At 34.7% G+C, this 72,089-nt stretch overlaps 2 protein-coding genes across 2 annotated transcripts; both read left to right on the top strand.

The window, feature by feature from the left end:
- Positions 1-12,805: 12,805 nt before the first annotated feature.
- On the top strand, positions 12,806-13,957 carry LOC309823208 (SH2/SH3 adapter protein NCK1-like; the record flags this gene model as incomplete). The annotated part of the gene is made up of 1 exon (XM_082655350.1): positions 12,806-13,957. The coding sequence occupies one exon, from the start codon at positions 12,806-12,808 to the stop codon at positions 13,955-13,957; it is 1,152 nt and encodes a 383-aa protein (XP_082511476.1).
- A 24,967-nt stretch (positions 13,958-38,924) lies between these two features.
- LOC309823207 (uncharacterized protein) lies at positions 38,925-61,881 on the top strand (the record flags this gene model as incomplete). The annotated part of the gene is made up of 3 exons (XM_082655349.1): positions 38,925-39,104; positions 52,135-52,343; positions 61,785-61,881. The coding sequence occupies 3 exons, from the start codon at positions 38,925-38,927 to the stop codon at positions 61,879-61,881; spliced, it is 486 nt and encodes a 161-aa protein (XP_082511475.1).
- Between the last annotated feature and the right edge of the window lie 10,208 nt (positions 61,882-72,089).

The raw sequence follows: 72,089 nt of genomic DNA, 5'->3' as shown, positions 1-72,089 counted from the left end.
GACTTTTTCTTTTCTTTTTCTAATGTTATTTCCCCCTAATATCTGTTCTTGAATTTTTTTAGTATACTTTCTGTCCATTATGTCCTGGCATTCACTTCACTAAAAAGCTATTCCCATCCCTTTTTATCAAATCCAGGACAATGTTATAGCCACTGAACTGATCTCCTTGCTCCCAAGCTCTGCCCACATAATCTATTCTGAACACCAGAAAGTAATTCTGAAATATTACTTCTGTCATGTCATTGTCTTTGAATAAAAACAGGACATAACTAAATATAAAATTCTCATCCTAATAATCAATGAAGTCCCCTCCTGATGGGATCCAATGTCTTCACAACCTTCAATTACTGTTTTTTGCAAACCTTCCACTATATCCATACTGCTCCGTGCATGGAAGACACACCTTGCTTGGTCTCACTTCTGTTCACTGCATCAAGATGCTGTCTCCTCTTTTCTTCTCTTTCTGTTGAATAACTTCTGTCCCTCAAGAGCCTACCTTAAATCCACCTTTTTAAGAAATTATTTGCAGATCAATATAACCCACTCTAACGTTTTACTGTTTTTGTAATAAATCTCACTACCTCTTATTTTACTATTGCTTAGTTGCTTTACATTATCCATATACACAAATATAATCGATGCATTTGCCACACAGGAACATACCCTCCCACAGACAAACCACAAACACACAACTATGACTTAAATTAAAAGGTACATTTCTAAGGATAGGGATTAGATTCTTATATATCTCCAACGTATCATCTCTTTGGTCAAATGCATAGCAAAATATTTTCATATAACAAGCATTCGGTAAGAATTTGTTTAAAGAAAATGATATAAATCATCATCCCATTCCTTTGAAAAATAAAGTTTGAGGTATCCTATATGACATACCTGTTATTTTTTAATATAACATTTTAAGGTCTTAAAATAGTATTTCTAAAACAAATATATTAAATATATATATATATATACACATTATTTTATAAGATATTACATCACTTTAAGCCTCAGTCATACTAAATCATGGTCCATGCTTTCAAATTGTTTATAATCAAACTGGAGGATGTGGCAAACATGGATATCAATCTCTGAAATCTTTCTTCCAGAAAGGAGTCTCTACCCAGAATACAACAAGATGTCAGTGTTGTCAGCGTCTACCTCAGCCCTTGAGCCAGAGTTGCACTATTCTTAGGGCAGCCAATAACTAGGCACAGCATTTCTGCTTAACATAGGCCTCCTCTGAAAGCAATCTTTTCTGCAGAGTTCCAGCTGGGCCGTCAGAGAATTTGTAGGGTCCGTATTATGGTCTCACAGCTCCCCTGCTCAGTCCTACTTATTCTCTTTTCCTGCTCCTCCTCGATATTCCTAACTCTGTCATAGTGTTTGATTCTCAAAGAACAGAAATGCTGACAAGGGAGTAGGGTGAAAAATAAATTAATAGTGGAGAACAGTATGGAGGTTCCTTAAAAAACTACAAATAGAACTACCATATGACCCAGCAATCCCACTACTGAGCATATACCCTGAGAAAACCATAATTCAAAAAGAGTCATGCACCAAAGTGTTCATTGCAGCTCTATTTACAATAGCCCGGAGATGGAAACAACCTAAGTGTCCATCATCAGATGAATGGATAAAGAAGATTTGGCACATATATACAATGGAATATTACTCAGTCATAAAAAGAAACAAAATTGAGCTATTTGTAATGAGGTGGATAGACCTAGAGTCTGTCATACAGAGTGAAGTAAGTCAGAAAGAGAAAGACAAATACTGTATGCTAACACATATATATGGAATTTAAGGGAAAAAAAATGTCATGAAGAACCTTGAGGTAAGACAGGAATAAAGACACAGACCTACTAGAGAATGGACTTGAGGATATGGGGAGGGGGAAGGGTAAGCTGTGACAAAGCGAGAGAGAGGCATGGACATATATACACTACCAAATGTAAGGTAGATAGCTACTGGGAAGCAGCCACATAGCACAGGGAGATCAGGTCGGTGCTTTGTGACCACCTGGAGGGGTGGGATAGGGAGGGTGGGAGGGAAGGAGATGCAAGAGGGAAGAGATATGGGAACATATGTATATGTATAACTGATTCACTTTGTTATAAAGCAGAAACTAACACACCATTGTAAAGCAATTATACTCCAATAAAGATGTTAAAAATAAATAAATAAATAAATAAATCCCTGGGAACAATAGGGTAAAAGGGAAAAAATAATAAATTAATAAAATGTAAAAATAAAGAAATCAGGCCACTAGGTGGCGGAGTGGAAGGGGGAAGGACTACGTAGGCTAGTAGGATTGTGGACTAGAATGGGTAAAAATGGCATAAGAACAAGAGACAATTTTTTTCTCCAAGAGAATACGTATTCAATACATGTGAGGAAAAAGTATATGAAAAAGATGTCAACTGCCAGTTTCAGGAAACATTGGTATATCACATATGGTTAGGAGAGATTTTCTTTGTAAGGGTACAGAAGAAAATCGTGCATTTTGTGTTAGGACATGTCACTCCTCATACAGAATTTGTTATTTTCAAGTATAAAGGTGGTTAAAAGGTTGTGACACAGAATATCCAATAAGGAAGATAATAAAAAATTGTCCAAATTTTTCTAAATAAATGGCATCTTTTTATCTAATTGATGACAAACATATGTTTTATTTTTCATAATTAAATTTAACAATTATGTGATTCAATTATTGAATAAGTAAAGAAAACAGGTTTTTGGAAAAGATTAAAAAAAGTCTGAGGTAGAAAAAAGAAATAACACTTGGCAATATTAAAAATTTCAGAAAATGCCAAGAATTGCCTATCTCATAGAAGAAAGCTTGGAGATTCAATTTTAATGTAGAAATACACGAAAAAAAATCAGTTTTGATGATGAACATAATAAAAGCAAATATTACTTCTGAGTTATGAAAAATTATATTACATTCAAAGGAAAAATGTCTTCATGCATCATTGGAACTATGTTTAATAAGAAAGGTATGACTTAATAGTACTATCTTTCATCAAGGATAAATCTTCAAAGAGAAAGACACTTGTGTGTTGTGCTTTACCACACCCACACTGAGGGGGTATAAAAATCTGGATGCAGTTGGTGATATTCATTCTCAGGAAACTTACCTTCAACATCCAACCAAACCTTCAACCCCTGACACATTGAGCTACCATTACAGCAACTACTATGGTGGCCTTGGCTATGGCCTTGGTGGTTTTTGTGGCCTGGGCTATGGCTATGGTTCTAGCTATGGCCTTGGAGGCTATGATGGTTATGGTTGTGGCTACTTCTGTCCCTCTTTCTATGGATGATACTGGTCATCTGGATTTTTCTGAAAGACCTGATCACTATTTTGGGATTCAGAATGTTTGTCTAATTTTTACTATCTATTACTTTTCTTCAAAGACATTATCACCCTGCACTTGGAATTTTTTGGATCAGCAGACACTCATGTTTCTGATGAATGATTTAAATGCTCTACCAAGATATAGTCAACTCTGCTGGAAAATGACCTATATTTTGCTCTTTTTCACTTCTGTGATATTTCTGGACTTACTTTTGAATAAATATTTTTTGGTGAACATTAAATATCAAACTTTATTTCTTTCAACCATTTCAAAACACTAGATGTTTTCCAAAATTTTAGTAGTATTTTTGCGTTGAAAAATATTTTCCCATGGAACATATTTACTTTGCATTCATGTTTCCTTAGAAATAACCCTTACTGTTCAACTAAGTATATAACTCATTTAGATTATTTATTTTGCTAAATTGATGCCTCTTTTTTAAAATATGGAATCCCATGGAACCAAATATATACAGACATTTCTAATACTTATGAAGATATGTCCTTCATTAACAATATGTAAATATGTGAAGCTTGATGGACCATCTATTCTCTCTTTCATTTAATGAAAAGTCAGGAGACTTTCAGCACTGTATGAAGAGGCTCTTTTTGGTACTATACTCACCCAATAGGTATTCCTATTTTTCTGAGCTCATCAAGAAAGTAGTGTCCTTGATTTGTAGCTCACTATTCCAACTGTTTCTGTCAGTTTCCTCCCTGTATAATTTTATTATTTTTAAATTTATTTTTTTTAAAAATTTATTGGGGTATAGTTGGTTTATGATTTAGTGTTAGTTTCAGGTGTACAGCAAAGTGAATCTGTTATACATATACATATATCTACTCTTTTTTAGATTCTTTTCCCATATAGGCCATTACAGAGTATTGAGTAGAGTTCCCTATGCTGTATACTAGGTCCTTATTAGTTATCTATTTTATATATAGTAGTGTGCCTCCTTGTATAATTTAAATGTGGGAAAACATGTGACTTGATAGCCTTCATTTACTCTATGAAAGAGAGAAAAACCTGAGAATTCACCATAGTTAGCATTCTTGGTTATCCCAGTATTATAGCATATACAAATCAATTTTTAAGATAAACTCTCTTTAAACTCACTTAAAACTTAAAAATTGACTCTAAATTAATGTTCCTACTCCTTTTTCCAACTCTAGTTTGGGATTGGATTTTGTTTTTCATTTATACCTTGATCAGAATTCTATTCCAGAGATGGGTCATTGACTTTTGTGTGGAGTCTTGTTTTCCTTTGATACTAGGCTTCACCTTTGAGTCCTACGTAAAGATGTTCACTGGTGTCACTTCCAATAAACTCGGTGAATCCCATGGGCCTTCATGAGTCTCCAGTAAGTCCCACAGGTATTTCCAGCACTGTGCTTAAGAGAAAAATCTTTCTAGTGTAAAGTTTGTTTCCATTTCTTTTAATGATCTTATGAAATTAGGAATGCTGAGAATGCTGAATCACACAGATTCTGAATAAAGGTTTAACTTTTCAATCAATCTCAAAATAAATCTAATTTGCAACCTTACTTGAAAAATCTATTTCAGTTCAAAAATAAGATTAAAAAAAATTACTGACAGTGCTTTTTAAAAGTCTCTATCATTTAGAGAGTCATATGACAATATTTATAGATAAAATGGTATGATTCCTGGGATTTGCTTAAAAATTTCACTGCTGGTAAGAAGGAAAAAGACAGAAGTACAGAGAAAATATGATTGGTCACAAGGTGATAATTTATGAAGATGAATTATGTATATAATGATTCCTTTTACCATATTATTCTTATATTTTACTTAACTGTTTATATAATAAAATTCATTAGAAAATATGACATTGTCACGGACATGAAGAAGAGAACATAGTATCCATGAAATAATGGAGAGATTGTCATTTGAGGAGAAATATTGGCTTATTAAAAAGAATACAGCTTATAGGGAGCTTTAACTGACTGACAAAGATATTTGACTTCTTCATATTCTGTTGACTTTGAGCGAAAGATAGGAAAGAAAAACTAAATTTAGAAAATCACATTGTTATCCAGACATATTGCTTCTCCAGTAAAAAAGAAAACAAAGAGAGAGAGACAGAGAGGAGAGAAAGAAAGATAGAAAATGAAAGAAAGAAAGGAAGAAAGAGAGGAAAATAAAGCAAGAGAGAAGGAAGGAAGGAAGGAAGGAAGGAAAGAAAGAAAGAAAGAAAGAAAAAGAAAGAAAGAAAGAAAGAAAGAAAGAAAGAAAGAAAGAAAGAAAGAAAGAAAGAAAAAAAGAGAAAGAAAGAGGAAGGAAGAAAGGAAGAAAAGAAAGAAAGAGGGAGGGAGGAATAAAGAGAGAGAAAGAAAGTCTGTAGTAACATGGCTCAGTTAGAGCAGTGTGTATGTATATGTGTATGTGAGTGTGTGTGTGTTTCAAATTCAAAACAATGAAACATTGTGAAACTATACAATATAATATTTTTGTTTGGTAAAAGCAAATTTTTTACAGGTATTTTATTTTTGTTTAAATTCACTGATTACTTAATGGACAATAATTTATAAAATTTACAGATGTATTTTAATAAAACAATATTTGTCATCTGTGTTTTGTTTCTGGCCATTATAACTGTTTATTTTATGATTATTACTGAATATAATTTTGTTATATTGAGGAATGAGCTGATGCTACTATCAAATATGCTAGTTATACCACTCAAATTTCGAAGGTAAGATGTCATATAGGAATATATTATTTGCTTTATGGTTTATAATTATTACCTTAATATTCATTTTGTTCACTAGTAAACATCTCAAAATTTCCCTTCATAATTTGAGAAGAGTATTGGTAATTGGAGTCATGGTAAAGTTCCAAAAATTGACTTGAGATGAAATATTTATTTATCTCTAAATAACTGAACTTTTAAATTTTTTTTTATTTTTATTTTTTTTGCGATACGCGGGCCTCTCAGTATTGTGGCCTCTCCCGTTGCGGAGCACAGGCTCCGCACGCGCAGGCTCAGCGGCCATGGATCACAGGCCTAGCCGCTCCACGGCATGTGGGATCTTCCCGGACCGGGACACGAACCCGTGTCCCCTGCATCGGCAGGCGGACTCTCAATCACTACGCCACCAGGGAAGCCCTAAATAACTGAACTTTTAAAGTTGCCTTTCGGTGACTTCCACTGTGAAATATAGATTGTTATCAAAAACATGTTTTTTTTTTTTATTATTGTTCTCAAATGCTTTTATCTCAAAAATTATGGGCTACTGAATAAATAAAATGCAGTGGACTTCTGCATATGTATTAAAACACACATGAAGTATTTCACTCATTTTATTAAAAAGCAAACATTGGTCATAATGCTCTTTACTCTTGACAGGAAAGCCATTTTTATCAGCTTATATTCATTTAAAAGTTAAAAATAAAATGATATAAAGAATACAAACTTGTAGCTTGGTAATGTTTCTACTTTTAGTCAATGAAGCATATGAGTGCTATTCCTTTAACATTATGCATCTTATATCCATCCTTTCCCAGCCATCCCTGTTACAAAAACCTTAATTCCAGCTCTTACCATACTATACTATAATTATTGATGTATTATCTAGCTCATCTCCTTACTTTCCATATCTCCCCACACCACCCAGCTTGCACCAAAAACCAAGTATTTTACAATTTCACTTTTCTTATAGTACTTCCCTGGCCCCAAATTAGAAGATTACTCCATAAATGACAAACATTTCAATCCCAAATCCGAAGCCTTTCTTTTCTTTTACTTAAACTTCTTCCAGCTTTACTGAGATATGATCAAAATAGAATGTATACATTTAAGGAATACAACATGATGATTTAATGCACATATATACTGTGAAATGATTACCACAATAGGGTTAGTTTAACACTTCCATAATCTCATATAATGATCACTTTTGTGTGTGGTGAGACCATTTAAGATTTACCCTTATAGCAACTCTCAAGTATGTGACAATATTGTTAACTATACCCACGTTTTACATTAGATCCCCAGAACTTATTCATCTTATAAGTGGAGGCTTGTATCCTTTGAACAACATTTCCCCATTTTTTTCCAGCCCCCAGTCTCTGGTAACCACCATTTTATTCTATGAATTCTGCTCTTTTAGATTCCACATATAAGTGAAATCATACAGTATTTATCTTTCTCTGTCCAGACCCTTCTTGCACTGTAATCTGTGTACCTCCCAAATTTAATTAGTCTGTTTATAAACTCTGCTCCAGATACACTGATCTACACATGCACATCGAGGATACATGTGGTTAAGTCTTGCCTCAGAGCATTAGCTAAAGTCATTGCCTCTTTCTAGTTTCTGTCTCTCTCTTTGATGTTCAATGAATCTTACACATCCTTCACATCCAGTGTGCCCCACCTTTTCCAGAATTCTTTGATGAATGAACCTAGCCCATGGAAATCTTAAGCTTTTTTAAGTTGCTTTAGAAATAAGAGTCGCTACCTTTCATTTTACATTTCTCTATACTCCCTCATGTGGCTCAATCTATTCCTCACCCTCAGCCCTGCCTCCAGGCTACAATACTCAGAAAATCATAGACACACAAGACATAGATATTTTTAGACCACAGCTAAAGGGCAGGCTTTCTAAGACCATGAGCGGCCATTTATATCTTTCCCTTTTATCATATACTTTGTTCAAAGCAAAGTGAAATAACTTTAATATTCCAGGTATTCAATCAAACTTATCATTTGATTGAATGAATCTTCATTTCACCTGTACTCCTTTCTGTGTGCAACCTAAACTTTAAAGTCTTCCATTCTTTAAATAATGAAATAACTGCTCTATTTTCCATTAAATAAAAATTTCGGACTTCTTGTTTTAGCTCTGACATGACAAGAGCTTGGAAATTGTCACTCTGGTCTTTACAACAAGATAAAGCTGCACAAACTAAAGATCAATGACTTTTCTAGAATCTAGCAGAAAATTGAGTTTTCAGGACAAACCACTCCTAAAATCTGGAGAAATGGGGGAATTTGTAGTCACAGCTGAGATTTGCTTACCAACAGAAGAAGCCTCTGGAGTCATAAACTGTTACAAATACTCAAACTCTCATTGTGACAAGTTACTAGAGGCTGAGTATGGATTCGTGCAAAAGTGAGAAACTCTAAGGGACTTTTGTCTTAGAGGCGCCCACACTTTTATGGGCTTTATCTACAGGAACTCTACCAGGTTCACACCGTGAAAATTTGAGAAAGATCCCTTCTTTGCTCTGGCAGTGGGAGAAGAAGAGCAAGCTTTGTGAAAGATACCCAGAGTCTTTCCCATAACTGGAAAGGTCTCAACTCAAGGGGAATGAGCAGAGCCTTGTCTCCGAGCCCTGGGAAAAGGGCATCCCTTTCACTCAACTCCCCTGTAGTTTTCCTGTCTCACAAAAGGGAGGGCTGAGAGATTAAGCTTTAGTTTAATTTCCTGCCTTCCAAATCTCATGCAAAATGTTTCTTTCCACCCTAACTAACCTATAACTATATAGGAAGGTGATTTTCTGAAAACTCATCTCAATTTAGCTTAATTTTCAAAATACAATCTGACAAAAGATGTATGTTTCATCAAAAAGGCAGTGTTAAGGAGCTGAATTATGTCTCCTAAAAAGAAATCGTAAAGTTCTAACCTGTGAATGTGAGCTTATTTGGAAAGAGGGTCTTCACAGATGTAATCAGGTTAAGATGAGTTTATACCAGATTAGGATGGGCCTCAGATCTAATTTCTGGTGTTCTTATAAGAAGACAGAGATTTAGACACACACACACACACACACACACATGAACACACACACATGCAAGACAGGATGAAGGCCCTGTGATGATTGAGGCAGAGATTGGAATGATGTAGCAGCAAGACAAGATATGCTAAGAATTACCAGGGACCACCAGAGTCTAGGAAGAAGCAAAGAATAATTTTTCCTCAGAGCCTTCATAGGGAGTATGGCCCTGTAAATATCTTGGTTTTAGACTTCCAGGTTTTAGAACTATGAGAACTTAAATTTCTCCTCTTTTGGGAAAAAAATTACCAATGAGTGGTTATTTTTTACAGCAGTCCTAGGAAACTAATACCAGAAGTATTATCTCAATTGTGACTTGAATATCCTTCTATGGAGTTTGTCTTTACAAATTAGAGTCACTGAAATGTAGTTTTTATTCTGAATAATTTGTCTTCCATTTTTGGATTAGTTTCAACCATTCATGGTTATTTAATACTTGGTACCCTGATTTATTGAAAGCCAAAGAGAAAAAGAGATAGAAAATATGATATTTAAAATAGACAAAAATTGAGTGTAAGAAAACATGAAGAAGATATTGTCTGGTAATGACAAAGATCTCAGGAAATACCAGAAATGATCTATTGTGAAGGAGGCTGATATTTTAACTGTAGGAATATATGTAATTTAAGTTATGACAAAAGGAAAATAAAAATGTTTCAAAGGAAAAATAAAACATTTCATGCATCTTTGAAACTCCCCTTCATAAGAAAGTTATGACTTAATAATACTGTTTTTCACCAAAGATAGATTTTCAAAGAGAATGACCCTTGTGTGTTGTGGTTGACCACACCCACATGGAGGGAGTACAAAAGTCTGGGGGCAGCAGGTGATATTCATTCTCAAGAAAGTCATCTTCAACATCCAACCTAATCCTTGAGCCCTGTCACAATGAGCTACTACTACGGCAACTAGTATGGTGGCTTTGGTTATGGCCTTGGTGGTTTTGGTGGCCTGGGTTATGGCTATGGTTCCAGCTATGGTCGTGGAGGCTATGGTGGTTATGGCTGTGGCTACTTCCATCCTTCTTTTTATGGAAGATATTGGTCATCTGGATTTTACTGAAAGCATTCTACATCTACAATGGTCTGTTTCCCCCATCCAGAATCCACCACACAGGCTGCCTATCTTCACTCCTACTATGTTACTGACATGAAGCTTCCTCCTTCATCCCTCCTGTGATATTTCTGGAAGTATTTTCCAATAAAATTTGTCAACATTCAGGACCTTGTTTCATTATTTTTGCCTACCTAAATGCGCTATTTATTCATAAGTTTTGCATATTTGATTAATATATTTGGTTGAAACTTATTTTTTCCATACAATTATTTACTTCCTTAGAAGTGATCTTATTAACTTTTAGCCTGTAACTTCTACATCTCATGTGATAACTTGCTCATATATTGTTCTTTTTTAGATTTGACATCCTATAAAAACAAAATATTTAGGCATAAACTAATTCTTATGAATATAATAACACTTCCTTTGTAAAGTTATTACTTTAATATAATAACTACTTTATTCTCAGTATATCAGGGACAGAATATTTTTAAACCTATATACTCTTTAGAAACTGTTATGTTTATGAGCTTGTAAGGAAGAGCTGTCTGTACCTCTTTGCTCAGTCTTTGTTCAATGTGCCCTCTACTAGGAGCCTCCTTAGAAAACAATGACAGGGATACGTGTTGTTTGAATCGTTTCCCCCTCCCCATCCTCTTCTGCCAAACACATACACACTGCCCACTCCAGCAGCTTCAATCTTTTTTTTTTTAAAAGTATGCCTTGTTTTTTTTTTAATATATATTTATTTATTTATTTTTGGCTACGTTGGTTGGGTCTTCGTTGCTGCACGCGGGCTTTCTCCAGTTGCAGCAAGCGGAGCTACTCTTTGTTTCTGTGTGCAGGCTTCTCATTGCGGTGGCTTCTCTTGTTGCGGAACATGGAATCTAGGCGCGTGGGCTTCAGTAGTTGTGGCACATGGGCTCAGTAGTTGTGGTTCGCGTGCTCTAGAGCACAGGCTCAGTAGTTGTGGCACATGGGCTTCGTTGCTCCGCAGCATGTGGGATCTTCCTGGACCAGGGCTCAAACTGGTGTTTCCTGCCTTGGCAGGCGGATTCTTAACTACTGTGCCACCAGGGAAGTCCCAGCGGCTTCAATTTTTATAAAAAAATTGGAAAACCTGGGTTGTCTTTTTCTATGTTCAGACTTTCCTTATTGTTTTAACATTTTAATATGTAACTTTTCAAGTTTGACCTTACTTTATTCATAAGTTAAAAAAAAATTGAGGCTTGAATCAATGTTTCTATAATTTTTCCAACTCAGATTGAGTAGTATTTGTTCCTCATTTAAGTCTTGAGAGGGATTTTATTGCAGGTTATTTTTTTGGGGGCGGTGGCTTCCTTCAAACCTGAGACTGTTATGGATTTTTATTTCATATTCTCATAATTAGGGTCTTAAGATCCCTAACTTTCATCTTTAAATTATACATGATGGGACTCCCAATATAACTCTCATTTAATTAGGTAAGTTGCACAAGTTTTCATGGATCTCCAGTGATTCTTACTAATACTTCAGTAATGTGTTAATAAACTAATAGTCGTGCTGACTTTTTTGTGATTTAGTGAATGGAGAAATGATTTGGAGGATGAGTTTCATTGATTCAAGCTAGAAATCAGAAACTTCAATTCAGTTATTAGCAGTTACCTACATAGCACTAAATCCAACCTGACAGGACATTTTAAATAATGGGGCTTAAATTCCAGGAAATAAATAATAATTAAAAAAATCACACACCCAATACCTTTTTTTAAAGAAAGAATCTTTATATCTATCAGGTATATACTGAAATATTTATGGACCTAAAAAGCAGGGCATCTCAAAATGATGCAACAGTGAAGGAAGCATGTGAGGCTATGTTTGAAATACAATTGACCCTGACTTGGTAATTCATTAAAATGAATGAATGATTGGTGGGAGTTTTTTATATTGTATTACTATATTTCTGTATTTAATTTTTTTTCCATAACCATATTTTCCGTAACAATTAAATGTTTTATTTTGTGAGAAGGACTCTAGGACTTAAGGAATGTGGAGAGATGTATTGAATAGAACCTTACTTCGCGTACCCCCTGCCAAAATGGTATTTTAAACAAATTAGAGAAGGGCAGAGTTGAAGAAGAGAACAGCATGTGCATTGTCATGGGGTGGGAGAAGAAAAATATGTTCCATAAGATAAAGAAGGAATTGGAGCTTTAGGGTCATTGTTGGATTATTAGAGGAAATATAGTATATGGACATCTTTAAATAATGAAAATGGTTTTCATTTCATACTGCCATAAATTAAAAAAAAACAGTGTCACAGAAAAAAATGTTTAAAAGAAAATAATTGAAATGCAGATAAAATACTGTAATCTTGGCACATGCCCAAGAAGTCCCAGCTCAAACACTGTGCCCATATATGGGGTCTGGACTAGAAAGGAAAGCAGTTTGAGATTTATTTCAAGAATGTCATGCAGAATACAGTAAACAGGAAATCAAATTCTAGAGAGAAAAAGGGGATTCCTAAGGTGATAAAGACAGTTCCCTTAACGCTGATTATCAGATGAAAGAGCAGTAAGTATGGATTTGAACAGTGCAGAAGCTGCTGAAAAATGGCAGAAGAAGTGGTGGTAGTAGCCAAATTTGATTATGTGGCCCAACAAGAACAAGAGCTGGACATCAAGAAGAATGAGAGATTGTGGCTTCTGGATGATTCTAAGTCCTGGTGGCGAGTTCAAAATTCCATGGATAAAATGGGTTTTGTGTCTTCTAACTACGTGGAAAGGAAAAACAGTGCTCGGAAAGCATCGATTGTAAAAGACCTAAAGGATACGTTAGGCATTGGAAGAGTGAAAAGAAAACCTCGTGTGCCAGATTCTGCATCTCCTGCTGATGATAGCTTTTTTGACCCAGGGGAACGTCTGTATGACCTCAACGTGCCTGCTTATGTAAAATTTAACGACATGGCAGAGAGAGAGGATGAATTGTCATTGATAAAAGGGACAAAGATGATCGTCATGGAGAAATGCAGTGATGGGTGGTGGTGGGGTAGCTATAATGGACATGTTGGATGGTTCCCTTCAAACTACATGACTGAGGAAGGCGACAGTCCTTTGGGTGACCATGTGGGTTCTTTGTCAGAGAAATTAGCAGCAGTTGTCAGTAACCTAAATACTGGGCAAGTGTTACATCTGGTACAGGCTCTTTACCCATTCAGGTCGACCAATGATGAAGAACTTAATTTTGAGAAAGGCGATATAATGGATGTTATTGAAAAACTTGAAAATGACCCTGAGTGGTGGAAATGCAGGAAGATCAATGGAATGGTTGTTCTGGTGCTGAAAAACTATGTTACCATTAGGCAGAATAATCCATTAACTTCAGGTTTGGAACCATCGCCTCCACAGTGTGATTACATTAGGCTTTCACTCACTGGAAAGTTTGCTGGCAATCCATGGTATTATGGGAAAGTCACCAGGCACCAAGCAGAAATGGCATTAAATGAAAGAGGGCATGAAGTTGATTTCCTCATTCATGATAGTGAATCTCCACCAAATGATTTTTCAGTATCACTAAAAGCACAAGGGAAAAATAAGCATTTTAAAGTCCAACTAAAAGAAACTGTCTACTGCATTGGGCAGCGTAAATTCAGCACCGTGGAAGAACTTGTAGAACATTATAAAAAGGCACCAATTTTTACAAGTGAACAAGGAGAAAATTTATATCTTATCAAGATTTATCATGATACTGCTGACCAGAAGTGACTGCTATACAGTTGTAAATCGTCATGTAATTGAAGACTGAGAAAATATCAGTCCAATCACGCTTGATTGGAAATTGCTGTTTCTAACTCTATATGAAAATTGACTATAATATATAAGTATTTTTATTATAACTCATTCCATACATATATACTACAGATGCCAAACATCTGCATAGAGCAATTCCTTATCCTTGGTCTTCTGTTTTATTGCTTTTTTGCTCTTTTTCTCTTTGCTTCTAATATTAAGGTTTTATATTTTGAAAAAAATGATGCAGATCGAAAGTCTTTATATGGAAGAATTTCTTTATTGCCTTTCTTTTATTTCCTTGTAAGGGCACCACCTTAGTTACTTCTGCAATGGTTCTCTTCATATAAAATTATTGTATCAATTATATCAATATATGGCATATGCTAAAATAAGTTTCTTGGAGAGTTGTTAGAAAAAAAAGAATGTCATGCATACTGATCATATGAATGATGATAAAGAAGAAGAATGTGAGTTGTGTTCACATTTTCAGGGCTTGAAGCCGAATAAAGTTCCTGCTAATGATCTTACGAGCAGAGAAATAGACATATGTATGAGTAAAAGACAAGAAGCTTTGACCTCAGAATATTTGCATCTACACTGACACTTTGATTGCCAAATGAAGATACCTTGTTGACAGAATATTATGATTGATGTTTTCATCATGTAATTTCCACTTATAAATTATTTGTAATTATGAAGAAATGCCTCAAAATTTTCTTTCTGCACAGCAGATAATTGCATCTTAAATACAGAGTAAAGGAATCAAAGTGACTTTCCAAAGTTGGTCTTGGCACCAAAATATTTACTTTTTTAGAGTTTTCTTTTTATTGTTATAATTAGGTTGTATTCATGTGTTCTCATTCCCAGGTATTTACAAATATATTTCCCCTCCAATTGGCTGTTGACTGACTAGAATTCCAAGGAAATGGATTTTGTCATAATTATTTGGTACTGAGAAATTTGGGGCCTGATACTGTTTATTTATTTAATTTTTAATAAAGTTAACTTAAAGGAGGATAGCACATTACATTTAAACAAGGAAAAATAATAACTATGTCCTGTAAGTTTCATATTTGTCTCTAAAATCTGCACAAATACTACTGATATTTAATAATATACCTTACGTTCATCCTTCCTAGTCCATTTTTCTTATTTCATACTATGACGGGATATTGTAAGAGCTTCTCAAGTGGTTCTCTTGCTTTCAAGAATTCACCATACAATCCACATTTCAGAGAAAATATATATTCCTAAAACATCACTTCTCTGAACCCATAGCCCGAAACAAAACTATAGAATATAATGTATGGCCCACCCTGCAGGTAAGTTAAAATGCTTCCCAACCATCAATTATTCTTTATTTAAACTCTGTGCTCCAACCACAATGCTTTGCTCATTGAGGACACACCTTGCTTACCTTTGTATCTGATCATAAGCTAAAACCAGTTTCTGTGTTGGAAACTCCTCTTCTCACTTTGTAAAATTCTTATACACATCCTCTAGATGCAGTTCATTACACATTTCTACAGAATTCTTACTTGCAAGACATTGCAGCCACCATAATAGTTAATTCCTCTAAATTACCCTTGAAATCAGTGTAACTATCCATCACTTTACTCCTCCATTATACTACTTTATGGTATTTATAAGAAAAAACACATATGTCTTCATTCACATACACCAAATAACACACACATACATACAACATAAAGAGACAAGCACACAAGCACACATACAATTGAGAATACAATTAAGTTGTGGGATTTAAAGTAAATGGAGTCATCATTTATATATTTATCATCTATTATCTCCCTTCCCAAAGGCTTATCATTGTTTCTTTCTCATAATATAATGTAAATATGAATATTTTATTGAGTATATTTGTTTTAATTGATTTTTTTACAATTTGAAGTATATAAGTATAAATATTTATATCCCTTCATATAAATACTTCTCTATTTACAAAAAACTCATACAATATGAATTTGCATTTCAGGAAAAAATAAATTTTAAAAAATCAGCAAATACGTATGTTGTTTCCTTTTACAAGGTATTGTGCTAGGTGTCAGCTTCATGCCTTCGAAGTACTTTTAGACCAGTTCCAGTAACCAGTCAAAAAATGAAAAATTTTGTAAGAGGCAGTGTCAACTTAAAAGAGTAGATGTATGTTTGTAGGCATTTTTGGACTAGAATTGTTGAAGAAAGCTATGAGGAGAGGGAGTTATTTTAGAGTGAGAAAGGATGTCTGATAAAAAGCTTAGAGTGAGAAAGGCAACTGAAGTTTCAAGAAACAATTGGAGAGGGCTCACCTAGGTAGAGTGGAGGTTTATTGCCACTTGTAGTGGCAAGAAACTGGAGGAAGTAGGCTTATGATCAGATACAAAGGTAAGCAAGGTGTGTCCTCAATGAGGAAAACATTGTGGTTGGAGCACAGAGTTTAAATAAAGAATAATTGATGGTTGAGAAGCATTTTAACTTACCTGCAGGGTGGGCCATACATTATATTCTATAGTTTTGTTTCAGGCTATGGGTTCAGAGAAGTGATGTTTTAGGAATATCTTTACACGTATGAAGGTGCTTAGAAGGTTATCATACAAATATGCAACAAGAAAGAAAAGCCACATACTTGTGCATATTTCCTTTCTAAAAATATGTGTTCTCAATCATTTATGGATTATTTAATAATTTTACCCTAGTTTATTTCATCATAAATAATAAGGAACAATCATCATTGAAGAGAACCCTATCTGAGGCAAAATAGAGATATCACTGACAAAGATCAAAATCTCAAATTATCTAAAATAAGGGAGCCTGATCATTATGATGTAGGTATAGAAATATGTAAAAACATAAACTTTGAAGACATGAAAATAATTATTAACACAAAGCCTGTTTCTGAAGAATGAAAATTCAATTCAATTCAAAGAAAAAACATATTTGTGCATCTCTGGAACTACCCTTCTTAAAGAAAGGTACGGCTTAATAGTACTGTGTTTCACCAAAGATGGATTTTCAGAGAGAATGACAGTTGTGTGTTGTGGTTTACCACACCCACACGGAGGGAGTATAAAAGGCAGGGTGCAGCTGGTGATATTCATTCTCAGGAAAGTCACCTTCAACATCCAACCAAAGCTTCAACACCTGACACAATGAGCTATGACTGCAGCAACTACTATGGGGGCCTTGGCTATGGCTTTGGTGGTTTTGGAGGCCTGGGCTATTATGGTCTTGGAGAGTATGGTGGTTATGGCTATGGCTACTTTGATCCTACTTTCTATAGAAGATACTGGTTCTCTGGATTTTTCTGATTTTTTTTTCTGTTATTCATTATTTTTAAATATTTTTTTTTTTTTTTTTTTTTTGTGGTATGCGGGCCTCTCACTGTTGTGGCCTCTCCCATTGCAGAGCACAGGCTCCGTCCACGCAGGCTCAGCGGCCATGGCTCACGGGCCCAGCCGCTCCGCGGCATGTGGGATCTTCTCGGACTGGGGCACGAACCCGTGTCCCCTGCATTGGCAGGCAGACTCTCAACCACTGCTCCACCAGGGAAGCCCTTTAAATAATTTTTAAATAAATTAGTTGTTTTGTTTCCTTCAAAGCAAGCAGTGAAATTTTTGAGAGGCTATTGAAGATATTGCAATAAAGATTGACACTTTAAATCAATGGAGACATATGAATCTAAACCAGAGTTTCATCACTCATGCTGGACGTTCTCATTCCTGCAACATTACTGACATGTAGCTTCTTTCATAATCTATTCTGTGATAATTCTGGGCATAGTTTCTAATAAACATTTTTCACAAGCATAAAAACTTGGGTTTGTTTTCTTTCATTCATTTTGACATAACTGATTTTCAAGCTTTGTAATAATAATGTTTTTTCATCGAATTTTTTTCCAAGTGGAATTATTTACTTCCTACTATGTTCCCTTATACATGACACTCACTGATGTTTAAGATTATAACTCCTTCCAGTGATACATGTTTTGCTTAGTTCATGTTTCCATTTGTTTGGAAATCCCACAGAACCAAATAGTTTTAGACCTTCTGAATTCCAATGAAGATACTTTTCCTCTACAAAATTCAGCGGTCCATGGAACACCTGTTTTATTTTCAATATTGTTATATGCATTACTAAGAATCTTCAGTGCTGTAACATGTGGGATGCCTTTCCTGGTGACATCAGATTTTGTTGAATTACTAAGCGGTGCAAAAAACAGGTAGCTGTGAACAATTGCTGTGTCTTCAGGATACTTTGATGCAATGTGTCTTCTTAGAAGCCAAAGGCATTATGATGTATTGATTAAACCCCATCACCTCTAAGTCAGATTAATTCTCTTAGTGACTTTCAGCTGTTCAATTACTATTTTCTCGTTGTCTAAAACTTGACAGGAATTACTTCCGAGATCTTGTCCTTGGTTTTTGGCTTCATCTGTGAGAGGGGCCGTGAACTTCTGCTTCATATTTGGCTTCCTCAGATCTCTCTTCTTATCCCTCGATCTCACACAATGTTCCTCCTGACCTACCATTCACTCGATTGTGAGCCTATTGTGTTTTCATATGTCGTAATCTATTCTCACAATAATTCAGCAATGAATTCAAGAAAGAAGAGTGTCAGTAGTGATTCCTTTTGATAACTTAGAGAAATTATGCATGATTACAGGAGGGATACTCACCAATTCCACAGAGAATTGAAGTTTTTCACCCAATTCAGTAGCAAGTATTTATGCAGCACTGCAGCAGAATCTAAAAAGTGACCCTATTAATGAAAGCCTGTTTTACCAGGAAATAAGAAAGATCAAAGTACAACTGTAATTGGTTCCATTATTTTTAATTTGTCCTTATGTTCTGTATATTATGTTTCCATGTTCCATATATATTATATACACACATACCTTTAGATAAAATGGTATGATGTCTGGATTTTTTTCAGAATTATAAAACAGGGCATTAGTATAGGTATAAATGAAAGATAATTGGCAATGAATTGATTATAGCTGAGGATGAATGACATTCATTTATGGGTTTATTACATAATCTATGTTTGTACTTTTCCATGAAAAGTATATGAAAACTGTACCCCAATTAAAATTTCTATCATGGAAAAATATGCACTACAGGACTTAAAGAACCTGGATAGATAGATCATACCAAACTAAGTAATCAGAGGAGAATATAGTTTATCTGAACCTTACAAAATTGTTGAGACATGAACTAGTTGATCAAAGGCATAACAAATGACACAACAGCTGATGCTTTCTGAATATGAAATGGATATGTTATATTTAAAAAATTTTTAATTTAAAATAAAAAAGCAAACTAAATTTCAACATTTGATATTGGATAATTAGGCTGAATATAGCATTTGGAAAGCTTCAACTTGATAAGTAAGTTTTCCCTAATTAGGTATATTTGAAGATTTCTAGAAGTGTAGTTTAGTAACTGAAATGCAAAGAAATGGGTTTTAATGGTACAAAAATTATTTAAGAATCAACTTAACCAAGAAGGTGAAAGACAAAGGCATATACTGAAAACTACAAAACACTGATGAAAGGAATTAAAGGAGACACAAACAAATGGGTTGATATCTTGTGCTAATGGATTGGAAAAAGTAATATTGTTAAAATAGCCATACTACCCAACGTGATCTACAGATTAAATGCAATGCTTATTAAAAACCAATGTCGTTTTTACAGAAATAGAAAAAAAAAACTTGTGCAATTCATGTGGAAGCACAAAAGACCACACAAATATCTAAATTATTCTGGGCTTTACAAGCAATTAATCCTGACATCAAATAATTATTCCTAAAATGTCATATCTTTGTGGCAGTACCCTGGATATAACCATAGAATGATTGACTCTCCATATTCAGCAGGGAATATGCAAAGATCCCCATGGATCTGGAAACAACGTACTTCTTAATCTTCAGTTATTCTTCGCAGAAGTTTTCCGTCCTGTCTACATGCACATCTTGCTTAGTGTTCCTCCTCAGCATTTGTTAAAACCATGGCCTCTTGAGGAAGTCTCCTCTTCTCTTCCCTATTGAATTCTTATAATTTATTTTTGATTCAGCCTAATTTAAACCTTCTCCAGAATTTCTTTTACAGGACAATCCAGCCCATTATAGATTTTCTTTCTCTAAAAAAACTTAAATAATTTTAGCTTCCTTTAATTTTCTACTTCCATATATTTAGCTTTGTACCTGCATACAACACATACACATGTAGAATACACACACACACACACACACACACAAACACACACACACAAGCACCCCTTGGGTCTATAATGAAAGGGTAAGCTTTCTAAGATCATGAAGTAATCATTTATTTTTTTCTCACTTATCATCTTCCTGTCTAAAAGTATGATAAATTACCTTTTATATGATAGGGATTCAGTAATACAAAAAGAGAGCAATTCAATAGATGACTGTGGTCTGGAATATTAAAAGAGACTATAAGGAGAATATATTCCACAGGTGTAGGAAGTGTAGAAACATTTAGTTGAAAGGTGTAAGAACAAGCTTCGACTATAGATACAAATTGCAGTTTTAGAAACAATAGGATAATCCTTCTATATAGGATGGATGCTTCATGAAAAGTAGCAGTGAGAAGAAAGTTAGGCTTGAATATAATCTAATAGAATTTGACCAACACAATATGCAGGAAGTTAGAATGTTGTCTTGCAGAAAAGGCAAACAGAAGGATGGTCAAATATTGGATAAATTCTCTCTCCTGTTTTAAAATTATATAATTATGCATGGTAGTTTTATAATTGTTATGCTAGTTTATTCAATTTTTAAAAGAAAGAAAACATGATATTTGGTACAAATTGAAACTCTGTTGTAGGCAAAGTGAAGGAAATATCTTTTGACAAATCCAAACTCTCAGAAAACGACAGAAACAAGCTGCCTGATGTAAGGGATTTGATGATTACATTTTAAATGTAGAAATAGGTGTAGTCGTTAGCTTTGAACATAAAACCTGTTCTTCTATATAAAGACTGGTTCTTAGACACACTATTTAAATAAATTCAAAGGAAAAATTGACTTCATCCATGTTTGAAACTACCCTTAGTAATAAAGTTATGTCCAAGTGGTATTATTTTTTAATCAGATATTCATTTTCAAAGACAACGAAGCTCATGTTGTGGTTTGCCACACGTTTCACTGAGAATGCCAAAATGAACTGGTTTCTTTCCAGTCTTCATTCTCAGGACATTTATTTCACCATCAAACCAAATCTTCAACTCCTGATATGATGAGTTACTATGGAAACACCTACAGTGGCCTTATTTAGTGTTGGTGGCCTGTTTTATGTCTCTAGCTCCAGCAATGGATTTGGAGGCTATAGTGGTTCTGGCTGTACTACTACTACTACCTTTCCTCTATTGATGGAAATTACTGGTCCTTTGGGTTCTACTTTTTCTGTAGAACTTGCTGATCTCTTAGGCCCTTAGAAGCTACACACAGTCATGTGTTACCTCTACTTGCATGTTCTTCTGTATCATAAACCTCATATTTGTTTTATCTTCTTTGACTTGTAGCTATTTATTTGGCATCCAGTGGCAAAACAAACAAACAAAAATAACAGAACAAAACAAAACAAACAAACAAACAAAAAAATCTGGGCACTGATTAAAGGTAGTAAGAACGATTTTATTCACTACTACTGAGGTAGGGGAAAAGTTTCATAGAACCGAGCTGAATTCCAATCTATGCAGAAATGACAGGGTGCTTTAGAAAGCGAATGAGGGAATAGGGTGGAGGAACAAACATGGCCTTGAGCAGAGTCAGAGCAATTGAAAATTACAAAAAAACAGGAAGAGAGGTTCACTAATGTGATTAGGCCATCTGGGTTTGTTCATTGGGCTATCTGAAGGAAAAACAACTTTTCAAATCTTCATTGCAAGAGGTAGTTTTGCAAATTGTATCAGGGCACCCAGTGAAGTTAAGCCCTTACCCTCTTATAAGACTAGAGGCAACAGAAAACCTTGGAGGTTTACATTTCAAAGAGATGACTCCCAGGTCCAGGAGGAGACAGTCCTGTGTTGTAGAAGATACATCTAAAAGGGACAGAGAAGGGATTTACAGTCACAACTTGTTAAAGTAAATGCTTCTAAGAAAAGGGTGGTCAGGGACCTATGGTCAGCTTTTGGCTGGAACAACCAACTTCTTTGGGCACTGCTGAGTTTAGGAAGGCTGAGAGTTGCAGTTCTTATAAGTCAAGTCTAAGGCTTAGCTCTGAAGGGAGCTCAGAGGAACCTGGATAAATTTTGGTCAAGAAAAGAATCTTTGTCACATGCAAGCCTAATGATGAAGAATGTGTACTCTTGAATAAATGCTAGTACAAATTGTGTTAGCAGGATCTCACACCTCAAACACCTTCATGGATTGCACTATTGGGAAAATGTTCTACCATGCTATCATTGTCAAACTGTTCTTAAACACAGGGGTCTCCTGTGTGAATTTTCTGCTGATTAATAAAAAAAAATATCCTTAGCTCACATAGCAAAAAAAATGCTCCATTTTTATTAGTCTTCTAGGTAAAATTCTTGCATATAATAATTTTTCAATTACAATACCATTTAAAAAGTTTTTATTATTTGATTCCCATTTTATATAGTATTTTTATTAGTATTGACTTCTAGAACTACTCGGTCTAAATAATTAAAGGTAAAATTTAGTGGAAAAAATGTATTTTGTCTTACATATACATTCTTTGAGTGTCTCAGTACTTTCTTTATTACTATTTTCTCTCTTTTAAATGACTTTTCTTCTCAGTGTCTATATGTCTCAAAACAGGTCAACGTCTGCTCCCTCAATGGACTCTAATTAATTTTTTTTTTTTTCAGTACGCGGACCTCTCAGTGTTGTGACCTCTCCCGTTGCGTAGCACAGGCTCCGGACGCGCAGGCTCAGTGGTCATGGCTCACGGGCCTAGCTCGTCAGCAGCATGTGGGATCTTCCCAGACTGGGGCATGAACTCATGTCCCCTGCATCGGCAGGTGAACTCTCAACCACTGCGCCACCAGGGAAGCCCTAAGTATTTTCTTTGTTATAAGTTATACCTTCCTCTACACTTGAGTATATTTTTATCTATGCTTATATCATTAAACATATACATACTGACATCTATTAAAACAAATTTTATTCTTCATTTATCTATCTATTTGGAATGAAACATGCTGAGGCAGGACCATCATTCTGTTATTTTTGTATGCCATTCAATTTATTGGACACTTTACGTTTTTTCTACTGCATTTTAAAAACAATGGTAACTACTGGGACTCCTAAGATGAACAAGCTAAAATCCATTATTTCAAGAAAGTTTAAATATTATGCAATTTTTGAGGAGAGAAAATACATAACAGAAAAGTCTGTTTTAATGCAATAATTTTTAACCTTAACGTTGGATGAAAACTCTTCACATATATGTATAACTGAATCACTGTGCTGTACACCTGAAACTAACACAATATTATAAATCAACTATACTTCAATAAAAAAAAAGAAGATATATGCATGAAAAAAAAGAAGATGTGAGGCCTCAGTTAAGTACTAAAAAATGTATTTCATCTTTGGCAAATAAGAAGGTTGAAAGAAATAAGACGTGCTTATTAGCATGAGAAATGGTGTCCAGACAGGCATAAGCCATGCAAATTATTATGTATAATTATGGTATAGTATAACTTTCTTCATCAATAAGTACACCATAAAATTTGTAATCCTTTGGATCATATCATAAAGCCCTCCACAATCTGACACCAAAGTACCATCAAAGCATAGGTTCTATAATGGTTAAAGACTGTAATTTTTATAAAAAGCGACAGTAAGCATGCACAAAATTTTCCTATATGCATTAATCAAGGAACCAACAGAATGGCAAAACTGCTTCAAAAGAATATGTGAAAAACCAAGATATTCATTAGCAGTGAACAAAAGAAATACTGAGATAGCTAAGTTAGATCAAAAAATGATTAATTTGCAAATGGGCAATAAACAGTAATCTTTGTAGTTCTCTACGCTCATGAAAACAGCCTCATCACACTTCCTCAGTTTTATAGTTGGAAAATGCTGGGCCTTAATGCATTATTCAAATAAAGTTTTATTCCACTAAAGAGTCAGATGACCTTCAGGTGAGTTATTTGGAAAATATCCTGTGATATACAGGACACCTAGTTTCAGTTCTGGCATGTAAAGAGCTTGGAAGTCTTCAGACAAACTGAGACTCAATTAATTTTCTTAGATTCTTCAGAGAACTGAAGTTACTGGGAAAACTACCACCCCAAAACTAGAAAGACGTGTACCTTCAGAAAAACACAGCTACCAAAATCTGCTTACATGGAGCAGAAGTTGAGCAAATCATAAACTGATGGGAACAGTTAAATGGTGATATTTTTGTGGATTTCTATACAAACATAAATGAGAAACTGCTGGGGGAACAGTGTGTGGAAGTCCTCATACTATTTTTGGGTTTCCCTCCAAGAACCTTACCAGGTTTTCACTGTGAAAATGGGAAAGAACTCTTTTTGATTCTGGAAGGGAGAGGGAAGAGTAACCATAGTAATATATGCCCAGAGTCTTCTGGATAAAAAAGGCCTAATCTCCAGGAGAAAAATAAACAAAAACTTAAAACCAAAAACTTTGCCAGAGTGCAATTCTGAAACTTTACCCCAGATGAGGGAAAGAAATTCTCATGACTACAGCTTCCTCCAACCTTCTTGCCTTACCTAAAGCAGACTGAGGAGAATAAATAATAAGAAATAGATGAAGGAAATAGATCTAATTCCAAGGATGCAGCAGTCAAGGAAGAGAGTAAGGAGAAGTGGTAGGGAAACTATATACCTGAAGAAAAATTTAAGAAGGTCATACCACTAAGACCAGTCTCTGTAAAAAAAAATGATACCTAATCAGAAGATTGTAGAATGATCCTTTTCCCCACATCTTGTCACCAAACTATTATTGGGTTGACCAAAAAGGTTTGTTCGGGTTTTTCTGTAAGATGTTACAGAAAACAAACAAAACTTTTGGCCAATGCAATACATTGAAGGGCTTCAGTGTAATAAATTAAAATGGATTCAAACTGAAAGGGGTGTAATACACAGATTCTCTCTGAGGAGGGGTACATAGGGAAAACCAAGGTCTAGAAGGATGACAGTACTTTTAATGTGAATGATATAAATGCACCAATGAAAAGACAAAGATTGTCAACACAGATTAAAAGCAAACAAAAAAATAAAAAACACCACCCAAGACTCAACTACATGTTATCGGCAAAGAAAAACCCACTTTCAGTATCAAGACTCAGATATAGTAAAAGTATGGAGAAAATACACTATGCAAACACAAATCTAAAGAATATTGGGGTTCCTGTATTAATTTCAGGCAAAAATACTTCAGAACAAGGAAAATGATCAAGAACAAAGAAGGCATAATTCTAAACTGTATGCACTTAACAAAAGAATGTGAAAATATATGAGGCAAAAAACAATAAAACTTAAAAGGGAAATAGACAAATTAAGTAATGTAGCTGAGAACTTAACACCCTTCTGTCAATAACTGATAGATAAATCAAACCAAAAAAATCAATAAGGATATAGATGACATATGTTCATATCTTTTCATAATCAGTTTGATACAATTCATATTCACAAAATATTCCATCCATTAAAAGCAGAATATATATTCTTTTAAAGCTTGCTAGGTGCATTCATCAAGATAGACCATATTCTGGGCCATTAAACACACTTTAATACATTTAAAAGGATAGAAATCATAAAAAATTATGTTCTTGGACCAAAAGGAATTAAACTAAAAATCAATAACAGAAAGATAACTGGAAAATCCCACATGTTTGGAAAGTAAACAGCATACTTCTAAATACACATAAATTAAAAATATGTCTCAAGAGAAGTTGAAAAGATATTTTAACTTAATGAAAATGAAAATGCAACTTATTAAAAGATGCAAAATCAGCAAAAGCAGTACTTAGAGGGAAATTTATAGCATTAAATGTATATGACAGAGGACAAGAAAGGTCTAAATCAATAACCTTACTTCTACCTTAGGAAACTAGGGAAAGAAGAGCAACTTAAGGCCAAAGTAAGCAAAAGAAAATATAGAATAACATTAGAGCAGAAATCAATAAACTTGAAAATGGAGATCAACAAATCCAAAAGCTAATTTTTTGAAAAGTTCAATAATTAATAGATTTCTAGCCAAGACAAAAAAAGATAAGACACATATTGCTAACGTTAGAAATGAAATAGGGGTCATGATCACAGATCCAATGGATATTAAAATGATAATAAGGTTTCTACAAACAATTCTACACCCATAAATTTATATAAAATGGACAAATTAAGACACAAACTATCAAAACTCACACAAGGAGAAATAGGTAATTAAATAGCCCTATATCTATTAAATTAATTAAAGCAATAATTAAAGACCTTCCAAAAGGGAAAACACCTGGCCCAGTGCTTTTCCAGTTTCACTAGGGTATTCTAACAAACACATAAGGAAAAAATTATTACAAATTCTGCACAATCACTTCCAGAAAATAGTATCTGAGAAAACATTTACAAACTCATTCTGCTGGGACATTATCCTAATATCAAAATCAGAGAAGAATATTAGCAGAAAAGAAAATTATAAAACAATGTCTCATGGAATTTGTTGCAAGAATCCTCAAGCAAATCTAATCTAACAATTTATTTTAAAAAAATGAATGAGGTAGAATTCATTCTAAGTATGTAAGGCTGGTTTAACATTTGAAAATCAGTTTATGTAGTCCACTATATCAATGAACTGTTAAACAAAATTTCAGAAAAAAAGACTTGATTGAAATAAAGAGACATTTATTTGGGGTTTGTTAAGACTGCAGCCCGGTAGCATAGGTTCAAGAAGCACTTGAATTGTGGTTCACTGGACTACAAAATAGAGGAAGCTTATAAGGGCAAAGACTGCAAGGCTCCAGTTACATGTTATTTGTCCAGAATTATGATTGGAGAGGCAAGAAGTAAGAGTGCTTGTTAAGCAAGGATTAGTTGCGGTCTGAAATGGTTGCATATTTGCAACAAGGTTATAACTAACAGATGTTGTACTAAAAATGGCTGGTGGTTGCCTTGGGTTTGGTATAGATCAGAAAGTTCAAGTTCTCAGTGGTGCAGAAACGTATCTGAGACCAGAAACTCAGTGGCTGCCCGACTCCATTTTGTATGCCTGAACTATGATTATCCCACTATGATTTCAATCTGTCATCAAGGCGAAAACAAATAAACAAAGAAGCAAAACCACATGGTCATGTAAATGGATGTGGGGCATGCAATTCTCTATTATGTTTAAAAACTCACCTCCAACTAGGAACAGAGTAGAACTTCTTCAACTTGATAAATAACAAGTAAGAAAAAAATCCTCTATTGCTAACTTAATCATTAGAAACTAGAGACTGTCAACTAAAAAATTATTCACAACCTAGAAACTGAGTTATGCTTTATTCAGCTGGAATTTTTAAGGCTTCAAGCCTGAGGCACAGCATCTCAAGTAAGCCTGAGAGAACTGCTCTGAGGAGACGAAGGGGAGAGCCAGGATATATAGGAGTTTTGCAACAAAGGGCAGGTAGTCTGAACATCAAAATATTGTTGTTAATTAAAGAAAACCAGATGCGTCAAGTTAAGGAATTTAGCACTTTGTATGGAAAGATTCAAGAGTCTGGGCTCACTGAAATCATTCGTTTGATATGTACCTCAGCTATCTGGGACCAGTATCCTGTGTTTTCACATCCTGAGTTCCCTCAGGCTCACCAGCTCACCTTCGGGTGGTGGCTGCAATCTCTAATGACTGTGACATCCTTTGTTTACTGATATTGAAATGGTTAGGTGTCGCTTGGAGGAGCTTTGTCCTTTATGCCTCAGTGTAGAAAGAATTCAGTGAGCGGCAAAATGATAGATAAGTGATTTATTAGAATAGGATGCTTGTGAGTCTCACAAGTGGGCGGGCGAGAAGGTGCTGCCCCCGGAAAACTTAGTGGGCTACAATTTTATAATCAAAGGAAGAGAGGGAATGGGGCAAAGACCATTTTCTTCTTCACTCTTGAGTAGGCATCATGCTTTCATCATTAGCTCCTCCTCTAGATTGGGTTTCTTGTTCCTACATGGTCATGCCAGGACTGTCATGGCACTATGGAAATTATTATTTTTTTATGTGTGCAGAGAGCATGTCCTAGGGGTCATTAAATTACTGAGCTTACTGGGAAGGATGTGGGTCTCATGCCACCATTGTTTTATTGCTTGGGAGCATGTCTCGTGTCTCTGTCACATGATTTTTGTTGCTAAGCAAGCTTTCTTTGTTTTGTGGTTAAGTAAACCTGTTTTCTTGAGTAATCATCAATTACAGGGGTCTCCTACACGTTCTTCTTTACTTACAATCCCCTAGTGGGATTAACTATTTAAATACCTACTTTGTCCCTTTACTCTGTACCTATCATATGGCAGGCGATATTCCATTTCTCAATATATTAATTCTAAGATTGGGTTATTTTATACAGGTTGACTCAGTTGTTTTCCCTTTAGGAGATCGAATGGATCCCACATTAGGTATGAATATTCACATGCTTTTTTCCTACAGCAATTAACTTTGATAAAAGTTTTGAGATACTTTCAAAATTGCCTTTGTTCAAATGAGTTATCCTCATTCATGTTGGTTCTAAATTACAGACTCGAAGTATGTTATTAAACTACTGCTATTTCCCCTAAGCTTAAACAAACAAACAGACTTTGTTAAATTTCTTGTGATATCTCAAAGAGACATGTTTCTCCCATTCCCCACCAATTCTGATCTTACTTTCATTCATTTCACAGGAGTATGGAATAAGTTACAAAATGGAATAGTAATTTAGAGGGAATAAGTTATTACTAGGATGACTCTCACTTCAAGGATTAAAGGGACAAATAATTCATATTCTCCTTAAATATTTCATTGGGAGATAACCTCCTGGTGTATTGGCAGTATCTTTACTTAAATACAAAGATTGGGTAAGGCTGATCACATCCCTTCTTCTTGGATACCTCTGTGGGCTTTCCCATATCTACAGCAGGACTCAGTGACAAACTTTTTCTGTAAAGGGCCAGACAGTAAATATTTTAGGCTTTCTGGTCAAATATTCTCTAACACAACTACACAATTCTGTTGTTGTAGTAGGAAAGTAGTCACAAAAAATATACAAATGAAGAGTGTACTTGTTTGATAAAACTTTATTTACAATTACAAACATTGGCAGGATTTAGCCCATGGGCTATAGTTTTTATATTATCAGACCTAAAAGATAAAATAAAAATACTTTATTGGGCATGTAAAGTTTTTAGAAATAAAGGTTTTCTTTTTTTTACCTTATGTTATATCAATACCTCCCCACCCCCTGCCGCTTTTTATTCCAACATCATTAAACTTTATTCTACATACAAATTATGAAGTATTGTGGTTCTATAGTATGCTACTTAAAGTTCCTTCAGTATAAAAGGTTATATTTCCTTTGTTCTTCTACCTGTTAAATTCTTAGTTTCTCTTTCTGAAAAAACTTATACATATGCAATCATGTTTATAGGAGGTTTGCTGGTTTGAGCTTCTTTAGACATGAATTACTTCTGGGGTGACCAACCATCCCAATTTACTTGGGACTAAGGGTTTTCAGTGCCCAAACTGGTACAGTCCCAGGAAAACAAGGACAACTGGTCACCCCAGCTGTTTCCATGTTCTGCTCTCTTAAATATTTAAATTTAATACTCTTATTAAATTTAAGAGATTTTATATTCTACCACAACTATGACAATATTGAATTATAAAACATATATTTCATTTTCTATTTATTTTCCATAATAGTGAATTTTATAACTACAGTAAAAACTAGGTACTATTCATCATTTATTGTCCAAAAATATCATATAGTTCTTAAATATTGCATGACTATATATATATATATATATATATATATATTAGAATGAGGTTAATAGAAAGTGGAAAGAAGAAAAGAGGAAGAAAAAGAAAAAAAGGAAGGAAGGAAGGGATAGCTCTGTGTAAATAAAGTATACATTAAAAAGTAACTTTTTCTTTAATAACCAAGAAACCACAATACAATTATAAAATTATTTAGCCTTACAAATGTAAAGATAGATTTTGGTAGAAATCTTTAATTACTTGTAATTATTTGTAATTAGGATTACAAGTAATCTTTAATTACTTGTTATTACTTTTTGATATAAGAAATTGAAGTAGTATTGACAGAAGAATATGAAAATATACTATTTCTTGCTATTACCAGAACATAATTGTAAATATTAAATGCTGGTCTTGTTGATTGCCTACTAAAATGCCAAGATCAAAATTCTCACCCATGAAATACTTTTGTGTTATCAAAAGATTAAAACATGATGCAGAAAATAAATGGTAAAATGTAGCATCAGATAGTTTACAAAATTTGAATGAAATAAATATTAAAAAAAACATATGTATTACTAAATAATTGCCCTCTTGTCATGTTAAATTAATTATAATTTTATTAGCATTGCAACTTCAGTGACTAACAAGTCTAAGAGATGTCTTGAACATTGAAGAGATAGAAATCATTTGCATCATTTAATATGATGAAAAATTAATGGCCAATAAAATAGATTGGGCTGTGGCTTCTGTGACCAGGGGTGTTGCTAATCTGTGGATGTGGCAGCTTTTGAGAATAGGTGGTGGTGGATATGAATGCTTCCATCCAGCTTGTCATGGAAGACACCTCTGGTTTCTACTAAGTTTTAGGACCTAAGATTCTTGGGGGAATGATCCAACAACAACATCAAACTTTTCAAGTGTTTCATCCTATCAATTCTATTTCCAGCTTGTAACAAGCGAGAAGATGAATTGCAAGCTTACAACTTGTTGGCATAAGATTTAAGAGCTGTCTGTATATGTACAGCTGTTCAATAGCAATTTGGACTTATTCTATAAATATTGGATATTTTACCACAACAGTTATCTCTCCTTGCACTCTCAAGATAATGATTTTTCATCTGAAATTTCTTTTGTGTATTTTACACTGGGAGAGATCTCTATAATCACTTTTCAATACATGTGTTTAAGATGGCATTATAGTATGGTTTTAACTTTAGTCATTTATCTTAATAAGTTTCCTTTGTTTTATGGTATTTGAAATGAAGGCAACTGTTTCTCTTCCTGAAGACAACATTTATTCCTATTATTAAGTCAGTGGAATACAAATAGCACAAATTAAGTTTGAGAGGGAGAGATTGCTGATCTTTCCTGGTTTGCTTTTTTTTCTTCTCTATTCTGTTTGTGGATGAGAATCCAGATTTCCAGTCCTAAGTAGTGTCATCAGTCATCACTGAAGTACTTATTAGACAGTAAATATGGCCTCACTGGCTTTTTGAATTTTTAATCAAAATTCATATTGGTGTTAACTGCAATTTATGGCAATGATCTTGTGTGCTAAAATCCCTGGGTTGAGATTCTGGTTATAAACATTCTTGATTTTAATTTCTTTAGCCAACTCTGGTTATATCTACAGATAGTATTCTGAATCACCAAAGGGAAATTGATATCAATGAGCTGTGTGAAAGCTTTATACTGAACCACTGAATCAAAGAGTCTACCCATCCTATCACACAGACCCTGTTATTTGTCTTTTAATTAGCTGACTCACGACTTATTTATAGGGTGAGGACTACTTAAGCTGCTCATCAGCTAGAAAGTTTGATTTTCTTTCTCCAAATCTTTGCTATTTCCACCTTTTAAAAGCATGTTCACAGAGTCTTTTTGGTGTATCCTCACTTGAATATCACACATTCTTGATTATACTAGTTTAATGTCTTAAAATCAGTTAAGGCAATTTTTTTAAGATTGTGTTGGATATTCTAGGTCCCTAGGATTTCCTTATATGTTTTAGAATACTTTGTAAATACATATTTTTTACAGGCTTTTTGATTAAGATTTTATTTAATATATAATTTTGAGGTATTCAATTTATTGTCAATACACAAACATTATATATAAACATATATATATTTATTAACTTATTCCAACATTAATTTGTAACTATCAAGGACTAGGTCTTGCACATCTCTCTTTAAAATAATCTCTAACTATTTTATGTGTTCTGATAATATTTTAAATGAATTTTTGCATTTTATTTTTAATTTATAATTTCATACTGGATTTGTAGATTGAGTTTATTTTTTCAAAGATATTTTTACATTTTATTTTCCAATTTTTCATGTATAATTGTATTATTAATTTGTATATAATTAAACTTGGGCTTATTTTATAAAAGAATTAGTGTAAAATTAATATTATTTATTGCACTAATTAGAATTATTTAGATAGTTGCTAACATTCATCATTAAAGCAATATGGGCTTAGTGTTTTCTTATTAGAAGTCTATTTTTTTATCCTACAAATTTATTTTCTTAAGAAATATAATCTTTAAAGTTTTTATTTTTTCTTGTTTCAGTTTTAGGAAACTTTTTATTTTGAAGAATGTTTTAACTTTTTCCAAGCAGTATGCAGTTTAGAAATCAGTACAGAGCGCTTGATTTTTATCTTATTTGGTATTAAGAAAGCCTTTGGATGACTTCCCTGGTGGCACAGTGGTTAAGAATCTGCCTGCAAATGCAGGGGACTTGGGTTTGAACCCTAGTCCAGGAAGATCCCACATGCCATGGAGCAACTAAGCCCATGAGTCACAACTACAGAACTTGTGCTCTAGAGCACATGAGCCACAACTACTGAGGCCGTGTGCCACAACTACTGAAGCCCATGCACCTAGAGCCCATGCTCTGCAACAAGAGAAGCCACTGCAATGAGAAGCCCACACACCACAACAAAGAGTAGCCCTGCTTGCCGCAACTAGAGAAAGCCAGTGCACAGCAATGAAGAACCAACACAGTCAAAAATAAATAAATAAATTAATTAATTTAAAAAAAAGAAAGTCTTTGGAAAATCGGTTAGTTTGTTTTCTATTGTATTAGTCCTGTCCTGGGTGGAACCAGTTTTGAGCAATTGGTCATTATATATATAATCATAATATTGATATAGATCAATAAAATCCAAAATTGAGACAGTAGAATAAAGCAATGGCATGAAGTATTTTGTGACTTTTTAAGTCACCATAATTATCTTGAAGCTCTGTGGTAATCTCACCTCAGAGAACTTCAAATATGTTTCTAGTCATTTAGTAGCAGGTTCTCAAAAATGAATCACATGGATATCAGGCAGTGGAATATCAAATATCCCATTAACATTATGTGTAAACCCTTAATAAATATTTCCTTCATTTGTTCATCCTTTGATGGTGATGAATTTTTAAAATGTGTCCAAATTTTTAAAAGATCTGTAATATTAAAGATATCCATAATTAATCTCTGAAAGAAATCACTATTGTAGGCTTACATTGTCTACTACTCTGTTCCTCTTCCCAGTTTCTGCACAAGATCAATAGAGCCATTTACCTATTTTCAGCATGTTATCATAATCCTGGATTCCAGAAACTAGTCCTAAATTTCCAGAATGCCCTCTTGAGTTTTTTGAGGTTATTATTGCAAAGGATTGTCAACATTTATTTAACTGGGGCACTATCGGTTTTGACTAGGCTTAAATATAGGGGAAAAGGAACATTTATTTGCTTTGTTTTCTCTCTCTTCTTTCTATCTCTTCTCAGGTTTGGAAATGCCTTCTTTAAGAAGGCATCAAGGTTTTAAATATTGTCCATTAAAAATTAAGAAATAGGTCTATGCTGGACACTTTAAACAAGATTGGTTCTAAGTTGGCTTCAAACTGCACACAATCAAGTAGAACTTGTTTGTATATCAGTATTTTTAGATATTTGACATCTAAGTGATTTTAATTTCAAATGAGACATGGATTTAGGAGTATAATTAGTGCCTTGATTACCTCAAATGATAAGAACTAGTCATTATTATGGAAAAATAAAGACAGAGAGCCTTCAGAGCAAAGGAGAGTCATCTTCACGGTGTTGTCAGCCACTAAACTGGACTGGAGAGATTCTCAAAAGTCTAAATGAGGTGGAGGTTATGCCAGTCCTTATGTTAGAACAGTCTTGAAGTTGCAAATAATAATTCTTATTATAGACACAATTTAATCAGAGGAATCCTAATCCTAAAGAGTTAATTTAAAAGTTTTACTATGATGGGCGATGACTCCGTGCATATTAAACAAAACAAATAGCCAATAACATTAGTTTCATAAAATTTCTTCTGAGGAATGAAAATGAGGTAGTTCTGAATGATTTACTGCACCTGTAACTTAGGGTATAAGAACTTCAGCGCAGGTGTTGAGATCCATACACAGGAAACACACCTTCAATAGCAAACCAAGACTTCAGCCCCTGACACCATGAGCTACTACTGCAACTACTACAGAGCCCTGGGCTATGGCTATGGATAGGGTTGTGGATGTGGCAGCTTCCTCAGACTGGGCTATGGCTTCAGAGTCTATGGATATGACTCTGGTTATGAAAGCTTCAGATATGGCTGCCATCACTACCCATTTTTCTGTGGAACATATGGATTCTCTAGCTTGTATTAAAATTCTTCTTTATGAATCTAATATCTGGCTCCATAAGTAGACTTGCTTAATCTGATTTCAATCATGGGCCAATCAAGATTATGCTCAGTCCATTTGTTCAATATAATTAGTGCCAAAGACTTTTAGTACATTTATAATTACATCAGGTCTCCTCAATTTCCTTAATAAGCACTCTTAATTTGAAACAGCAAATATAGCTTTGGTTTAATTCATTTATTCTCAATTATATATACATATAACTCAGTATAAATATTAGTCAACATTGAAGGAATATTTTAATATACTTTCTTGAATTTTTATTTCCTTGACTTTAATCAGATAATACTTAGAGTTTATTTCAACAACAATAAAAAATTCAACTTTAACAATTTTGAGTAACATATCTATGGTAACAAATACAAAATGATTTATATGTTTTACATTTGATGCAATTTTATTTATCAATGCAGTCCAAAATATGTAAATAATCCATCCCTTCTTTCAAAATATGTCCTTTTGTGGTAATTAAAGAACAGTGGTAGACTCCAAACTTCTAGGAAAGAAAAATATTTGTTAAATGAATTCCTTGATTATATATATCACCTTTCTCTATTTGCTGTTATTTCACTTGGTATTCTCATGAAAATAGTTATTTTATAATCTTACTAAAAGTGTTACAAGCTAATTAATTAAAATATATGTAGTATTAAAAATATAATTGGTTTAGATTTTTATTGTTACTGTTTTTCTGTGGCATGCAACAATATTCTTTTTCACTATCATCACCATCATCATGACATTAAATTCTTTTGCAACTGTAAATGAATGCAAACACCTAGTTATAACCAATAAATATATTATTCTGCAGCTTTACTTGAAGAGAATCATCGAAAGAGTTTTTTTTTTTTTAAGTGGAATTTCAACCAATTAACACACACCAAAAAGCAAACATTTTATTGCTGGTGTTTCACATAATTGGGTATATAAATGATACAATATAAATATATTGTTTCAAATTTGAATGTCATTTTCAGGTAATATGAATAATATGAATATGAATAATTCATGTACAGTGAAGTTTGTTTTTGTTGTTTAAGTTGGTGAAATCTAACAAGGACAACAACAGAAATAGGAACTGGACCTATAATTAAGGTTGTATAGTGCTGCTCCCTATAGTGCAACTAGGGAAACTGCAAATGGTTCAATGGCTTGCCTAGAGTCACAAATCCAAGTGTCAGAACCAAGATCAGAAAACAGTTCGCCTGAATTCTGGTGTTCTGCTCCATCATGCTGATTCTTTTTCATTGTATATTTTAAAAATTTGAATACCATCTGGAAAGTTCTAATCATGTTTTCATGAACAGCTATAATTTTATAGCTAAATTTATGGGGATTAATCTCCTCTTAGATTACCTCTTATTGTGTTTCCTTTTACATTTTTATTGTTACAATTTTATTTTATTGTATGTAATCTCCTACTTCTCAATTTCTAATTTAGTTTTGCTTCGAGGCAAATGAAGAATGAATAATTTTAAAGCTCAGTTCTCAAGATCATGACTTTTTATTAGATTTAAATTTGTTTAAACTATATGAAGATAGAAAAAAATAAAACTCGGCCAGTTCTGGTCACTTGTCCAATCATATGTTATGCTTTCATAGGAGAGGTTATGCTAGTTAAATTTTGGTCATTCCATTAAAGGAACTTTGACCCATATAACCAAATTTCATTTGAAACTATTCTATTCTCACACAGGTCAGTATCTTCACAGCCTGAGGAAGCTGTTGCAAAGTTGCAAAGAGAAATAATTATAAAAAAAATTAGAATGAGAAATATGCATGTGTGGCACTCCTAGTATAATATAATATTTTTGTAACCTACATTTTCATACTTTATTGATTTGTGTCTGAATTTTAAGGAAAACTATGGAATGTATAACAAAAGTTTCCATTACATATAAGTAAAGACCATTACTTACCCCAAAAGCAAACACATTTTCTTCTTTGCCATCCATTATCATAGAATTGTTTAACATAAATTTCAAAGGAAACTTCCTAAAAGTGAAATGAAGGAAAAAAAAAAAAGATCATCATTCAGTCTATTTAGGGCCTAACAACGAAGCATAAAACAATATTTCTCTAAAGAAATATATATCGCTCATTTTCCAATGGATACTTTCATTTTGATCATTTTTTTCACTTAGGAAAAAAACAAGGCAAATATTTGTTCCATAGAGTCTATAATATTTTAGTGTTGATATTTTATTGCCAATGATCATGAATCGAATTGGTTTTGGGCAAAACTCTCACATTTTATTCCTTGAAACTATTTTGATTTTTATTTGACTGTTGAAGTTTTCCATTTATGTTTTGTTTAGTGTTTTATCTCAGGACGATGCATCCTTTTTATTCCAAACAAACAAGACTCTCCATTAATCACTCTCACACAATATGGCTGAGTTATATGGGCAAAATGTGATATCCTTAACTCAATCTGAATTAGTTGTGATTCTATGTCTTCAAAAGGACTCACTGAGAATGAAAATTGAGCTTATCAACTCTTTCTAGTTCAGAATGAGAAATCATGAAACAGTATTTGGATAAAAGACACATGGCAAATGGATTATGGCATACCGAGTCATATTGTGGCTTCAAAAGGTAGCTTGCTAAGGTGCAGTCAGAGAGTTGCACAGATTGTGGTAGCCATGATAGTAAATGTAATTTACTTATACTTTATTTATTAGTTCTATAAACAATTCTTAATTCCATACTCTGTTGTTTAGAATTGAAAACATCCATTTGAAGAAATTAATCTTCGATAAAATACTTGGAAATCTTACAAAAGTTCAACTACATGTTCAAGACCGTGTAAAATAAATAACTTTTTACTGACCCAAGTCAAGAGTCAGGTGCTACATGGAGATTAATCCAGTATAGGGTCAACCTTGGACCTCATTGACTAACTCAGTGAAATTAGCAGAGGAACTCCATGAAGTCCAAGACGAAAGTCCTCACATATATTTCTTGTTTCTTGGTTCTGTGTTATTTTGACATTGTGTTCTCATTTTCAAAAATTTGAAGATATTTTCAATATTAAGATACTACTTTAACATTCAGAAGGAACTAAGAGTTTGTTGTATGTTTTAAAAGATAAGACCTTAATGAACAATTAACAGATTAGTAGTGAGTGGTAAGAAATTGCCTGAAGATGAATGGGTATAGGACACACATCTAAACAAACGGAAAGATATTACGGTAAATATAAAGAAGAGATAGAAAGAAAGACATTTATTGGAATAGCAAGTGGAAGACTGGGGTAGGGGGAAACATTGTCAACTTTAAAAATTTACCTGGTTGTTCCTCGTGAGTATTGAGAGGAAGGGAAGAAGAATGAGAGCTAAAGTGAGAATGAAAATAGAGATCATATATGGATAACTGAAGAAGGGTAAAGAAAGGGAGAAATAAGCTGGCTTGTGCAAAAACATAGACGCAGATGCAATCTGCAATTTTAGTAGGACTTTGAATAGAACCAATTATGGAGGAAGGTTTTAGGATTTGAAATGAAAATTGAACTGCTACTCCGATAAGCCAGCTAAAAGCTGGATTTTGTGCCCTCAATTTCTGAAATTAATTGTTCCATGTTTTGCAACCAAAAGGTTCTGAAGATGGTCTGTAAAGCCAAAAATTATGAAGGTTATTATGAGTTAAATGTTAAAAATCAACATATGCCTTTTTTTTAAAAAAATAAAATGTTTTCATATATTCTAAATAGAGGCACTTTCTTCAGTCCTCACCCCATAAGTTTGCTTTCTAAAAAATATAGATTTAACGTCTGTAAATTGAACAAATATCTGTGACTTTAGTTGGATATGGAGTTATTCATTCAGGAGATGACAGAACAGAGGAAATGTTTAATTATAAAGGAAATGCCATCAAATGTAAATGGTGTAGTATACCTGATAATAAACAATTCAGCTTAGAGTTTGGAATGCACAAATTTTGAAGAGTCAGACATTTCTTCCCATAAAATCAAAGCAACAGGCTCAAGGACATCTTAAATAAGAAGCTAAGTAACCTGAAATATTTTAATGAGAATGAGGACCTCTCTCTGTGTCAGGAGACAGCAGATTAATGAGTTATAACATTACAGGTAATATGCAGAATGACACATAGGAAGGCTATACAAGTAATATGTAGAATGACACATGATTTATCACATGCTCTAACCAGGGTATATAAGCTTCCCTCTACACATGTTGAGATCCACACTCAAGATCTTGTCTTGAACAGCAAACAAACCTCACCACCCCTGACACCATGATCTACTACAGCAAATACTATAGCCATAGCCTGAGCAATGGCTATAGTGGCTTTGGTGGACTGGGGTATAGCTATGTTTGTGGATGTGGCAGCTTCTGCAGACTGGGCTATGTCTGTGGCTTCAGAGGCTATGGCTATGACTCTGGTTATAGAAGCTTTGGATATGGCTGCCATCGCTACCCATTCTTCTATGGATGACATGGATTTTCTAGCTTCTGTTGAAATCCTTCCCCAGGAGCCCAATATTTGAGGCCATAAAAGAATTATCTAAGTCTGACTAAAATAACTATACCAAGCAAGATCAAGACCAGGACCAAGCCAAGATCAAAAGTATTTAGTGTCTAAGATTTTAGGAATATTTATCATTTCATAATTGTTTGCTTCATGTTTCTTGTTGTCTCTTATTCATGCTTTCTTAACTGTGGGATTTATCTAATCCTTTTGCAATAAATTTTCCTAAGTTAAGACAGCATACATGGCTGTTATTTTTTTATTTAACTCACAATATCAATATGATTATTTGTAATTGCACCTAATTGACAATGAAAAAAATAAACTACTCCATGAAGAGCTAAGGTAATAGGAGATCTTACATTCACCCATATGGCTAGATAGATACACATAAACCATAACCCTCAGTTGAAATAAAGATCTTTTTCTCTGAATGCTAAACCAGATCTTATTCAATGCTTTTATTTAGATAACATTGGTATTTAAAACCAGCACTGAAATATCAACTTTATATATTTTCATATTTAAAGTGAAGCTAACATGAAGAATAAGTGTTCTTCTGTTTTGTCCAAAATTGATATTTATTTAGCTCTTTCAGTGATAAGAAAGCATGATGATAGAATAAAACTTCTCTCTAAATATACATTGAAAAATGAACTTCTTTTTGTGAATCTCTATCATGTTTTCCTCATGGTCTGCCATGGTGTGACATGACATTGTTCTTCAGTATTATCAGCACATTGAAATATTTTGCACTTCATCAGGGAAACTTAAAAATCACTGTCATTCCTTGGGAATGACATTTGATCAGGACATATTTTACATTTGGTAGTGTATATAGGTCCTTTTTTTAAAATCTGTATTGAGGTTATGGCTGACCTGAAGCTTTATACATTCTAGCAAGTGTCTTAAAATGCTGACCGTCAAAAAGTGGGTCACTTCTTGTTAGTACTTCAAATAAATATTTGACCGTGAAAAACACATAACAAAATGTCAGCATTTTGCCAAAAATATGTTATATATTTAGGTAGTGAAATAAAAGTGAATATCTTTTGTTTGAGTTATTAAATTCAATAAAACCAAGGCAATAATATAATGACAGAATTGTGAAGCTGGCTGGGGCACTGTAAAACTTAACAAAACAGCATCTTAGATGGGAAAGTACCTCCAAAAAGTAAAATGAATTGCTAATGATCAAAAATGGCATGAGCAGGACAGACTAAGACGAGAACCAGTTTTACTGAATACTAGACAGTCTGCTTCACCATGCTTCCTATCTCATTCCTTGAGCACTTCCCTTTTAAGTGCTATCAAATAAAACATCTTGAAAGTTCTGGCCATGTGTCTTTGAAGAGATAAATTATCACAGCTGGTAGACCACCTCTATTTATTTTGATTTGCAAATATTCTGACACAGAATGTTGAACTACCAATTTCTTTTTTTTTTAAACATCTTTATTGGAATATAATTGTTTTACAATTGTGTGTTAGTTTCTGCTTTACAACAAAGTGAATCAGTTATACATATACATGTCCCCATACCTCTCCCCTCTTGCATCTCTCTCCCTCCCACCCTCCTTATCCCACCCCTCTAGGTGGTCACAAAGCATGGAGCTTATCTCCCTGTGCTATGCGTCTGCTTCCCACTAGCTATCTATTTTACATTTGGTAGTTGTATATATGTCCTTGACACTCTCTCACTTTGTCCCAGCTTACACTTCCACCTCTCCCTTCCCCCTCTCTGTAACCTCAAATCCACTCTCTAGTAGGTCTGCGTCTTTATTCCCGTCTTGCCAATAGGTCCTTCATGACCATTTTTTATTTTTTTTTTAGATTCCATATATATGTGTTAGCATACAGTATTTGTTTTTCTCTTTCTGACTTACTTCACTCTGTATGACAGTCTCTAGGTCCAACAACCTCACTACAAGTAACTCAATTTCATTCTTTTTATGGCTGACTAATATTCCACTGTATATATATGCCACATCTTCTTTATCCATTCATCTGTCAATGGACACTTAGGTAGCTTCCATGTCCTGGATGTTGTAAATAGAGCTGCAATGAACATTTTGGTACATGACTCTTTTTGAATTATGCTTTTCTCAGGGTATATGCCCAGTAGTGGGATTGCTGGGTCGTATGATAGTTCTATTTTAGTTTTTTAAGGAACCTTCATACTGTTCTCCATAGTGGCTTTATCAACTTACATTCCCACCAACAGTGCAAGAGGGTACCCTTTTCTCCACACCCCCTCCAGCATTTATAGTCTGTAGAGTTTTTGATGATGGCCATTCTGACCGGTGTGAGATGATATCTCACTGTAGTTTTGATTTGCATTTCTCTAATGATTAATGATGTTGAGCATTCTTTCATGTGTTTGTTGGCAGTCTGTATATCTTCTTTGGAAGGTCTTATAAGGTCTTCTGTCCATTTTTGGATTGGGTTGTTTGCTTTTTTGTTATTGAGTTGCATGAGCTGCTTGTAAATTTTGGAGATTAATCCTTTGTCGGTTGCTTCATTTGCAAATATTTTCTCCCATTCTGAGGGTTGTCTTTTGGTCTTGTTTATGGTTTCCTTTGCTGTGCAAAAGCTTTGAAGTTTCATTAGGTCTAATTTGTTTATTTTTTTTTTCCATTTCTCTACAAGGTGGATCAAAAAGGATCTTGTTGTGATTTATGTCATAGAGTGTTCTGCCTATGTTTTCCTCCAAGAGTTTGATGGTGTCTGGCCTTACATTTAGGTCTTTAATCCATTTTGAGTTTACTTTTGTGTATGGTGTTAAGGAGTGCTCTAATTTCATTATTTTACATGTAGCTATCCAGTTTTCCCAGCACCACTTATTGAAGAGGCTGTCTTTTCTCCATTGTATATTCTTGCCTCCTTTATCAAAGATAAGGTGACCATATGTACGTGGGTTTATCTCTGGGCTTTCTATCCTGTTCCATTGATCTAAATTTCTGTTTTTGTGCCAGTACCATACCGTCTTGATTACTGTAGCTTTGTAGTATTGTCTGAAGTCAGGGAGCCTGATTCCTCCAGCTCCATTTTTCTTTCTCAAGATTGCTTTTGCTATTCAGGGTCTTTTGTGTTTCCATACATATTTTGAAAATTTTTGTTCTAGTTCTGTGATAAATGCCAGTGGTAGTTTGATAGAGATTGCCTTGAATCTGTAGATTGCTTTGGGTAGTAGAGTCATTTTCACAATGTTGATTCTTCCAAACAAAGAACATGGTATATCTCTCCATCTATTTGTATCAACTTTAATTTATTTCATCAGTATCTTGTAATTTTCTGCATACAGGTGTTTTGTCTCCTTAGGTAGGTTTTATTTCGAGATATTTTATTCTTTTTGTTGCAATGGTTAATCGAGTGTTTTCTTAATTTCACTTTCAGATTTTTCATCATTAGTGCATAGTAATGCAAGAGATTTCTGGGCATTAATTTTGTATCCTGCTACTTTATCAAATTCTCTGTTTAGCTCTAGTAGTTTTCTGGTAGCATCTTTAGGATTCTCTATTTATAGTATCATGTCATCTGCAAACAGGGACAGATTTACTTCTTCTTTTCCAATTTGGTTTCCTTTTATTTCTTTTTCTTCTCTGATTGTTGTGGCTAAAACTTCCAAAACTATGTTGAATAATAGTGGTGAGAGTGGGCAACCTTGTCTTGTTCCTGACCTTAGTGGACATAGTTTCAGTTTTTCACCATTGAGGATGATGTTGGCTGTGGGTTTGTCATATATGGCCTTTATTATGTTGAGGAAAGTTCCCTCTATGCCTACTTTCTGGAGGAATTTTATCATAAATGAGTGTTGCATTTTGCCGAACGCTTTCACTGCATCTATTGAGATGATCATATGTTTTTCCTCCTTCAATTTATTAATATGGTGTATCAAATTTATTGATTTGCCTATATTGAAGAATCCTTGCATTCCTGGGATAAAACCCACTTGATCATAGCATATGATCCTTTTAATGTGCTGTTGGATTCTGTTTGCTAGTATTTTGTTGAGGATTTTTGCATCTATGTTCATCAGTGATATTGGCCTGTAGTCTTCTTTCTTTGTAACATCTTTGTCTGGTTTTGGTATCAGGTTGATGGTGGCCTCGTAGAATGAGTTTCAGAGTGTTCCTCCTTCTGCTATTGTTCGGAGGAGTTTGAGAAGGATAGGTGTTAGTTCTTCTCTAAATGTTTGATGGAATTCGCCTGTGAGGCCATCTGGTCCTGGGCTTTTGTTTGTTGGAAGATTTTTAATCTCAGTTTCAATTTCATTGCTTGTGATTGGTCTGTTCATATTTTCTATTTCTTCCTGGTTTAGTCTCAGAAGGTTGTGCATTTCTAAGAATTTATCCATTTCTTCCAGGCTGTCCATTTTATTGGCATAGAGTTTCTTGTAGTAATCTCTCATGATCCTTTGTATTTCTGCAGTGTCAGTTGTTACTTCTCCTTTTTCATTTCTAATTCTATTGAATTGAGTCTTCTTCCTTTTTTTCTTGATAAGTCTGGCTAATGGTTTATCAATTTTGTTTATCTTCTTAAAGAACAAGCTTTTGGTTTTATTGATCTTTGCTATTCTTTCCTTCATTTCTTTTTCATTTATTTCTGATATGGTCTTTATGATTTCTTTTGTTCTGCTAACTTTGGGGTTCTTTTGCTCTTCTTTCTCTAATTGATTTAGTTGTAAGGTTAGGTTGTTTATTTGAGATGTTTCTTGTTTCTTAAGGTAGGATTGTATTGCTGTAAACTTCCTTCTTAGAACTGCTTTTGCCACATCCCATAGGTTTTGGGTTGTTTGGTTTTCATTGCCATTTTTTTCTAAGTATTTTTTGATTTCCTCTTTGATTTCTTCAGTTATCTCTGGTTATTAAGTAGTGTGTTGTTTAGCCTCCATGTGTTTGTATTTCTTACATATTTATTTTTACTATAATTGATATCTTGTCTTATAACATTGCAGTCAGAAATGATACTTGATACAATTTCAACTTTCTTAAATTTACCAAGGCTTGATTTGTGACCCAAGACAGGACCTATCCTGGAGAATGTTCCATGAGCACTTGAGAGGAATGTGTATTCTGTTGTTTTTGGATGGCATGTCTTATAAATATCAATTAAGTCCATCTTGTTTAATGTATCATTTAAAGCTTGTGTTTCCTTATTTATTTTCATTTTGGATGATCTGTCCATTGGTGAAAGTGGGGTGTTAAACTCCCCTATAATGATTGTGTTACTGTATTTCCCCTTTTATGACTGTTAGTATTTGCCTTATGTATTGAGGTGCTCCTATATTGGCTTCATAAATATTTACAATTGTTATATCTTCTTCTTGGATTGATCCCTCGATCATTATGTAGTGTCCTTCTTTGACTCTTGTAATAGTTTTTGTTTTAATGTCTATTTTGTCTGATATGAGAATTGCTACTCCAGCTTTCTTTTGATTTCCATTTGCATGGAATATCTTTTTCCATCCCCTCACTTTCAGTCTGTATGTGTCCCTAGGTCTGTAGTGGGTCTCTTGTAGACAGCATATATATGGGTCTTGTTTTTGTATCCACTCAGCCAGTCTATGTCTTTTGGCTGGAGCCTTTTATCCATTTACATTTAAGGTAATTATCTATATGTATATCCCTACTACCAGTTTCTTAACTGTTTTGGGTTTATTATTGTAGGTCTTTTCCTTCTCTTGTGTTTCTTGCCTAGAGAAATTCCCTTAACATTTTCTGTAAAGCTGGTTTGGCGGTGCTGAATTCTCTTAGCTTTTGCATGTCTGTAAAGCTTTTAATTTCTCCGTCAAATCTGAATGAGATCTTGCTGGGTAGAGTAATCTTGGTTGTAGATTTTTCTACTTCATCACCTTAAATATGTCCTGCCAGTCCCTTCTGGCTTGCAGAGTTTCTGCTGAAAGATCAGCTGTTAACCTTATGGAGATTTCTTTATGTGTTATTTGTTGTTTTTCCCTTGCTGCTTTTAATATTTTTTCTTTGTATATAATTTTTGATACCGTGATTAATATGTGTCTTGGCATGTTTCTCCTTGGATTTATCCTGTATGGGACTCTCTGTGCTTCCTGGACTTGATTAACTATTTCCTTTCCCATATTAGGGAAGTTTTCAACTATAATCTCTTCAAATATTTACTCAGTCCCTTTCATTTTCTCTTCTTCTTCTGGGACCCCTATAATTCGAATGTTGGTGTGTTTAATATTGTCCCAGAGGTCTCTGAGACTGTCCTCAATTCTTTTCATTCTCTATTCTGCTCTGCAGTAGTTATTTCCACTATTTTACCTTCCAGGTCACTTATGCATTCTTCTGCCTCAGCTATTGTGCTATTGATTCCTTCTAGAGAATTTTAAATTTCATTTATTTTGTTGTTCATCACTGTTTGTTTGCTCTTTAGTTCTTCTAGGTCCTTGTTAAACTATTCTTCTATTTTCTGCATTCTATTTCCAAGATATTGGATCATCTTTACTATCATTATTCTGAATTCTTTTTCAGGTAGACTGACTATTTCTTCTTCATTTGTTAGGTCTGGTGGGTTTTTGCCTTCCTCCTTCATTTGCCATGTGATTTTCTGTCTTCTCATTTTGCTTAACTTACTGTGTTTGGGGTCTCCTTTTCGCAGGCTGCAGGTTCATAGTTTCCATTATTTTTGGTGTCTGTCCCTAGTGGCTAAGGTTGGTTCAATGGGTTGTGTAGGCTTCCTGGTGGAGGGGACTAGTGCCTGTGTTCTGGTGGATGAGGTTGGATCTTGTCTTTCTGGTGGGCAGGTCCACATCTGGTGGTATGTTTTGGGGTGTCTGTGGCCTTATTGTGATTTTAGGCAGCCTCTGTGCTAATGGATGAGGTTGTGTTCCTGTCTTGCTAGTTGTTTGGCATATGGTGTCCAGCACTGTACCTTGCTGGTTGTTGAGTGGAGTTGGGTCTTGGCAACTCCAACTCTCAACTCCAAGGTCGTTGAGATGGAGATGTCTGGGAGAGTTTTGCCATTTGATATTACGTGGATCTGGTAGGTCTCTTGTGGATCAGTTTCCTGAACTTGGCTCTCCCACCTCAGTGGCACAGCCCTGATGCCTGGCTGGAGCACCAAGAGCCTGTCCTCCACATGGCTCAGAATAAAAGGGAGGAAAAGGGCTTCCCTGGTGGTGCAGTGGTTGAGAGTCCGCCTGCCAATAGAGGGGACACAGGTTCGTGCCCCAGTCTGGGAAGATCCCACATGCTGTGAAGTGGCTGGGCCAGGGAGCCATGGCCACTGAGCCTGTGTGTCCGGAGCCTGTGCTCCACAACAGGAGAGGCCACAACATTGAGAGGCCCACGTACGACACACACACAAAAACAAAACAAAACAAAACAAAAAAATGGAGAAAAAAGAAAGAAAGAAGAAGATAAAATAAAATAAGTTATTGAAATAAAAAATAATTTTTAAGAAAAAATATTTTGTAAGTAATAAAAAACAAACAAACAAAAAAAACGGACAGACAGAACCCTAGGACAAATGTTAAAAGCAAAGCTATACAGACAAAATCACACAACGAAGCATACACATACACGCTCACAAAAAGAGTAAAAGGAAGAAAAAATATATATCATTGCACCCAAAGTCCACCTCCTCAATTTGGGATGTTTCGTTGTGTATTCAGGTATTCCACAGATGCAGGGCACATCAGGTTGATTGTGGAGATTTAATCCGCTGCTCCTGAGGCTGCTGGGAGAGTTTCCCTTTCTCTTCTTTGTTCCCACAGCTCCTGGGATTCAGCTTTGGATTTGGTCCTCGTCTCTGTATGTAGGTCGCCTGAGGGCGTCTGTTCTTTGCTAAGACAGGACGGGGTTAAAGGAGCAGCTGATTCGGGGGCTCTGGCTCACTCAAGCCAGGGGGAGGGAGGGGTACTGATGCCGGGCGAGCCTGCGGTGGCAGAGGCCAGCGTGACGTTGCACCAGCCTGAGGCGTGCCATGCGTTCTCCTGGGGAAGTTGTCCCTGGATTCCGGGACCCTGGCAGTGGTGGGCTGCACAGGCTCCCCGGAAGGGAGGTGTGGACAGTGACCTGTGCTCGCACACAGGCTTCTTGGTGGCTGCAGCAGCAGCCTTAGTGTCTCATGCCCATCTCTGTGGTCCGTGCTGTTAGCCGCGGCTCGTGCCCTTATGTGGAACTCCTTTAAGCAGCGCTCTTAATCCCCTCTCCTCGTGCACCAGGAAACAAAGAGGGAAGTAAACGTCTCTTACCTCTGTGGCAGTTCCAAACCTTTTCCTGGACTCCCTGCTGGCTAGCTGTGGCACACTAACCCTTTCAGGCTGTGTTCACACCGCCAGTCCTCTCCCTGGGATCCGACCTCTGAAGCCCAAGCCTCAGCTCCCAGCCCCCTCCTGCCCCAGCAGGTGAGCAGACAAGCCTCTCGGGCTGGTGGGTGTTGGTTGGTACCCATCCTCTGTGCAGAAATCTCTCCGCTTTGCCCTCTGCACCCCTGTTGCTGTGTTCTCCTTCACAGCTCCGAAGCTTTCCTCCTCTGCCACCCACAGTCTCCGCCCGCAAAGGGGCTTCCTAGTGTGTGGAAACCTTTCCTTCTTCACGGCTCCCTCCCCGAGGTGCAGGTCCCATCCCTATTCTTTTGTCTCTGTTTATTCTTTTTTCTTTTTCCTTACCCAGGTATGTGGGGAGTTTCTTGCCTTTGGGGAGGTCTGAGGTCTTCTGCCTGCATTCAGTAGGTGTTCTGTAAGAGTTGTTCCACATGTAGATGTATTTCTGGTGTATCTGTGGGGAGGAAGGTGATCTCTACATCTTACTCTTCCGCCATCTTGAAGCTCCTCCTCCGAACTATCAATTTCTAATTGAGCTTCTTTGTAAAAATAGGTTCTAGTAAATAGTGTTAAAGCCAACTCTACTTTTAAAAAATTATTATAATGCATTTGAAAAGCTTAGACTTGTTTACTGCACATATGGATGGATTTACTCAGCAAGATCATATCCTTTTAGTCAATTCAGGAGAGGAATCGTAGCTTCAAAGTAAATAGGTCAGGGTAGATATATTTCAGTGTCACCATTGGAGGATGGTAATCTTCAGTTTGACTGAATAAAACATAATTTCATACGAAAATACTTTACCCCCTAACTGGACAATAGAATCATAGTCTAAAGAAAGACTTTATGTAGCTAAAGAAAAACTATAATCAGTATAATTATTTGGAGAAACTGCTTAGCATTCTTAGTGTAATGCAGCTTTATTATTATACCTCTTACTGGTACATTATATTGATTTGTGTTGGAATTAACAGAAGAGCTCCAAAATCTTCTTTTAGGGAAAAGCTGTTACTGGTCCGGAGAAAATGCATCACAGGACCATCAGCACCACAACTGAGGGAAGATATGGCAGAATTAAATGGTCAGCATGTGACATCATTAAACCTGTTTGAGTTATTTCTGATTTTATGGCTTCCTGTTGACTTAATGAGAATGAAATATTGAAATTAACAACTGTCTTTTAATGTAGGATGAACAATAAAAAATGGAACAAGTTCTGAAGAGAGAAGACAAAGGAATTAAAAAATAAGAGGTGAGGTAGCCAAGAGTTTTTTAAGACAAAAAAGCATTAAACATAAAATTTAAAAATTAATAAACTGGACTCATTCTATTAAGAAATTCTGTTCATACATAGACATCACTTTAAAGTGCAAAAACAAGCCACATATATAGAGAAAATACTTTTAAAACAAATTTGACAAAATACTTTTACCCAAGTACTCTACAAATCAATACTAAAATATTACAAACTCAATTAAAAATAAACAAAATAATTGAACAGCCACTTCCAAAAGCTTATCTAGCTGATCAATAAATGTACATAATGGTCCCTAGTGTTATTACTCATCAGGTAAAAGCCAAATTAAAACAATGCTCAGCTACTACTACTTTCCCACAAGAATGATCAAAATTAAATAGTCTGAAAATAGCAAGTGTTCTCAAAGATTTAGAGCAAGTGGAGCTCTCTTACATTGTTGGTGGGACTGTAAACCTGAAAATCATTTTGGAAAACTATTGATAAGATCTAAAAAAACTGCTGTCAAAATCTAGAACGATGGTTATCTCTAGACAGTGAGGACAAAAAAAAAGGAGCATAGAGACACTTTAGGCATTAGGGCATGCTTAGTATGGGTAGTGTATGCCTATTTATAAGAATTCATCAAATTTTACACTGAAATTTTTATATAATATATAATTCATTATTATGCTTTAAAAAAAACCCAGTGCAAATAAAATGATGCTTATATGTTCCTCTAAATTCAGAAAGCCATTTGAGCTTATTCCTCCTTTAAATCTTTATTGTTTAGATGCCATCACAGAGTTACCCATGCCTGTCAGAAGCGTGATGCTTAATTTTAAAGACCTTAGAATTCATTCATCCTTTCAACACATATTTGTTGTGTTCTTATTACATGGTAGCTATTAAGAGAGGTAAATAAATCCAGTTGGGAGAATTCATCATTTGAAAATTACTTAAAAGACTAAAAGAACCTGAACAATACATTTGATGTTATATAAAGTTCACATGAACTTAAGGACTAGAGCCAAATGTTAAACGCAAAACTAGATAAATTTAACCAGGTTTGGGATAAGCTTCAGCTATAAGTGACTAACTTTAGAGTCAGCTGAGGGACTTTTGCTCTCAATTGTCTTTTTCCACCCCTTATCTTTTAACATAACATCTACAATTTGGAGATGCTGAAGACATTTCCAATGTTAATGGTATCTTATTGAATTTGATAGAGACCTTGGATTTGTATTATTTTTTTAACATCAGAAACCTTAACAAACATTTAATATCTTAGTGAGACTAGTATGGTGTTTCCTGAGAATAAGGGGACCAAAAAAATAAATAAATAAATAAATAAAGCACAGAAAAACAAAGGGAATAAAAGGGAAAACAGTTTTCATAAAAGTAAAGATACAAGAAGAAGGAAAAGGAAGAGATTAACTAAGAAACTATAGACTGAGTGAAAATTGATGGGTGCCAGAGAGAAATTTTATGTACATCACAATTTTACCTAGCCACCATAGCCTAATGGCTAATTGGAGGACAGAGCCTAGATGATATGTAAAAAGAGATAGTAACGTATATGTTAGAATGGCTAAAATTTAAAGCACTAAAAACAATTAATGCTGGCTTGATTGTGGAGCAACAGAAACTATCATTCATTGCTGATGGGAATGAAAAATGGTACAGCAACTTTGGAAGACAGTCTGGCAGTTTTTCACAAAGCTAAAAATGGTCTTATGGGAAAGATTCGGTAATCATTTTCCCTGGTGTTTACTCAAATGGCTTGAAAATTTATGTCCACACAAAAACCTGAACAGAGATGTTTATAGAAGTTTTATTCCTATTTGCCAAAGCTTGGAAGTAATCAAGATGTCCTTCAAGAGGTGAATGGATAAATAAATTGTGGTACATCCGGACAATGGAATATTATTCAGGGATAAAAAGAAATGAGCTATCAAGCCACAGAAGGATAAGAAGGAATCATAAAGGCTTATTGCTAAGTGAAAGAAGTCAATGTGAAAAGGCAAAATACTGTATGATTCCACTATGACATTCTGGAAAAGAAAAAACTATGAAGACAGTCAGAAGATTAGTATTTGCAGGAGTTTGGAAGGAGGGAGGGAAGAATAGAGGGGGCAAAGGGGATTTTTAGGGCAGTGAAACTATTCTGTATGGTACTGTAATAGAGGTTAATGACATTATGCATTTGTCAAAACCCACAGAACAGTACAACACAGAGTGAACACTAATCTAAACTACAGATTTTAATTATTAATGTATTAATATTGGTGTGTATGTGTGTGTATAAGGGGTGGCATATAGGAATTCTGTATTTCCTGCTCAATTAATCTGAAAACTTAAAACTATTCTTCAAATAAAATTTCTTAATTAAAAAAAGGATATTGTATAAGATAGATATATGGGTGAATAAACAGGAGGAAATGGTGAATGTAAAGACAGGGAGGAATATGTACACTTTGGAGGCAACTTGGATAGATGACATGCCAGACAATAGGGTCAGGATTTGAGAAAATAACTTTTAATATGCTTTTAAAGCTACTTTTGAAATAAATTTTTGATTACAGTGATTTGCCATCAGTTTCTGAACAATTTTATCCCATGGTTGTCAAAGCCCATAGAAGGGTACAACACAAAGAATGAAGAGTAAACTATGGATTTTAATTAATAATTATGTCATTATTGGCTCATCAACATAAAAAGCAAAAATGTTTTTTTATTTTTTAAAGTAGCATGAAAAGTAAAAAGTATGTCAGTTATGATGGTCAATGTTCTAAAACTAAATAAAAAGTAGATTTATTTTTCTAAAGTTCCTTACTAGTGTTCACAACAGTCAAACTGGTTCTTTCCAGCTCTCAAATGTTTCTGTTTTCTTATTTCTGAAATAAATAAATAATTCAGTTTTGGGACAGAGGAAAATATGCTTTAAAAGGATATTATTGATTACAGAACTTTGACCAATTTCTTTGGTTTAATTTTCTTAAGTGAAGTACCTAAAGAAAACCAGAGATGATGAAATATTTAATTGAAAACCACAACACGATCAAACCTGATTGGTATGCCTGGCTATGAAGAATAGTATTTGGGGTCTGATATGTCTAGACTTTGAAGATACAGCATTCCTTCTTATAAAGTGGTTCAATAACTTTTTTCACCTGCTTTCTTGAGGTATAATTGACAAATATAATTGTGTATATTTAAAGTGTGCCAAGTGATGATTTAATAAAGTGATGCAATAACTTTTAAGAGACACCCTAACTAGGTAACAAAGTGATCCCAAATATTTTAATGAGTGTGAGGCCTTCTCCCTGTGTCAGAGGACAAAGAATTAATGAGTTATTCCAAGTATATATATAATGTAAACATGACATAAAAGGAGGGTATACACATGATTTATCACATGCTCTGACCAGGGTATATAAGCATATTTCTACACATGCTGGCATTCATACTCAGGTTCTTGCTTTGAATAGCAAACCAAACTCACCACCCCTGACACCAAGAGCCATTACAGCAACAATTACGGAGGCCTGGGCTATGGCTATGGAGGCTTTGGTGGTCTGGGCTATGGCTACGGTTGTGGATGTGGCAGCTTCCGCAGACTGGGCTATGGCTGTGGCTTCAGAGGCTATGGATATGGCTCTGGTTATGGAAGTTTTGGATATGGCTGCCATCACTACCCATCATTCTGTGGAAGATAGATTTGGATTTTCTAGCTTCCACTGAAATCTTACTCTAGGAACCCTATATCTGAAATTACAGGGGGCTTTCCAAATCTGATCTAAAAAATTGGACCACAAAGATCATACTGGAGTTATCTGCACAGAAGTATCTAGCTTCTCATAATTTTGGACAATTTTTCAGTACACTCCTATACCTCCACCATAATCCTAGACTCCTCTAATATTTTTTTAAAGCTAACTGGATTATCTGCTTACCTTTCAGTAAAACATTAAATTTGAAAACAAAATATGTTTTTTGTCTTGTTCATGAAACTCAATTATATGGAAGTGATGATGGTTCCATTCTACTCAATTGTCAGTAAGGGATGGTATCTCCTTGTCTTAGAATCATTTTTTTTCCATATACCTCACAAATATCCATACAGATAGAAAGACTGATATAAAGACTAATTCTAGACTAACATGAAAAGATTTTTTCAAAACTGTTAGTGATTTAATATTTTTACATCTCTTGCTTTTTTTAGATAGTATTCAGATTTAAGTCAACAACAAAAAGCAATGCCGATTTAACATATCTATATATTTATTTATCAAATACATGTGTTTTATTTAACTTAACTCACATTTCTCAATTCAGTACAAATGCATAATGAATCCTTCCATTTATTCAAAATCTATTTGGCTTTTTATTGTAAATGCAAATACATGGTAATAGATCAAACCATCACTAGGCTATGAAAGTGAACCACCTTTCCAAATTTTTTATATTTAGTATAATCCACCCTGTGTATCATAGTCTTCTACACATTATTTTCTTTGATATTTTCATCAAGCAGCTGATCTATAAGTAAATAATGAATTAGAGTAACGTTTTTCATATGAGGTCATTTAACTGAAAACATTTTAACTAAGACTTTTCTGTTAGCTTTCCTATATTCTTACTGAATCTTCATGACTTGACATGGTATTCTTCTTTACTACCATCATTATATTGGCCATTTTTTCAACCTAAGAAGGGAAAAAAACAACAAGACATAATCGTGAACTAATTTATTTTTTAGCTTAAGCTGATAACAAGCACAGCTATATCCAAAGAGCTTTCCTATAAATCTGAATTTCAGTTAAATCTGAATTTCCCCTTATAAAAATGGACAGGAGGGGACATTTCATTGGTGAAATAAGAAAAATATGTAAGCAAATACCAATTTTTTCCTAAACTAAAATGATATATTCAGGTAATATAAAATTAAGATTTTTTATTGAGGTATACTTGACATAACATTCTACCAGTTTCAGGTAAACAACATAATGATTCAATATTTGTATACAATATTTGTATACACCACAATAATTCTAGTTAGGATCCATCACCACACACAGTTTCATTTTCTTTTCCTGTGATAAGAACTTTTAACATTGCTCTCTTAGTAACTTTCAAATATGCGATATAGTATTATTAACTATAATGACTATGCTGTACATTATATCACCGTGATTTACTTAGTTTGTAACTAAAAGTTTGCAGCTTTTGACCTCCTTCACTCATTTTGCCCACTCCCAACCCCCTCACTCTGGCAACCACCAATCTATTCTCTGTATCTATGAGGGGATATTTTGTTTAAACTGGTCAAATATATTTGATTCAGTCAGATAGCAGCATCATAAACAAACATTAAATGTCAGCAGTGCTTTGTACTGCATTTCTCAGCTTAAAAAAATCTCAGAAAAGTAATTGGCTTCTATAGAATTATATATTAGCTCTAGTGATAGCATCAGGACCAAGGCCAAGATCTTCCGAATCTAGGTGCCAGAATGCAGCTGCCTTCTTCAGTGTATTTTCCCCATTCATACAAGCAAATGGAGTATCTTGAAAGCTTTGCTCAGCTTCCATGAACTTAGCTGAATTTATGGGGGATGTGAAAGAGGATTCACCTTCTTAGATAGAATTACCATTTTTATAACATTTTATTCTTATAGAACATATAAAAAATAAAACTCAATTTCAATGTTAGCTTTATCTAGATTTCACCTATATCTATATCTATTATATTTATACATGTATACCTATATTTATACAAGATCAAAGTCTTCATTTGAAAGGTACATATTTAACCTACATAAAGAGAAATTTGCTCAGGCATAGTTATCACCTATCCTTTCAATCAATTCAGTCTGGGTGTTGTAGAGTCTCAGTGTACAGAGCAGTTGAGATAGAATTGTGTGGCTCCATTTTGCACACTTAATGAGGTAATAGTTCCACAGTCTATGGACATGCCTTATAGGTCTAAAAATAAAAATAGCCATCAACGTCATTAGACTGGGAAACAATCTAGTGTGCATGATACTCCTAGTGAAATACATTATCATATTTTATTACATCCTATTTTATGATTTAATTAATTATGTCTAAGAAACACATTTTGAATTCATGGTAGAAGTGCCCTTAGCTTCCTAATAAAAGCTACAATTTGGCCAGTGGAAGAATATATTTTCATCATTTAGCACATCAACACAGGATCTGAGCTTCACAATCAACTGATTGTCTTCTTGTAGAAAGCTCCCAAAAAGATTAACAAAGAATTGTGCAAGTCTTTGAGTCCACTGAACTAACAACAACAACAAAAAAAAACACAAAAAAATCTCAAAAGAAATAAACATTTTTCAGTTTTCAAAGATAATTAGTATCTAAAGGATATTATAATTGTTTTATTTTTTAACCCAGAAAAAAGTCAATAAAAAATATTTGGCTCATATATTTCACAGCATTGTTTCACAATTTTTTGTTCTTAATTATATATTGACATAATATTATTTTCTTTGAAAATACACAAATAAGTCATGGTATATTCCATTATTGAGATTTTTTAAAAATTTGTAAAATCTATTGGATTTTATCTCGTGTGAGCATAGCTATTTTCATTGGAAATAAGAACATAAATTAGCCCTCATCACAGACAATCTAGCAAATTTACTTAATCATTCATGGGATTCTTAAACTTGTTAGATTTATTTGTGATCATTTGGCTTCAAAATGACTCACTGAGGAAAAAAGATAGTTTTTGCCAACTATTTTCTTTTTCAGAATAAAAAATAAAGATGGAATAACGTTTGCTAAAGGAAAAAACAGGATTTAACAGTAGGATTAATTATTCCTTTGAGTTAAATATTCCTTTAAAACCTGAAAGCTATTTGAGTCCATAATTCAACTTAGAGAATTATTACAAGTTGTGTGTCATGCAGAATTTATTTTTTCATTAATTCAACAAATATTTTTTGTTTGGAAAAACAGTAAACAAATCCAGTTAGGGAAATGTATTATCAAAAATGTTATAAAAACACTAACTAAAAGATATTTGCAGGGAGTTCCCTGGTGGGCTAGTGGTTAGGATTCTGGGCTTTCACTGCTCGGGCCCGGTTTCAACCTTTAGTCAGGGAACTGAGATCCTGCAAGCTGTGCAGCAGGATAAAAAAAAAAAAAGACATTTGCACTCCCATGTTCACTGCAGCATTATTTACAATAGCCCAAGTATAGAATCAACCTAAGAGACAAGTGATGGATAAATGGATAAAGAAAATGTGTTACATATATATGTGTGTCCAAGATATGGGCACATCTAGTGGGGCTTAAACTTGGAATGGGTTTACTATCTTCACAGAGCAAACTGAGAAACAGCAGAAGACTGGCCCACTACTTCATATACCTGATTCCTGTCTCAGTCATTTCATCACTGCACATTCATTTTTGGAGATTTCAAGGCAAGAGGATTTTAAGAAGCCCTGTTAAAAAATATTGTATGATTTTAAGAGCATACAAAATATATATATATATATCTTAAATTTAAAACCTTAATGAATAAGTAACTATGAAAAACAAATTTGCTGATTACCTGAGAAAAAGTAAGGGTCTGGTATACACAGAATTGGAAAAGAAAAATTTAAGAGCAAAATTATTATGATAAAATTAGAGACGTGAGTAGAGGGATAAAATATTGATTGGAAAAAGTGGGTAAGAACAAAAGACCTAGCTGGTGCAAGCATGTATTGGGAATGAACGTAGAATGAGATTTAAAGAGATGTTTAATAAGAGAATGTTATATGGATTATAAAGAAGCATAGAGAAGAGAAGAAAAATGGTAACTGTGTAGCATAGAGCCAAGATCATCTGCATTTTTAGATCATATTTTGGGTATTGTCCATTCTGGAAAAGTGGGTAATTTTGTAAAGGGAATATTTTTTAATGGTTTTCAGACTGGTTTTGAAAGTGAGTTTGTCTTGTGTGTGTATATATATATGATATATATGTATATGTATATATATTTTATATGTATATACAAATGGGAAATAAATTTGATATTTATTTGGAGAATTTTATAGATTTAAAAACTTTAATCTTGGGCTTCCCTGGTGGCGCAGTGGTTGAGAGTCCGCCTGCCGATGCAGGGGACATGGGTTCGTGCCCTGGTCTGGGAAGATCCCACATGCCACGGAGCGGCTGGGCCCGTGAGCCATGGCCGCTGAGCCTGCACGTCCGGAGCCTGTGCTCCGCAACAGGAGAGGCCACAACAGTGAGAGGCCCGCGTACTGCAAAAAAACAAAAAACTTCAATCTTGATCAGCGTATTTAAATCTAGGTGGAATTAATACACAACAATCCAAAAAATGCTATGAAAATGAGAAAATATTTAATGAGAAAACTCCATCAAATATGAATGATGTAATATGCTTAGTAATGAAGAATTCTATTCAGGGAAGTTTTATTTTGTGACTTTGAAAACAGATTATTTTTTTCTCATTAAAAAAGACTGTAATGAGTTCAAGGGCCTTTTGACCAGGCAGCTAACCAAGCTCAAATATTTTAATGAGTGTGTGCCTTTCCTTGTGTCAGCAAACAGATGAACAATTTGCCTCAAGTAAATGAATAATCTGGAATGATACAAAAGAATGGCCACATGTTTTACCACATGTTCTGACCAGGGTATATAAGCATCCCTCTATACATGCTGATGTTCACACTTAGGTTCTTGCTTTGAACAGCAAACCAAACTCACCACCCCTGACAGGAACTACTATGGAGGCCTGGGCTGTGGCTATGGAGGCTTCAGTGGTCTGGGCTATGGCTATGGCTGTGGATGTGGCAGCTTCTGCAGGTTGGGCTATGGTTGTGGCTTCAGAGACTACGGACATGGCTCTGGTTATAGAAGCTTCAGATCTGGCTGCCATTGTGGTCCGTTGTGCTATGGAGGTTATGGATTATCTAGCTTCTACTGAACTATGGCCCTAGTAACCCAGTACCTGCTACCATGAGTGGATTTGACACAACATTATTCAGTCAATGAATTGAGATTACCCTAGACCTATTTAGCAAGAGAAACAAGAATTTCAGAGAATTTATTATTTATAAGCATGTCTGCCTTATGTCTTCTGGCATCTGTTAGCTTGGGCACTAACAGATGATGTATGTTGACTACCAATAAATGACCTAATTTGAAATAGAAAATATAGCTCTTTGGGGTTCATTTAACTCAGTTATGTGTACATACCTATATGTATTTTTGCTATTTGTCAATTATAAATACAAGGATTATCTCATTTAATTTTTTTTTATAAAAACAAGTCATGTTAGACACACCTATTTATAGTTGCTAGCCATCCATATTATTAAAACTGTAGTCAGAGCATACTTGCATTTCACAAATATTATAATCCATATTTCTAAATTTTTAGAGAATGTAAGCTCTGCTTTTCTGTGAATCTTTGAATTATATGTTATCTTCCTTTATTCATAATCTGCTTTCATCTAGTTTGTTATGCATGTAAGATAAGACTGACTTAAATTACTTAAAAGTCATTGACAAATTGGATAATAAAAATGTGAACTTGGACATGCAACTCACCTCATTTATTCTTTTATGGGAACACTGTCCTTCATCTTCATCATCATTACTACACTGAAGTATTTGTAATCCAGTAAGAACAATAAATGAACGGAAATATCATCAAGGAGCAAAACATTGTTTACCTTCAACTGACCAAAATTACCATTCAATATTTTTTTTTAATTTATATAAAGACGAATTTCAGTCAAACATTATCTCTTCAAAAACAATCATTTTATTGCAACATAAGAAATAAGGAATAGAATAGGTAAAATACAAGATTTCCTAACTAGTTTTCCTAAAACTGAATGATATCTTCAGGTAATGATATAAACCAAATAATATTTGGTATAAACTGGGCAAATATAACTTTAAAAAAGGACTAAAATTAAATCATAGAGTTAAAAAACTGAAAGGGATGTTAGAACTCTATAATGCAGCCTCATAATCTTGCAGGCAGGGTATCTCAGAATAAATGATTTTCCCTTGAAAATTAGTGGTAAGACTAGGGTCTGAACCCTGTTGTCCTGAGTCCCAGGACAACTATACTATGTTGACTCTCTCTTTATGTATTTTCTCTTTGAATGTTGTCAAATAGACCATTTAAAATGTTCTGTTCATGGTTACAAGAAGAGCTAAATTATGACAACTGATTTTTGAAGATTGGTCCCTTTACCTTGATTAACACCTGTGCTTCTTTAACATTTTTATTGTTCTGAGATAGAGATTGCACTTATAATTTTCTAGTCTATCTGCTGTTGAATGTAACTAAACAATGAGCAATGTTAAAACTCAAGTCTAAGTAAAAACAAGACACAACAAAACAAAAAACCCATGACTTCTTCTTTTAGTCATTGCTACCTAAAAGTTGTATGTAGCTTCACAGTGGGCTGAGCAGGAGAAATAAAGACAAGTTACTCTACTGAAGGATCAGACTATGTACTTTGACCCAGGAGGACAAAATTTCTATTTTCCTTTCATTTGGTTAATAACTCTAGGGACAGTATCCATGGAGCTGACAAGGAGTAAATAATCAATACAATCAAACAATATTATTATTGTTGCTGACATTCTTAGTATAATCAATATTATCATAATTCTGTGCTAAGATTGCATTGATACATGTCTTAGGTGAGAGAAAAATATTTTGAATTTATAACAAAAGACTTCTTTACTTCCAGGGAAAGTGTGAGAACATTTTTCACTCCATGAACAGAAACTTAGGTCATGAGTTAAAACTTTAAAAAATATAATGACAATCCAAATCTGCTTTTGATCCACTGATTGGACAGAAAAATAATAACTCCCCAAAGAAATTTCCAACATGACTTTTTCTCTTGTGCATGTGGAGGAAAAAAATACAGATTTGTTCCATATTTTTCAAACTGTTTTTTCTTGCTTTTGCAACTAATGGACATTTATGAAATATGCATACCTTTGTCACATGTTTTCTTTTTTGAAAACACATTTAGCATTATTGTTATTGAAGATTTTCATTTGTATCCCATATTCTTTCCATATATAAAGTAGAGACAGTCTTATACATTTAGAAAAATAGCTCTTAATCATGGTCTCATGCTCTGACAGAGTTACTCAAGAAGAATGTGAAATCCTTAATGTTATGTAATTTATTCATATTTGTAAATTATTCATTAAAAATAAAAAGATTCTTATTTTCAATTCGCTGATTTTCTGAAATGAGGAATAAAAATGGAATAAAGTAGGGTTAGAGTAGTATGGAGTTTAAATCCTTATACTGGATTAAATGCTAGTCTGTAACCAGAAAGCCTGTTGGAACTCATGTCAAACTTAAAATATTTCTAGAATAGCCAGTGAATTGCTCAGGTTATGATATGCATGTTCCTTGTTTTAATATTAAAGTCTTATAATTCTTTAAAAAATAACTGTTGCTATGCTTTATTTAGATACTAGGGTCAGCTTAGTGAACAAACCTGTCAAAAAATATGTCATCCAAATATTACTTATAGATCTTAGCAAAAGTTTAGCAGTATGGTTATAGTCATATAAGACATGTTTTGTGAGTCTCAAGTTTCAAGATATGGGCACACTTACTTAGGGCTTATTCAGGTATGGGATCAACTTTGGGTATTAGTAACTACCTCTCTGGGCTGAGGTGAGGAACTCTGTGAATATCAGGCCAAACATTTCCAAAGAGTGTCTCCTTATTCTCTGTCCATTTTTACAATTATGCTGCATATTTAGATAATTTAAGTATTCCATATTGTACAAGTCCTTTTAAAATTCAGATGATTTTAGGAGTTGAAATATGTTTTAAACAAGTATCAATATCTTATAGAAGGGTCTAGTTGATATTTTAGAAAAGACTAGTAACAAAAAATTGGCACAGACTAGGTAAAGAGAAGACAAAGGCAAATGTAATATATTGCCTATGAGATCTAGATGGAAGGAATGCAGTGTTGATTTGAGTATGTAGGTTAGAGCCCAAACCATTTTTCTCTATTCACACTTTTACCTGGATGCATAATGAATCATGGAGGGAGGAAGTTGGATGATGTTCAAAATGGAATTCGAAAAAGATGTAAAGTACATGGATAAATGATGAAGAGTAGAGAAAGAGAGAAAATGTGTGGAGGTGAGTATAATCTGCATTTGGAGCAGCAGTGAGACTAGAACTTATTCTGGGGAAACTGTTCAGGATATTAAAAAAAAATAACTGTGCATGAAGGTTTTTCACAAGATGGAGTTTTGATCACTGTGATAGTCTCTCCATTTCTGAGTCCAATTCTGCTAGTTTTTAAGCCAAAACAAGTATGCTGGTGTGTAAAACCAAAAATAAATCTATCATAGTACATGGTCAAAGTTCTAAAACTCTAGAAATCAAGTGAGCTTTTGTTGTCGCTTTCTGGTATACACAGCAAGCGAACCAAATCTTTCTGGAATTAGAATATTCTTTTATCTTCTGAAGAAAGGTGCATCCTTTGTGTCTCATGCTGCAAAATATGTGTGCCTTTTGACAAAATTGATCAATTTAAATGTCTTGATATTTCCTAGAATCAGTTATGACAACCCTCAAATGCCTGTGATGAGAAGATAACTAGAAATTCAACAACATTTAATATAATTGATGTTAAGTGACTGGTGATAAAGAATTCAATTTAAGGTTTGGTATGCCTATATTTTAAAGAAAGAGCAATTCATTTTAAGAAAATTAATGCACCTATCTCAGGAACAACCTAACTAGGGAGCCAAGCTGGTTAACACATTCTTAACGAATATGGTCAGAGCATCATAGATTTAGGAGTTTTCTTAGGCAAGTATAATTCATGAATGAAACCAAAGGATGGGCACCTGTTTTATCACATTCTCTGACCAGGGTATATAAGCCTCCCTGTAAAGATGTTGACATTCACACTCTATGTCTTGCATGGAACAGCAAACTAACTCACCACCTCTGATACCATGAGTCATTACAGCAACTATATGGAGGCTTGGGCTTCAGCTATGGAGGCTTTGTTGGCCTGGGCCATGACCATGGCTGTGGACATGGAAGCTTCCGAAGACTGGGCCATGGCTGTGGCTTCAGAGGCTATGGATATGGCTCTGGTTATGGAAGCTACAGTTACAGCTGCTGTCACCATCCATCGTGCTACGGAGGATATGGATTCCTTAGTTTTTACTAAAGAAAATGGAAATTGGATGCAGAGGGAAAACCTCCAAATTTGTTTGGTCCTATTTTGTGCTTTCATCCCCAAAACATCCACCCTATTTTATCCAGGATCAATTAATAGCATTTATCAATGGTTACAGTGCCCTTATGAATATTTGGTGACTTTTTACCTCTAAAGCTGCCATCTAAATGCATAGTCAATAGGTATCACCATTCTAGTTTGATATCCTCATTTTGGTTTACTCTTCTTGCCACCATTACCATGACGTTCTCTTTCTAGCAAGACCACAGAGAAAACTTGTATTTTGCTTTTGTCTAATAAACTGATACTTTAATAAAATATAAATGTTTCTTTCTGATGCTTTTATCTTTTTAACTCCTTCTTTTGAAACTAATCTAAAAAATTTACTTGTGAAGCAGTGAGAGCTGTGGTTACATGTTATAGTATGATGCAAATGTTTCTAGTTCACCACATTATATAAGCTTGAGAACACCTAGGGTGTCAGTTAACACTAAATGAAATTAACGTGTCCCTGTTTACTCACTTAGGATATCAGCCCCCTCAAATGTCCCTCAAATGTCCCTCAAATGTTTCTAGAATGACTAAGGATTCTGGGGTTCTCATATTTGCATTCAAGTGCATTCTTCTGTGTGACATTGCTGTTAGCTAAATATCTTCTTTTTTTAAGACTTTTTTCTTAGAGCAATTTTAGGCTCGCAGCAAAATTGAAAAGTAGGTATTATGATTTCCCACATACTCTCTGCTCCCACACACTACCAGTATCTCCCTAGAGTGGTATACTGATTACAACTGAAGAACCTGCATTGACATATCATAATCACTCAAAGTCCATAGTTTACCTTAGGGTTCATTCTTGGTGTTGTACATTCTATGGGTTTGGACAAATATACAATGGCATGTATCCATCATTATAATATCATACAAAATATTTTCACTCTCCTAAATCTCTTCTATGCTACTCTTATTCATCCTTTCTCCCACTGAATATCTTCTTGGTACCACTGGCCAGACGTGCCTTTGCTTTATTTCCAAACTTTCTCTTGGACAAGGGGAGGTGATGGGGAAGTATCACTCATTTCCTGGGAAGGAACTACATTTCTATAGTTGGCATCTACTGAAGGCCGTTGTCCCTTACAAGGCTGATCCACCTAGCACTGCCAGGATGCACTGGATCATAAAGGTACAGTGTTCTATGGAAAATAGGGGTGGGGGATCTTTTCTCATTTCTTTTTGCATTCTATTAGAGTGCTCTTAATATTCTATACATTTTCTCATGAATGGATGATGGTACAAGTCAAACCTGAGTAACACAAAAGATGCTTTGCTGATAAGAGTTTCTCATGGCTGTCAACTCTGGCTCCATTACTCTGTCAAGGTCAAGAAAATTTGTTGGCTCTTTCTTCTTTCAAGATTTATTCTCTCCCAGAAAATTCCTCAGTTTCTCTAGAGGGACTTTCTTTTTAGGTTATTTCATCATTCACCACTTGGAACAAGCTTTTTGGAACAAAAACAGTGAACACAGTTTGAATCCTCCTCTAGAAGGTTTCTTAGCCAACAGGCCAGAGCAGCCTGTTTCACCAGTTTGTCCGACATGACCAGACATGTCTGAATCCACTTAAATTCATACTTGGACCACTATTGCTTACCTCTTGAGAAATTCTTTTTATCCTTTTGTAAATCTAAAAGAAGAGCATTACTATATGAAAAATTTCCCAATGAAAAAGTATTACTTTTTAACCTACACTGCAGTTTAGATTTCAAATTAAAAAAAAAAAAAAAAAAACATGAGAAGCAAAAGAAAAAAAAATAAATGAAAAAGAAGAATTCATAGATCAAGGGTTCAGTGTCTTACATAGAAGATAGCTTACATCATGGGGATGACATGAAGCTCAGAGTGAACACACACCCAGTGCTATTAGCTGGAAGGCGTCAACTCAAAGAATCTCCAGAAGATCCCTTTGTATGCATTTAACCTTGCTAGTGATATATAAGCTTTGTATTTTCATGCATAAAGCTTAGTATGTTCTAAATCCCTTGGATAAAATAGAAGAGTTCTTCAGATAATTATTTTGTCCTTTAACTAAAAAGGGCAATGGAATGATACTTGTAGATTAATAATGATGATAATTGTAGTTCTTGTTCTGTATGATTCATATCTTTGATTTTCATTTTCTATTGTCTAAAATTTAACAATATGTGAATTGATTTGCATGTACTCTGATAAACATACAAAACATATGAGCCTTCTAGAGGACTATTACTTGGAATATATAGTATGTGATTGCTCAACTTAATTTTCTCCAGACAGATAGTACCTCCTACTAAGTATGACCTTGTATACCATGTATGTTATGTTTAAATATTGGCCTTATTTGAAGGTGTTTCTGATTTTTTGAACTGTCTAGATGCTATTAAATTGGATTTGTGCCCAAACATAATTAGTGATTCTCCTGAGTGTCATATCTTTTAGAAGCATATTGCAAAAGTGATGTTTATGTCCTTGGTTTGCTTGTAAAAGAATTGGAAGCCAGGAACATGAAACATTTTAAAATTGCGATCACTAAATAGTTCTGTTGAGAGAATTTTGTTTATATCTATTATGTCAGTAATACGTTAGAAAATAAGTAGGGGAGAAATCTCTTGATTAAAAATAAGGTCCTAATTTTGAAGAAAGCATAATAGTGTTAGTTTTATCCCTGGTATGCTAGTAAATAAAGGTTGCATAATTTAGGATCCAAGATTAATGTTAAAGGATAGAGTGGAGGGAGAGTAATTTCTTGAAATGTGGATACAAAAAGTAAAATTTCTTACCCCCACTAAAAAGGGTTTTAGAGACATAACATTCATAATCACAACTCATTACAGCTTAAATTGGTCACAGGAAATCTAATGATAAAAATAAATATAAAAACTCTTTAATCAATGAAAAGTACTCTATTAATATGAAAGGGCAGTTTAGTAAATATTTTATCATATGTATGTATAGAATAAAAATTCAGTATACCTAGTCCATTTTCCAAGTCTGAATCAAAGTTTATTTTTTTTTAAATATATTTAACAAATATAATTGCTGGTCTCCAAATGAAGGGGCCTAGGCTAAATCTATGAATCCACCTATAACTATAGCTATGAACTTGGAGATTCTGAGGCTTAATATTGGCATATATTTAGTTATGTTCTTGCCAAACACCTTGCTATGGGCTGTAGAAACCATGTGAATTCTATTGTCCAGTTTGTTGATAATGGCACAGTGATCCATACAGCCACTCTGGTCAGAATTTGGAGAGGCTTCACATGTCTTTTCTCTCATCCATATCCAATTGGTAACCATTTTGTGCTGCCTACTTAATGTATGTATTTCAGTTTACTAATTTTTTAAAGTCTATAGTTATCGTTTATCTCTTGGGCTATGGCTATACATTCTCATCTATTCATTTTTTCTTTTTCTTTTTATAAATTTAATTTTTATTGGAGTATAGTTGCTTTACAATGTTGTGTTGGTTTTTGCTGTACAGCAAAGTGAATCAGTTATACGTACATATAGCCCCTCTTTTTTAGATTTCCTACCCATTTAGGTCATCACAAAGCATTGAGTATAGTTCCCTGTGCTATATAGTAGGTTCTCTATAGATAATAGTTACCTATTTTATACATAGTAGTGTATATATGTCAATCCCAATCTCCCAGTTCATCCCACCTCCTTCCCCCCTTGGTAACCATAAGTTTGTTCTCGACATCTGTGTCTCTATTTCTGTTTTGCAAATAAGTTCATCTGTACCATTTTTCTAGATTCCACATATAAGCAATATTATATGATACTTGATTTTCTCTGACTTACTTCACTCTGTATGACTGTATGACCAGTCTCTAGGTCTGGTTTCCAGGACTCAAAGCCTCCTTTCTTTTCTTTTTTTTTTTTTTTAATTTAATTTAATTTATTTATTTTGGCTGCATTGAGTCTTCGTTTCTGCGTGCGGGCTTTTCTCTAGTTGTGGCGAGCAGGAGCTACTCTTCCTTGTGGTGCACAGGTTTCTCATTGTGGTGACTTCTCTTGTTGCAGAGCATGGGCTCTAGGCGCGCGGGCTTCAGTAGTTGTGGCTCACGTGCTCTAGAGCGCAGGCTCAGTAGTTGTGGCATACGGGCTTAGTTGCTCCCTGGCATGTGGGATCTTCCTGGACCAGGGCTCGAACCCGTGTCCCCTGCATCGGCAGGCAGATTCTTAACCACTGCACCACCAGGAAAGCCCTCAAAGCCTCCTTTCATCCTTTGGTCCCTTTGTTGAAAGCCCTTTGTTTAAAATGGTTTCTTATCTGTCTTGGGATGACACATTATGCTGCTATTATGAAGAGAATAATTCAGCTCCCAATGTGCTGATATGGAAAGAATTCAATTAAAAATCAATTTGCAGAAAAACATGGATCATAAATTTGGTCCACCAGATATGAAGCTCAGTAAACACTGACTGAATGAATATGTGTAATTACCTAAATAATCCATAATCTTTCTCAAATAATTGCCTTTGTCCTAGCTCCTTCCTCACCTCAGATGATATGGTCTTCTCTTTTCATGATGAGCTCCTACTCATCTTCAAATATCAATCTAATTATTATCTCTGTTGGGATGCCTTCTTGTATTCCACAAGGCACCCAACAACATCACGTACAAATGCCCGTTCCTGACTACCTTATTGGCCTCTACTCCACTATGTAGCTTTTTCCTCATAACACTTATCACCAATGGATATTATATATTTGCTTATTTATTCACATATATGGTTTGTCTTCCCCAGGAAGTGTAAACTCCATATGAGCAGAGACTTAATATGTTTTACTTACTGCTGAATCTTCAGTGTCTAGAGCAATGTTTGATCCATTTAAAGTATTTCATAAAGTATGTACTGAATAAATCTCTGCTAGCACTAATCTATTAATTATTTTTTTATGTCACATTCTTCATTAAATTAGAAGTCATTTATTATAATAATATGATTCTATTGATGAAAATGAAAAATAAACTTTTATTTTTATTTTAAACATCATGCTTCATCATCTTTTTCACAGATATTTATTAACCGTTTACAATATGCTAAGCACTCTGCTTGGTACAAAGGCATAATCATAAGCCAACGTCAATATAACTACTAGTAATAATAACATATTTATTGTGTTCTTACTTTGCCTGTCATTGTCACACCTAAACTTCAGAATTTTAAGAGATTGTTGCTATTCTAGGGTAATAAGTGAGGGAATGATAGTTTGAGAGGCTAAATTACTTATCCCAAATCACACAATAGTGAGTTGTGAGATAATAATAATCAATGATAAATTAAAAAGTAAAAGATTTTCAACCTCAGCACAAGTTCGTATACATGTAGTAAAGATGGTCGGTTATAAGAATGTACCTTCATGCTGCCATCACATTGCTGGTTAATGACTACAAACCTCAACTGTATACAAAAATAAGTCTAACGCTCATCCGAGAGCTGGGGGAAATGAGATAGATTTTCTGGGTTCACTAACATGACTGGGGGTTGGTGTGGGTACTTGGCTCTGCACCACACATCTTTCATACTCCAATAGGCTAGACCAGATGTGTTTTCATGCAAATGTCAGGAGTATGAGAGCAAAATAAATACCTGCAAGGATATTGGATACCCAAACCCAGAACTGACACACCATTAATTCTATCTCATTTTCTTGGTCAAAGCATCTTATATGGCTGAACTAGGGGTCAGACTGGGAGAACACTAAAAAGTCATAAGGCAAAGAGAGTCGATGAGAAAATGGGCAAAACTTTGTATATTATCAAGGACATCATTGTCTACCCTCACCTTTGAGAATTATTTTCTTAGGTAATGTCATTACTCAAGGCAATCAGTGATCTCTTCTCTGCAAGCTGATGACTCTCAAATCTATATCTCCAGTTTGTAGGGATGCCAAATTAAAAACAGGACAACCTGTGAAATTTAAATTTCAGATAAACAAAAAATACATTTTAAAAATAGGAATGTGCAAAATATCAAATGGAACATACTTGTACTAAAAAAAAAATCATTTGCCTGAAATTCAAATTTAACTGGCACTATGTTGTTTTGTTTTTTTTGTGTTTTGTTTTTTTTTGCGGTACGCAGGCCTCTCACTGTTGTGGCCTCTCCCGTCACGGAGCACAGGCTCCGGACGCACAGGCTCAGCGGCCACGCTCACGGGTCCAGCCGCTCCGTGGCATGTGGGATCTTCCCGCACCAGGGCACGAACCCGTGTCCCCTGCATTGGCAGGCGGACTCTCAACCACTGCGCCACCAGGGAAGCCCATTACTATGTGTTTTTATTTGCACTATATTGTATCTGTCTTAATCTAGCCTTTCTTCTGATATTTTTCTGCTTGGAGAATGTTTCCAAATGTGTGTCTATGTAGGCAACTGAAACTCAACATGGTCTAATAGTTTATTCTTACACATGTACCCTTTCTGCCTCCAGACCCTTTGTTCTGGTATTTCCATCCACCTAATACTACAAGACTGAAAAATCAATCACGAAAATAATTCTCAATTTGTCTCCTCTCCTCATTCATTGATTTATCTTTAATTCTGCCATTTAAATCTTCCTAAAAGAGATCTCATCTTCTTCATCACCAATTCTTCTCCTTTACTTGACATCTTTTCATCTCTTCATCACAATATTCTCCATTAAGAGTCTTCTTAAATCAACTTTTACTCCATTCACATCTTAAGATGACATTCTCTTTTACATCCATTGAAGTCAGACCGCTTGGGTTACAATGTCAATGTCGAATAACTCTATTACCTTGGGCAATTTATTTTACCTCATTAAGTCTCATTTTTGTTATCTGAAAATTGAAGATGATTTCATTGTTTTCCCTGTAATGTTGTGAGGATTAAATGAGCTAATGTTTGTAAAGCCCAAAGAATGGCCAGAGTAAACAATAGACTTGAGCTATAGGTATAATTATTACTCTAATACTTTCATTGCTGTATAATACCTTTTTCCTCTATTTCATTCCATAGAAGCACCTCCTTATCCTGTAAGGCTTAGCATATAAAAACTATTCTTACATCATGGTCCTGAAAAAATAAAAATAAAAAATCTGTCCTCAACTATATTCTTTTCATGTGTTTTATTTTTTCACAACAACCTTTATTTTATAATGTGATGTTTGCTTTTCTTTCTCCCCTGCTCAATAGTGAGCTCCTTCATTGAAGTCTAGATTTACTCAAGTTTAATGCAGCTACATTGAAATTCATTACAGACTCATACAGTGAGATGTCTTTCTTTTTTCATTCATTGCTGTAATACTAGATTCCTATTAAGACTGTAATACCAGATGGTTCTTAAACTTGATATGATCTTATTATAAGTTAAACTTGATATGATCTAATTATAAGTTGAATTTCTTTTATGCTATATTTTTATGCTAAAATGAGAACTGAAATAATTTGCTAAAAAGATTTAAACAGCCCATATAAAACACTGCATTGCTTCCTAGGTAGACAGTAAATGCACAATTAAATTATCAGAACCCACATTCCAACAGTCATTTGTACCATATGAAGAGGCTCAAACCCACGTTCTCTCCACCAGTCTACTTCTTCTATCCGCCTGTCTACTCCAAGGTTCTGTTCAGAGATCTTAGGAAAGCACTATTTACTAAGCAAGGAAGTAGTTAAAAGAAAGATTACCAAGTCATTATCATTGTCTTCATCATGTACTTTTCTTCCAGAAGTAAAGAATGTAAGGAGAAATTGGATATATATAACATAGTTCTTGATTGGAAGAGATGGAAACCACTTAAAAAATAAATTTATTGATAGTACAGGTAACTCAAAGAACCTGTTGGTAAGCTGGGAGATTAATTTAACAAACCATACAGGATCCAGGGATGTAAAGATGGCTGGAATAGCAACCAAACCAATGCTACAGCAATAGTCTTGTTACAATATCACTTTATCCATTACTGTCACAGTTGGACTGATGTGGTGGGACCTGCCCTGTGGTTTTTATAATTGTTAGAAACTATTAGCAATAATCAGGAAACTTTGGGGAAAAAAGAAAAGGTTTATTACTTACAGGACCTGGAAATTACACAACACACCTGGGGTCACACAGCGAGGTCAAGGGGAGAGAGAGGGAATGCATGGGTCTGAGGTTCTGCTTTTATTGAGGTTGAGGGTGAAGACCTAGGGTTTCATGGTCTTACTCTTTATTGGTGAATTAATACATAAGAGTGAGAATTTACAGTGCAGGAAGAGAAAAAGAAACAAATGGCCCAAATGGTCAGTTATTGAAATCAACCAAGAGCTCTAAAACAAAGGTGGCTTGACTCTCTTTATCTAATCATATGGCTGGAAATGTGTTTATTTGAGATATCTTCTTTGAAGTGGATGTCTCTTTGAAGTGGATGCCTGGGTAATCAAAGCTTAAGTCAGGCACTTGACTTACAAAAAGAAAAAAGTAAAACAAGACAAATGTCAAGGGTTTACACTACATGGTGAGAGTATTTTTTCTTCTTTTTTTTTTTTTCCAACATCTTTATTGGAGTAGAATTGCCCTACAATGGTGCCTTAGCTTCTGCTGTATAACAAAGTGAATCAGCCATATGTATACACATATCCCCATATCCCCTCCCTTTTGCATCTCCCTCCCACCCTCCCTATCCCACCCCTCTAGGTGTCCACAGAGCACCTAGCTGATCTCCCTGTGCTATGCGGCTGCTTCCCACCAGCCATCCATTCTACATTTGGTAGTGTATATATGTCCATGCCACTCTCTCACCTCATCCCAGCCCACCCCTCCCCCTCCTCGTGTCCTCAAGTCCATGAGTATTTTTGAGATGTGGTTAACATCTACAATTAGTCCGCTTTAAGTAAAAGAGATTACCTGTGTAATGTGGGTGGATCTAAACCAATCAATTGGAAACCTTAAAAGCAAAAACTAAGGTTTCCCAAAGAAGGACTTGGAATGCTTTTAAGACTGCAGTAGCAAGTCCTGCCTGAATTTCCAGCCTCAGTGTGTGTGTGTGTGTATATATATATATATATATATATATATATATATATACACTATTGCTTCAGTTTATCTGGAGGCCCCAAAGATGCACCTTCCAAACAATTCCTCCAGTTTTCTATAGGTGGTGAAAATTTCCCTAAATCAAATCAAATCACCACTTAGCACTTAAGGTTATGACATGTGATCATGGTTAGAACTGTCAATTTATTTCCCAGGGTTTGAGTGCACAGGTGGTACATTACTCCCCACCTGTCCCTGAAACACTAGACACAAAAATATTGGGAGGAAAAGGAAAGAAGAAAACAAAGAGATAAATCTGGAGCAAGAGATATGGTGTCAAGAGGGCAGACTCATGTGGAGTGACACAGTGAGAGTCTTGGAACCTGTGAATGAAAAATGTTGCCCTCCATATTAGTAAACAAAGGAGGTTGCAGCCATCAAACCACTACAGTCATCCCCAGCAGTGAGCCCTGAGGGAACTCAGGATGGAGACAAATGGGCTGCCCACCACCAAGCTCTCAGCCACTGCAGCTCCCCAGCAGTGCACCCCAAGGGGACTCAGGATGAGAAAGCACAGGATACTGACCCTGGATAGCTAAGGTGTATATTAAAGGGATAATTTCAATGAGCCCAGACTCTTGCGTCTTCCCATACATAGAAAAGTGCTAAATTCATTAACTTGAGGTATCTGGTTTTCTTTAATTAATAGTAATCTTTTGCTGTTCTGACTACCTGGCCTTTGTTGCAAAAACTCCTATACATCCTGGATCCTCCCTTACCTCTTCAGAGCAGTCCCTCAGAGTTCTTCTGAGAGGCTGTCTCCCCAGCTTGAAGTCTTCAGAAAGTCCTCCAAATAAAACATAGTTCTCAATTTTTAGGTTGTGCTTTTTTTTTCAGTCGACAAACTCAGGGAAAAGCATTTGATGAGGGAGATCCTAAGAACAGATGTGACAGGGGTGAGAGACAGTGACCAAAAGGAAGAGAAGTCACCAAAGATCAATCACCTCTACAACAATTATGCCCCAAGCTTTTACTTGTTCTAAGTGTGTTGTAGAAACACCATCAAGAAGTGTCTATCTTATTTCTCTTCTGGGGGCTCTCTAAATCAGCAGTTCAGGCAAGTGAAAACCAGATAAGCTCTCAAGCCTCTTAGCTAAATTCAAAACCAACTTATGC

This window comes from Grampus griseus, assembly GCF_964374135.1.
Source record: "Grampus griseus genome assembly, chromosome: 5".
NCBI lineage: Eukaryota > Metazoa > Chordata > Mammalia > Artiodactyla > Delphinidae > Grampus > Grampus griseus.
Note: the sequence above shows the minus strand (reverse complement) of the source record. Positions and strands in the feature narration are given on the sequence as shown.